Source organism: Somniosus microcephalus, chromosome 11, assembly GCF_052327205.1.
Source record: "Somniosus microcephalus isolate GS21.2 chromosome 11, FLI_Smic_1.0, whole genome shotgun sequence".
Taxonomy (NCBI): domain Eukaryota; kingdom Metazoa; phylum Chordata; class Chondrichthyes; order Squaliformes; family Somniosidae; genus Somniosus; species Somniosus microcephalus.
In genome coordinates, this window is record NC_140997.1 from 771305 (window position 1) to 843393 (window position 72089).

At 46.8% G+C, this 72089-nt stretch overlaps 2 protein-coding genes across 3 annotated transcripts in view; both read left to right on the plus strand.

The window, feature by feature from the left end:
• The first annotated feature begins 4746 nt into the window (after positions 1–4746).
• Positions 4747–49479, plus strand: drg2 (developmentally regulated GTP binding protein 2). Of its 2 annotated transcripts, none has more exons than XM_086000017.1 (13): positions 4747–4954; positions 8066–8226; positions 11445–11534; positions 16071–16131; positions 16748–16838; positions 17525–17597; positions 19627–19717; positions 23170–23267; positions 29076–29152; positions 31435–31523; positions 31614–31672; positions 46663–46716; positions 46829–49479. In XM_086000017.1, exons 2-13 carry the CDS (start codon positions 8173–8175, stop codon positions 46913–46915), a joined length of 924 nt encoding a protein of 307 aa, XP_085856143.1. In that variant the 5' UTR covers positions 4747–4954; positions 8066–8172; the 3' UTR covers positions 46916–49479. The 2 variants fall into 2 exon arrangements, with proteins under 2 accessions (XP_085856143.1, XP_085856142.1); XM_086000016.1 differs by lacking the exon at positions 4747–4954 and adding an exon at positions 5449–5748.
• Positions 49480–55260: 5781 nt separating this feature from the next.
• Positions 55261–72089, plus strand: part of myo15aa (myosin XVAa) — a 581049-nt gene continuing 564220 nt past the window's right edge. The window contains 1 exon segment of the mRNA XM_086002218.1: positions 55261–55281. Coding sequence (XP_085858344.1) covers positions 55261–55281 — 21 coding nt within the window.

Here is a 72089-nt window from a genome sequence, read left to right on the forward strand (position 1 = left end):
GTTCTTTGTATCTTCTACTGTGAAGACAGACACAAATTTGTTTAACATCACAGAAACCCCACAGTGCAGATAGAGGCCATTTCGGCCCATCGAGCCTGCACCGACACATATCCCACCCGATTCCCGTAACACCTACACCAGCATATGTCCCACCCTATCCCCGTAACCCCACGTATTTAATCCCCCTAACACTAAGGGTCAATTTATCATAGCCAATCAACCTAACCCGCACATCTTTGGACTGTGGGAGGAAACCGGAGCACCCGGAGGAAACCCACGCAAACATGGGGAGAATGTGCAAACTCCACACAGACAGTCACCCGAGGCCGGATTCGAACCCGGGTCCCTGGCGCTGTGAGGCAACAGTGCTAACCACTATGCCACCATGCTGCCATTTCCTTATTCCTCATTATAATTTCTCCTGTCTCTGCCTCTAAGGGACCCATGTTTACTTTTGCTAATCTCTTCGTTTTTACATACTTGTAAAAGCTCTTACAATCTGTTTTCATATCTTTTGCTAGTTTACTACCTTTCCTATTCTAACACATGGCTGGAGAGTTCTTTTGCAGGACTTCAGGCCTTTCATTTCCACATGCACCTCAATGACTGAGGAAGGAGAGGGAGGGAAGAGAAATAAAAAATCTGCTTTTATTTGTTCGGGCCCATATCTGCCCCTATGGAGACCAGTAATCCTCATATAAAAACAGAAAATGCTGGAAATACTCAGCAGGTCAGGCAGCATCTGTGGAGAGAGAAACAAGAGTTAACGTTTCAGGTCGATGACCCTTCATCAGAACTGGAAAAAGCTGGAGATGGAGCAGGTTTTTAAGCAAGTGTAAGGGCAGGGAGGGGGAGGGGGGAAAGAACAAAAGGGAAGGTCTGTGATAGGATGGAAGGCAGGAGAGATGAAGAGACAAAAGGGATGATGGTGCAAGCCCAAAGGAGATGGTAATGGGCCAAGTTAAGAAACAAAAGATGGCTCTAGATGAAGTGTAAATGGCAATGGCAGAATGATCGACAGCTGCCATGTGAGAGAGAGAGAAAAAAATGGTAAAAAAAGATAGGGGCAGAGGTTATGGTCTGAAATAGTTGATCTCGATGTTGAGTCCAGAAGGCTGTAAAGTGGTTAATCGAAAGATGAGGTGCTGTTTCTCGAGCTTACATTGATCTTCATTGGAACAGTGTAAGAGGCCGAGGACGGAGAGGTCAGAGTGGGAGTGGAGCGGAGAATTAGTGACAGGCGACCGAAAGCTCGGGGTCACCCTTACAGACTGAGGTAATCCTCATTTCACTTGCCATTTTTACCTCCAGTACTGCGCCAGGTAAGTAGGATATCCCACCACAAGGAGTCTCTGCCCCCAGCTCCAACCCCAGCCCTGGCCCCGCATGGGCCCCGCCCCGGCCCCGCATGGGCCCCGCCCCCTGTACTCGCCTATGCCCCCCTGCCCTGGCCCCGCCCCGCGCACTGGCCCTGAGCACTGACCACGCCCCCTGCACGCGCCCATGGCCCCACCCCGAGCACTGGCCCCGCCCCCTGCACGCGCCTATGCCCCTGTCCTGGCCCCGCCTCCAATCACGTTGCCCGGTGATTGAAACATAGACATAGAAACATAGAAGATAGGAGCAGGAGTAGGCCACTCGGCCCCTCGAGCCTGCGCCGCCATTTAATGAGATCATGGCTGATCATCCAAACTCAGTACCCTGTCCCTGCTTTCTCCCCATATCCCGTGATCCCTTTAGCCTTAAGAAATATATCCAACTCCTTCTTGAATATATTTAATGAATTGGCCTCAACTGCCTTCTGTGGTAGAGAATTCCACAGGTTCACCACTCTCTGAGTGAAGAAATTCCTCCTCCTCTGTCCTAAATGGCTTACCCCTTATCCTTAGACTGTGACCCCTGGTTCTGGACTCCCCCGCCATCGGGAACATCCTTCCTGCATCTAGTCTGTCTAGTCCTGTTAGAATTTTATAAGTTTCAATGAGATCCCCTCTCATTCTTCTAAACTCCAGCGAGTATAAGCCCAATCGACCCAATCTCTCCTCATACGTCATTCCTGCCATCCCAGGTATCAGTCTGGTGAATCTTCGCTGCACTCCCTCCATGGCAAGAACATCCTTCCTCAGATAAGGCGACCAAAACTGCACACAATACTCAAGGTGTGGTTTCACCAAGGCCCTGTACAACTGCAGCAAGACATCCTTGTTCTTGTACTCAAACCCTCTCGCTACGAAGGCCAACATACCATTTGCCTTCTTAACCGCCTGCTGCACCTGCATGCTTACCTTCAGCGACTGGTGTACAAGGACACCCAGGTCTTGTTGCACATCCCCTTCTCCCAATCTATTGCCGTTCAGATAATAATCTGCCTTCCTGTTATTGCCACCAAAGTGGATAACCTCGCATTTATCCACATTATACTGCATCTGCCCAATCACCCAACCTGTCCAAATCATACTGGAGTTTCTCGGCATCCTCCTCACAGCACACGCGCCCACCCACCTTTGTGTCGTCCTTAAACCTGGAGATATTACATCTAGTTCCCTCGTCTAGTTCATTAATGTACATTGTGAATAGCTGGGGTCCTAGGACCGATCCCTGCGGTACCCCACTAGTCACTGCCTGCCACTCGGAAAAAGACCCGTTTATTCCAACTCTTTGCTTCCTGTCTGCCAACCAGTTCTCTATCCAAGTCAGTACCTTGCCCCCAATCCCATGTGCCTTAACGTTACACGCTAATCTCTTATGCGGGACCTTATCGAAAGCCTTCTGAAAGTCCAAATACACCACATTCACTGGTTCTCCCTTATCTATTCTACCAGTTACATCCTCAAAAAATTCCAGTACATTAGTCAAGCATGATTTACCTTTTGTAAATCCATGTTGACTTTGTCTGATCTGTTTTCCAAGTGCTCTGCTATTACATCTTTTATAATGGACTCTAGCATTTTCCCCACTACCGATGTCAGGCTTACCGGTCTATAATTCCCCGTTTTCTATCACCTTTTTTGAATAGTGGGGTTACATTAGCTACCCTCCAATCCATGGGAACTGTTCCAGAGTCTATAGAATTTTGGAAGATGACCAGCAATGCATCTAATATTTCTAGGGCCACTTCCTTAAGTACCCTAGGATGTAGATTATCAGGCCCTGAGGATTTATCGGCCTTCAATCCCGTCAATTTCCCTAACACCATTTCCCTACAAATACTGATTTCATTCAGTTCCTCCCTCTCATTAGACCCTATGTTCCCCGACATCTCTGGGAGGTTATTTTTGTCCTCCTTTGTGAAGACAGAACCAAAGTATGTATTTAATTGGTCTGCCATTTCTTTGTTCCCCATTATAAATTCCCCTGATTCTGACTGCAAGGGACCTATGCTTGACTTCACCAATCTTTTTCTCTTCACATATCTATAGAAGCTTTTACAGTCAGTTTTTATGTTCCCTGAAAGCTTACTCTCATACTCTATTTTCCCCCTCTTAATTAATCCCTTTGTCCTCCTTTGCTGAATCCTAAACTGCTCCCAATCCTCAGGTTTGCTGCTTTTTCTGGCCAATTTACATGTCCTCTCCTTGGATCTTATGCTATCCCTAATTTCCCTTGTTAGCCACGGTTAAGTCACCTTTTTTGTTTTATTTTTATGCCAAACAGGGATGAACAAATTCTGTAGTTCATCCATGCAATCTTTAAATGTTTGCCATTGCCTATCCACCATCAACATTTTGAGTAACATTCCCCAATCAATCCTACCCAACTCACACCTCATACCATTGTAGTTTCCTTTATTTAAATTCAGGACCCTAGTCTCTGAGTCAACTACTTCACTCTCCATCTTAATGAAGAATTCTATCATATTATGATCGCTCCTCCCCAAGGGGCCTCGCACAACAAGATTGCTAATTATTCCTTTCTCATTACATAATACCCAGTCTAAGATGGCCTGATCTCCAGTTGGTTCCTCGACATATTGGTCCAGGAAACCATCCCGTATACACTCCAGGAATTCCTCCTCCACAGTATTGTAACTAATTTGGTTAGCCCAATCTATATGTAGATTAAAGTCACCCATGATAATTGCTGTGCCCTTATTGCACGCGTCTCTAATTTCCCATTTAATACCATCCCCAACCTCCGCATTAGTGTTTGGAGGTCTGTATACCACTTCCACTAACGTTTTCTGCCCCTTAGTATTTCTCAGTTCTACCCATACAGATTCCACATCATCACAGCTAATATCCTTCCTTACAATTGTGTTAATCTCTTTAACCAGCAGTGCTACCCCACTTCTTTTTCCTTTTTCCCTGTCTTTCCTGAATATTGAATACCCCTGGATGTTGAATTCCCAGCCTTGGTCACCCTGGAGCCATGTTTCCGTAATCCCAATTATATCATATCCGTTTACATCTATTTGCGCAGCTAATTCATCCACCTTATTACGAATGCTCCTCGCATTAAGACACAAAGCCTTCAGGCTTTTTTTTTAACACTCTTAGACATTTTAGAATTATTATTTACTGTGGCCATGTTTGATTTAAACCGTTGATTTCTCTGACTGCCACTTTTGCTTTTCTCCTTCCTATCTTTTGTTTTTATCCTTGTTTCCCTTTCCTCTGTCTCCCTGCTCAGGTTCCCAACCCCCTGCCATTGTAGATTAAACCCCCCCCCCCCCCGCCCCGCCCGGCCGGCCGGCCAGCCATCGGTCACGGCCCAGGTGCAAACCCTCCGGTCTGTACTGGTCCCACCGCCCCCAGAACTGGCTCCAATGGGTGGGCAGGTTTTCCCCTCTTTTTAAACAGGCTGGAAAATCCCAGATGTTGCGGACTCAATGCAGCTCGGTTTCCGCCAGAGTTACGGCGAGGTGCCGCCGGAACTTCTCTGTATTTTTTGCGCCAATTCGTCTCAACTGTCCCTATGGAAAAAAAAAGTGGGAAACTTTTGAATCCCTTGTGAGGTACCTGAAACAAATGTTCCAGCTTTTCTCCCAATTCATGAAAACTGCGGCCTCCCGGGGCCGGTTTGTGAGGCGGAGACTCGGGGCCGGGGCCGGTTTGTGAGGCGGAGACTCGGGGCCGGTTTGTGAGGCGGAGAGCCGGGGCCGGTTTGTGAGGCGGAGAGCCGGGGCCGGTTTGAGGCGGGGGGCCGGGGCCGGTTTGTGAGGCGGAGACTCGGGGCCGGGGCCGGTTTGTGAGGCGGAGACTTGGGGCCGGGGCCGGTTTGTGAGGCGGAGACCCGGGGCCGGTTTGTGAGGCGGAGACCCGGGGCCGGGGCCGGTTTGTGAGGCGGAGACTCGGGGCGGGTTTGTGAGACGGGGCCCGGGGCCGGTTTGTGAGGCGGAGACTCGGGACCGGGGCCGGTTTGTGAGGCGGAGACTCGGGACCGGTTTGTGAGGCGGAGACCCGGGGCCGGTTTGTGAGGCGGAGACTCGGGACCGGGGCCGGTTTGTGAGGCGGAGACTCGGGACCGGGGCCGGTTTGTGAGGCGGAGACTCGGGACCGGGGCGGGTTTGTGAGGCGGAGACTCGGGGCCGGAACCAAAGTCTGCCCTCGGCCCGGGGACCTTCCCAGGCTGCACCGCCGGGCTCCGCTTCCGTTTCCGGTGGAGCAGGCGGGAAGTTTCCAGAATCTCCGGGAACATTAGACGAGTTTCTCCTCAGAAAAGGATTTCCACAAAAACCCGCCGCCATGGGGATTCTGGAGAAAATCTCCGAAATCGAGAAAGAAATCTCGCGGACCCAGAAAAACAAAGGTGGGAATCCGAGAATAAGATGAACCGTAAACTCACCCTATAGACTGTGTACAATAACCCCACACCCTATAGACTGTGTACAATAACCCCACACCCTATAGACTGTGTACAATAACCCCACACCCTATAGACTGTGTACAATAACCCCACACCCTATAGACTGTGTACAATAACCCCACACCCTATAGACTGTGTACAATAACCCCACACCCTATGGACTGTGTACAATAACCCCACACCCTATAGACTGTGTGCAATAACCCCACACCCTATAGACTGTGTACAATAACCCCCTCACCCTATGGACTGTGTACAATAACCCCACACCCTATAGACTGTGTACAATAACCCCCTCATCCTATAGACTGTGTACAATAACCCTATAGGCTGTGTACAATAACCCCGCGCCCTATAGACTGTGTACAATAACCCCGCGCCCTATAGACTGTGTACAATAACCAGCGCTTTATAAAGGTTCAGCATAACTTCTCTACTTTTGTACTCAATACCTCTATTTATGAAGCCCAAGATCCCATATGCTTTGCTAACCACTCTCTCAATATGTCCTGTCACCTTCAGGGACCTATGCACAATAACTCCCAGGTCCCCCTGTCCCTGCACACTCTTTAAAACTGTGCCATTAAGTGTATATTGCCTCTCCCTGTTCCTTCTGCCAAAATGCATCACCTCACACTTCTCTGTATTAAATTCCATCTGCCATTTGTCTACCCATTCTGCTAGCCTTTCTATGTCCTGTTGCAGTCGATTGGTATCATCCTCACTGTTTGCCACACCCCCAAGTTTGGTGTCATCGGCAAATTTAGAAATTCTACTGTATTTCAATATCCAGGTCATTTATATATATACTAGCTGGAGTACCCGGCGGTGCCGAGGGTTTTTTGAGGGCATGTTGTTGTTGGAAGAGAGAGAGAGAGCGACTGGGGGGGGAGAGAGAGAGCGACTGGGGGGGGGGGAGAGAGAGAGCGACTGGGGGGGGGAGAGAGAGAGCGACTGGGGGGGGGAGAGAGAGAGCGACTGGGGGGAAGAGAGAGAGCGACTGGGGGGAAGAGAGAGATTCTAAATCTTTACCTACCACTAATGTTAAACTGACCGATCTGTAGTTACTAGGATTGTCCTTGCACCCTTTCTTGAACAATGGTGTCACATTTGCCACTTTCCAATCCTCAAGCACCTCCCCCGCATCTAGTGAAGATTGGAAAATTATGGCAAGCCCTTCCGCTATCTCCTCCCCTAATTCCCTTAGTAACCTGGGATGCAAGCCATCTGGACCAGGTGACTTATCCACTCTAAGCATACCCAGCCTTTCTAGTACATCCTATCTATCAAAGCCTTTCTAGTACATCCTGTCTATCAAATGTCTATAGATTTTGTACAATAACCCGCACCCTATAGACTACAATATCCCCGCACCCTATAGACTGTGTACAATAACCCTGCACCCTATAGACTGTGTACACTAACCCCGTACCCTATAGATTGTGTACAATAACCCCGCACCCTATAGATTGTGTACAGTAACCCCGTACCCTATAGACTGTGTACAATAACCCTGCACCCTATAGACTGTGTACAATAACCCGCACCCTATAGACTACAATATCCCCGCACCTTATAGACTGTGTACAATATCCCCACACCCTATAGACTGTGTACACTAACCCCGTACCCTATAGATTGTGTACAATAACCCCGCACCCTATAGATTGTGTACAATAACCCCGCACCCTGTAGACTGCAATAACCCGAACACCCTATAGACTGTGTACAATAGCCCCGCACTGTATACTCTGTATAGTGCACAGCACATACACGGTTTATAAGCAGTTTATAAAATACCCTACATATAATACATTGTACACATTATGTATAAACGGTATATAATACACTCCGTATACTATATCCACCCTTTATATAAGAACACGCTGTATACTGTGTCTGTTTATATTACACTATGTAGGTACCGTGTATCTCACAGAATTATACGTCCAAGCCATGGCAATGTGCGACCTTGAGGTGATGGTATAGTCTCTGGGCTTCTTCATTCTGAACTTGGGTTGCATCTGGAGGGAGCCCTTTGAGCAGTGGAATGTTAGGGTGAAGTACGGTAGTTACAGGTCTGTCGCTGGTACTGGCAGTTGGAGCCATTTGAGGAGAAGAGTTAAGAGTATTATGCACAACGCATATTATCTTGGCTTTAAGTATTTTTATTCTCTTGTGTATTGCTATCGAATCTGCTAAATAAGACGGATGACAACGCCACTGTGAGACTGACCATAATGTGATTGGTGTTTTACAGCCACTGAATACCATCTGGGCTTGTTGAAGGCCAAGCTTGCTAAGTACAGAGCACAGCTGTTGGAACCCCCAAAATCAGCAGGGTCCAAAGGGGAGGGCTTTGATGTGATGAAATCAGGAGATGCCAGGGTAGCATTGATTGGATTTCCTTCTGTGGGTAAGGTAAGAACAAGTTAAGCTGGCATGTTCTTATTCTCTTTACAGTAACAATACTCTCCTCCTGGATAAACATGAGCTGTACGGGGTTAGTGGGACAAACTAGAATAAATGGTGAAAATGCACGGTAGTTCAGCCAGCACCTGAAATACCGAGAGAGAGAAGTCATATTTCTTTTGGAATCCAGTTGATGAATTATCATACCCAAAACGTTAACCTGCCTACTCCGCTAGTTGCTGACTTAAGTTGCTGTACATTTCCTATTTTGGTAGCAGATTTTTTTCTAGTGTGAGTAAACTTTACCGTAGGAACAGGAGGAGGCCATTGAGCCCCTCGAGCCTGTTCTGCCATTCAGTGAGATCATGACTGATCTGTGACCTGACCTACATACACCCGCCTTTGGCCCACATCCCTTAATATCTTTAGTTAACAAAAAGTTATCAATCTCAGATTTAAAATTGACAATTGATCTAGCATCAATTGCCATTTGGGGAAGAGAGTTCCAAACTTCTACCACCCTTTGTGTGTAGAAGTGTTTCCTAATTTCACTCCTGAAAGGTCTGGCTCTAATCTTTAGACTATGCCCCCCAGTCCTAGAATCCCCAACCAGCGGAAATAGTTTCCCTCTCTACCCTATCTGTTTCCCTTACTATCTTGAAAACTTCGATCAGATCACCCCTTAGCCTTCTAAATTCTAGGGAAAACAACCCTAATTTGTGTAATCTCTCCTCGTTACTTAACCCTTGATGCGGGTATCATTCTGGTAAACCTGCGCTGCTCTCCCTCCAAGGCTAATATATCCTTCCTAAGGCGCGGTGCCCAGAACTGCTCACAGTGCTCCAGGTGTGGTCTAACCAGGGTTTTGTACAGCTGCAGCATAACTTCTACCCCCTTGTAGTCTAGTCCTCGAGATATAAAGGCCAGCATTCCATTAGCCTTTTTGATTATTTTCTGTACCTGTTCATGACATTTTAATGATCTATGTATTGGACCCCCAAGTCTCTTTGGACCTCCACTGTTTTTAGCCTTTCACCATTTAGAAAGTACCCTGTTCGATCCTTTTTAGGTCCAAAGTGGATGACCTCGCATTTGCCGACATTGAAAGCCATTTGCCAGTTTTGCCCATTCACTTAATCTGTCGATATCCCTCTGTAATTTTATGTTTCCTCTACACTGCCGGCAATGCCGCCTAGCTTTGTGTTATCGGCAAATTTGGATATGTGACTTTCTATGCCATCATCTAAGTCGTGAATAAATACTTAAACTTACCTCTCGCTCTTAATATGCTATCATGTTCCAAGGCCTTGGGTACGACATGCATTGTTTATGGCTACTGCTGCAATAGAAAAACCCATGCAACTTGCTCTGTATTATATGGAAGCTTTAGTCAGATATTCAAGGATTTTTTCCCCTCCTGCTACAAAGCTTTAACAGCTGCAGTTTCACTTTAATTGTCCTTTAAAGTGCTCTCTCAGCTCAGATCCAGGTCTCTCTTGTCTGATTCCAATTGCATGTGCTTCTGGAGTGTCAGAACACAAAAGTTGTGTTGTAAGTAAGATATAGGTAGGCAAACCTTCTGTCACTAACCCCCTGCACCCTGCAATTCTATTTGTAAATTGTTTTACCTGGCTCCCTCTCTTCGGCCATGGCTTCAGCCAACTTCGATACCTTCTCTCCTGTTCCCTGCTCAGTTTCCATCATTCCCACTGTACAGGAGCTTGGACATCATCATTGAGACCATTAGTTACCAAAACAGCATTGATTACAGCAATAAGATTGGAAATCTTGAATTTAAAAAATAAAGTCATTTCACTTTGAAAGAGGAGATGCATTATGTTAAAATGCTACATGAACCTAAATATTATGCGCACACAATCTGTTACTTTCTGGTTTCTCTTAGTCCCTTGTTCCTGTTTCTGTTTCTGTGCCTTATCAGTACTTGTGAGGGCCAGTGTGGGGAGTGATCATTTTGTGCAGAGTTCCCTCTACAGTGGTATCATTTTTTAAAATTCATTGATGGGATGTGGGTGTCGCTGGCTGGCTAGGCCTGCATTTAGTGCCCATCCCTAATTGCCCTTGAGAAGATGGTGGTGAGCCGCCTTCTTGAGCCGCTGCAGTCCATATGGTGTAGGTACACCCACAATGCTGTTAGGAAGGGAGTTCCAGGATTTTGGCCCAGCGACAGTGAAGGAACGGCGATACAGGTCCAAGTCAGGATGGTGTGTGGCTTGGACGGGAACTTGTAGGTGGTGATGTTCCTATGCGTCTGCTGCCCTTGTCCACATAATGCTTGCTGCCAGTGACTAAGAAATTGAAAAGCACTGCAAGAAAGGAAGGCTGAGAGTTGCCGGTAAATGTCCCGATACCACCAATTATAATATTTAGGGTTCTGTGAAAATTTGACGGCAGCATAGAAGATAGGAGCAGGAGTAGGCCATTCGGCCCTTCGAGCCTGCTCCGCCATTCAACGAGATCATGGCTGATCATCCAAACCCTAGCACCCGGTCCCTACACCGACAGCCATCCCACACAAGCCCTATCCCCGTAACCCCACGTATTTAATCCCCCCTAACACTAAGGGCCAATTTTTATCATAGCCAATCAACCTCACCCGCACATCTTTGGACAGCATGTGTTTTAGCCCTTGATGATGTAAACTTTGAACCCCATTGAACTTGCTTATTCTCAGTCACAATGAAATGCTGTGTATATACATGTGTACCTGTAAACTTGGCACGTTTGGTAGCAATGTTGCCTCTGAGTCAGATGTTTGTGATGTGATCCCCATGTAAGGTGTTTGAGCTCAATATTATCAGATCTTCTATCATTTGGATAAAACGCTAGATTGAAATCCTACCTTTTCCAGTGGTTTAGGTGGACATTAAAGATCCTGTGATATTATTTAAAGAATTTTCAAAATAATTTCTTATACGTGAAGTGAGCGATGAATAAGGTGCTATATAAACACGGATCGCCTGATATATGGAAGGATCCCAGGTCACTTCTGCTCACAGCAGCACCCAACTCTAGACCCAGGGGAAACTGGAGTGCAAGGAGAGAAATCAAACTTTTTATTTATGAAAAGAAACTTCCTAGTAACCTAGAAAAATAGCCTAAACTGTTGCTAATTAGCCAGTCTTAAATTGAAGCTTTGTACCTGTCTTATGATGAGCTCACACTTACTTTTAATTTTTCTTAAGTTGTGCCAAATATTTGTCTTTCAGTCTACGTTCTTGAGTTTGATGACTTCCACTGCAAGTGAAGCAGCTTCGTATGAATTCACAACCCTTACCTGTATCCCAGGTGTCATAGAGGTCAGCAATTCTCTTATCTGGTTATTTATCCTGATCTTAGTAAGATTAAACTATGCTGGATCTTTGTGTGTGCTATGAGACTAGGCTGCACGGTGGACTGTAGTTGCTGTTGTGTTTTGATCCTGACATCATCTCCGCAGGAGAATACACACTATTCATTGCAATTGAATTCTAACTAGATGAGGTTGTGTTTTTTACGCTTCAAACCTCAGTTATTTGTGGAGCTCATCGGCTTGTGATTAAATCCATATTCCTAAAACTGGCGTAATTGCCATTTACAGCATTGTGGAGCACTTAGGGAATGTTCTGAGGGAGCACACTTTCAGCTCCCGTGCAGTTATTTCCTATTTCTATTACTGTTTTTATTAGAACATAGAAACAGTAAAATAGGAGCAGGAGTAGGCGATTCGCCCCTTCGAGCCTGCTCCGCCATTCAATATGATCATGGCTGATCCTCTATCTCAATACCATATTCCCACGCTCTCCCCATACCCCTTGATGCCTTTTGCGTCTAGAAATCTATATCTCCTTAAATATATTCAGTGACTTGGCCTCCACAGCTTTCTGTGGTAGAGAATTCCACAGGTTCACCACCCTCTGAGTGAAGAAATTTCTCCTCATCTCAGTCCTAAATGTCCTACCCCGTATCCTGAGACTGTAACCCCTCGTTCTAGACCCCCCAGCCAGGGGAAACATCCTCCCTGCATCCAGTCTGTCTAGCCCTGTCAGAATTTTATACGTTTCAATGAGATATCCTCTCATTCTTCTAAACTCTAGTGAATACAGGCCTAGTCGACCCAATCTCTCCTCATACGACAGTCCTGCCATCCCAGGAATCAGTCTGGTGAACCTTCGCTGCACTCCCTCTATGGCAAGTATATCCTTTCTCTAGGTGTGGTCTCACCAAGGCCCTGTACAACTGTAGTAAGACATTCTTGCTCCTGTACTCAAATCCTCTTGCAATGAAGGCCAACATACCATTTGCCTTCCTACCTGCTTGCTGCACCTGCATGTTTGCTTTCAGTGACTGGTGTACAAGGACACCCAGGTCCCTTTGTACATCAGCATTTCCCAATCTAGCACCATTTAAATAATACTTTCTGCACTATAACTTTGTTTTTCTTACCGAAGTGGATTACTTCACATTTATCCACATTATACTGCATTTGCCATGTATTTGCCCACTCACTCAACTTGTCTAAATCGCCTTGAAGCCTCTTTGCATCCTCCTCACAACTCACAATCCCACCTAGTTTCGTGTCGTTAGCAAACTTGGAAATATTACATTTGGCTCCCTCCTCCAAATCATTGATATATATTGTGAACAGCTGGGGCCCAAGCACTGATCCTTGCGGTATCCCACTAGTCACCGCCTGCCACCCTGAAAAAGACCCCCTTTCTTTCCTCTGTTACAAAACACTAACATTGAAGTACTTTGCTCTAAGTTATGGGGTGGCAAGAGTTTTCTTTCATTTTTCACCAATCTTTTCCCCTCCACTTCTTCTGAATGATGTGGACTCTTGTTCACTGTGTCTGCAGCACCTTCAGCACATCACTGACTTCATTTGTGAGGCTAGAAATTCAGTGTCAGCAGGCTAAATGGCTGTGCGAGGGGAAGGGGTAGTACTGGGGGCATGCAACACTCTGTCCACACACATACATTTTCAAGCTGGAGTCACTGGTAATCATAAGGAGCCCTGCCTGATTTCCCCTTTAGCCCAGCCCTACTGCTGCCCTTGCAGAGATCAACTCACTCGGCACACGAGGGCTTGAATCTTGGACCTTTCTGATCAACAAAGAAAAAACTTGGATTTATGCAGCGCCAGTGAATTGCTCTTGAAGTGATGTCATTATTTTGTAAGGCAAATGTGGAAGCTAATTTGCACACAGCAAGGTCCCAGAAACAATGAGATAAATGACTGGTTGATTTGTATGGCTTATTTCCACACTGCTTGCCAACTGAGCCATCAGGAGAATATCGTGCACATAGGGTTGTTGGCTCTGGTTGGATGTATTCCTGGAGGTTCAGTCACGTGACGTTTGCCCGCATTTTGCAAATGTTTTCATACTTATTACCCTTATAAATGGGTCCCCTGTAGTTGAGTGCCTTTGCTTGCGCATAATACAAGAATTGTTAAAGTATCCCATTTTGTGTAAAAATAGACTGTTGTGTGTTCTGGATTTTTTGTCTGTTGCAAAGTCAACATTTTTAAGGCACACTCACATTTTTAGACTCGTACTTTGGAAAATTTAAGTTGCATCAGTTGAAGTAATTTTCCTAAAATTAGAAGATACGTGTTATGTACTAGATTTTATGGCAGTTTATTTAGCAAAAACAAATTTGTTTAAGCTAAGCAAATACTTGAAGACTCCTAGTTTTATTAAGTGCTTTAAATGGGAAATACAATCCAGCAGTGCAGTCCAGTGGTGTGTTGTTTTGTATTCTATTTGTACAACACAACTTTGTTCAGAAATATAGTTTGAAGTTAATCCTGTTTTAAAATATTTCTTAAACAAGGCCTTTATTTTGTGGCTTAACATATTTTGTGACTCCATCTCAACTCTTGTCCGGTTTTGGACTTGATCCAAACTTGCTGACCCCCACGGGCCCTACCCTTTGCCCGCGGGCTTTTCCCGGTGCTGACTGCATCCTTTTGTAAGTTTCCTTCGCTACGTTGGGGGCAAGAAGGGTTTGTTGTCAGAACTTGAAGCTGTCGCGTGCCGTGCAAACCGTCGATTCCGGGAGACTCTGGGCCTTCTAGGAGACTCCTGGGTGTTCTGGGAGGGTTGGAAACCCTACATGCATCCCATGTGTCTACAGTTCAAGTGTAATTGTGCATCAGTGAAAATCTGGGTAACTTTCGAATGCTCAGACCTACTTGAGAATTTCTGAAGCTTGCCCATGGTGGAAACTGGATGCACTGATTTGCTACAAACATTGTCCCTGCATACTGATCTCTTATTAATGCTGCTTGGAGCAATTCTGAGTGGGTGTGGTGACTCAGTTTCTTTTGTGAATGGGCCGGATTTTGCGGTCAGCGATGAACGAACGGTGTCAGCCTGTTACACTTGCATTTGCCCTTGCCCATAGAGTTTTTATGGGCTTTTGCACTGGAAGTTGCTGTCTACTATCCAAAAAGCGCACTGCCCTCTAGAGGGCATCTGGGACCTGTGTGAACAGGGCAAGCAACTGTGTGCGTCTCCTTAACCAATCAGATTGAAGAATCGTTAATGAGCAGCGCAGAGTCTGAACCAGGAAGTGTCAGTTAGAATATTTCATTCAATGTCAAATCAGGTATAGAAAGCAAAGAAAGGTGGGATTAAGAGAGTGATAAGGGACAAAATGAAGAGAATTTAAAAAAAAGTTATTTTATATCTCCAAAAATAATTAAAATCTGATGAAATGAGACTCCACACTTGTTAAAGATAATTTGCAGTGCCAGAGAGCTTGTTTGGCAGTAATTACGACTTACCACGCTATTAAAAGGGTACTTACACTAGAATAGACAAGCCCTAACTTTTTCTGGTGAGCTTAGTTTGTATATGTCAGCTAAGTACAGCAATTTCACACAATTCTATGGCGAGTCTCACGAGATACTGTTATAGCAAAGCTTCTGGAGGAACAGGGCATCTCAGGCAGCAACTTCCAGATTTTCCTATTTAACTGCGCATGTGCGGTTGCTAGAAGCTGCTGTCTGATTTCCACATAAATAACGGTGAGCGCTGTTACCTTCGCCATTATTTCTGCAGCAAAATCCAGCCCAGTGTGTTTTAATGGGCACTTTGCAAACCACTGCAGTTCTTCACATTCCCTGCTGGTGGTGCTGCTGAGGCATTAGTAACCATCACCCTCCACAGCACAGCCCCAATACACAGGATTCAAAACAATATCATTATAAAAGTATTGATTTTGTCTGTGTGCCCATAATTTCTGTATTAAGTTCTTAAAGAATAATATCTATTCAGCTGAAAATGGGTAAACGGATTAGAATAAGCCCCATGTGCAGTGTAAATGTTTTTTAAAATTTTGTTCAGTTATTTTTTTCTTTTCTCAATGCGATCTTCACACGACATAATCAGCCAAGAGGATTTAAGAAAATGTTGTCATAATGCTTGTTGGGTTGGAGGGAGTAGGGGATTCGTGAGGACGTATGTTTTGAGTTCGTGTGCTGTGCCACCAGTTCACAGTTAAGGTTTTCCTACACAACTTCCTGATCTCAGCCATATTGGTCAGAGAGGTGCAGCTGAAAGTTGGGAACTACCTTATTGGTGGGAGAGAAGATTGGGAAAGAGTGTCATCTTCTACACAAGCAGTCATAGAGCAGGGTGGGCAGGAAGTCTGGAGCCTCTTCTGTTGTATATTGACTGCCAGCTCTGCTAGTTCATTCAAGAAATCCCAATAGAGAAATTATATACCAAATAAAATTAAAAATCTTTGGATCCATAAACCATAACATGAAACTATTGTGAACAGATTTTTATTTGCTAAAAAATAGGGATAAAATGAATTATAATGGCATTTTCTTTATGATGCAGCATAAAGGAGCTAACATTCAACTTTTGGATCTGCCTGGTATCATTGAAGGAGCAGCACAAGGTTTGTTCATGTCTTTGTTCAGTTACAATGCGTTTTATAATAATTGCTTCGGAAAGGTTTGAGTGTTGGGCTGCCTATGAGAAAAACTGTTCCAAGTCCTAATCTCAATTTTGCACTCGGTCTTCCTAGGGATTGGAGGGGAGGCCATGGGAAAGGTGGAAGGACAGAGTTCCTTTCCACATGATGGGTATGGGCCTTGTAGCAAGCTGATTAAGGGCCAGTGTCAGCAGTATCCAGGGAAATGCCTGGCTGGACCACCGCCTTGTCCTGACCTCTGGAAGTATGGGTAATGTGGGTGTGGGAAACTATACATTCTCTACATTAGGACAGTGACTATACTTTAAAAGAACTTTGTTGTCTATGAATCACTTTGGGCATCCTGGGGTCAGGAAAGGCGCTATATGCAAGTTAGATTGTGTTCTCTTATGAAATCTCCCTCTTTTTTTTTCTTCTCTTCACTTCCTCTTGAAAATAAACTTGTAGAACAATGACTCATTCAACGTTCAGGAAATACAATAAGTAAATTATGAATCAACTTTTTCCCAGCACAAGTTTGTATTTGAACTTTATCTGGAGTGGCAGATTGCTAAAATATATATTTTTAAACCGATTACAGGTAAAGGTCGTGGACGCCAGGTGATTGCAGTTGCTCGGACAGCCGATGTTGTAATAATGATGCTGGATGCAACAAAGGGTGATGTGCAGAGGTATGTGTATGTGCAGGCAGTAACGATGTCCATGATCAGTGATTTAAAAAAAATAAAAAGACAAAAAAATTACTGGAAATAATAGCATGTTGGTGGAATATGAAAAGAAAAAAGAAAGATTAACGGTTCAGATATTGACTCCTGTTGAAGTGCCCTAAATGCCCCTTAATTCAGCACAGATTGGGGATTGAACTTTGGGACCTTTTGTCGGTATGGTTTAGTACAACATCAAATGGTCCCTTTACCCACTAGCTTGTGTATATATCTTGAAGTAGAACAGCTCTATTATTACTCTTGCTGCTTGAATAGCACATCCTGTAGTTGTATTTTAACATTAGCTGACTCCAACTCAGTTGCCAACAATTTTGTAATTTGCAAAATTTGAATTGAAGCTGATCTGCAGTTGAACAAAAGATTGCAGCAGCTGGAAGCTGTTTCCCTATCGTCTCCCTGCATTACAACTGACTATACTTCAAAAAGCACTTCCTTGGGGCATCCTCACATTGTGGAAGGTGCTACATAAATGCAATCTCTCCCCCCTCAGCTGGTAGGGGGAGGAAGGATCCCATGCTTACTACTGTTTGGAATAGGATTGGTTAATTTCTATATTGATGCAAAGTTATACTTGCTTTTAACTCTGTTCAGATATTAAAGAACCAACTTAAACTGGACTATTTTCATTCTAGGAATTTACTGGAAAGGGAATTGGAGTCTGTCGGAATCCGATTAAACAAGCCTAAACCCAATATTTATTTCAAGGTGAGGGCTGTAGTTTCTGGTTTTTTTTCTAGAGTTGAACTACCATTGATGAACTCGGGCTAACAGTTTGAGTGCTGAACTTTAAATGCTGTAAATGATTCCTGTCTTCTACTTGTGTTTACAGGGGTTACTAATGTCTTTCTCACTTGCATGTGATTTTAGAAACTGAATTTCGATCTCGCTGTCTGTATTCTGCTTTTTGTGAAGTGCTTTGGGTTGTTTTAGTATGTTAAATGTGCAATATAACTACAAGTTGTTTTATTTTTGGCATTCCAACAATGAAGGACAGGAAGACTTGTATTTAGCATTTTATCACATCTCTCAGGACTATCTCAAAATGGTACAGTTACAAGTGGAGCGAGTGACAGGCCTGAAGTGGAGGTGAGAGTGAGTGACAGGCCTGAAGTGGAGGTGAGAGTGAGTGTCGGGCCTGAAGTGGAGGTGAGAGTGAGTGTCGGGCCTGAAGTGGAGGTGAGAGTGAGTGTCGGGCCTGAAGTGGAGGTGAGAGTGCGTGTCGGGCCTGAAGTGGAGGTGAGAGTGAGTGTCGGGCCTGAAGTGGAGGTGAGAGTGAGTGTCGGGCCTGAAGTGGAGGTGAGAGTGAGTGTCGGGCCTGAAGTGGAGGTGAGAGTGAGTGTCGGGCCTGAAGTGGAGGTGAGAGTGAGTGTCGGGACCAGAGACAACAGATAAATCAATACATCGGAGTGTAATTGGGGATAAATGGAAACCAGATTATGTAACCGAGGGGTTGAGAAGCTTGATGTTATCTGTATGTTCTCTACAACAGCTTGCATTTATATAGTGTTGCTGTCCCTGATATTTAACACAGTTGGAAAAGGAACAGATGCTTCTTTACCCCCCACTACTGCTGAAACCCTTATCCATGTTGTCATTACTAGACATGATTTCTCCAACAGCCTTCTTGTTGCCCCCTTCACTCCCATAAATTCCAGAACTTCACTGCTAGCTTCAACAGGAACATTCCCCATTCGCCAATGCATTGAATTTAAGATTCTCCATGACCTCCCCCAACCTTCTCCAGCCTAATGTCGCCTTTCATGCCCTCTGCATCTCTGACTCTAGCCATGTGTGCATGCTGCCCTTTTTCCACTCTAATATTGGTGGCAGAGCCTTCAACCATTTCACACTTGCTTTCTGAAACTTTGACCCTAAATCACTCCACCTCTCTACCTCCTTCTCTGCCTTTACAAGCCTACTCAAACCACATCACTTCAAACAAGGTTTTGGTCATCTCTCCTAACCTTTCACTAATCTTTGGCATCAGTGCTGCAAGGCTGATTCCAGTTTGTTCTTGCATTCCAAGTAGCACATTTCAGGTGCGTGACCGTACTCTCAAGTGGATCAATGACCAGGAACATCAGAATGTCGAGGGTTTCTCAAGAAATCTGCAGTTGGTCACAGGAATTCTGATTCCAGTGTCTTCTGTTGTAGGGATTGCCAATGTTTTGAAGCTGGAGACCGGACACTTGTGTTAAAACCAGTGAGCCCCCAAACACACACAGGTCAGATTTCCCCCATAAGCACACAAAACAAGACACAAAATTCAAGTCTTCCCCCATTCCACTCCCTTTCCCCCCACCCCATCCTTCCCCCTCCCCCAAATCTTAAATACTATAAAGCTTCAGCATGAGCTCTTTAATCTTCCAGGCTGGAGGTCTGTGGTCAGAACAAAAGCTCCCTGATTGGTCTCTATCCACCAATCAGGGAGCAACCTTGTTGCATTGTCCAGGCCCAGGGAGTTTAAAGGCCTTCATCTGGCCCCAGCGTCTGCTCCCATTAGTTCACAAAGCCAGTATCAACTGTGGTTAGTTTCATTAGATGAAAAGAGCCTGCTAGCTGAATTGGCCCATGGATGTTGTGTTGGACACTCGTTCGATCATACACGTTCTTAACCACATTGGCTAAATGCATTTTGTACCAGAACAAACACAGAGTGGTATTAATACAGTTTTTATGCATTTTCAGGTTATGTTTCTAAACTCTTACATTTTGCTTTTTTATTTCTTTTCAGCCAAAGAAAGGTGGTGGGATATCTTTCAACTCGACAGTTACACTGACTCAATGTTCTGAAAAACTAGTACAGCTCATCTTGCATGAATACAGTATCCTTTGCCATGCTGGGAAAAATGCAGAGTGTTGGGCCTTCCTGTGTAAGCAACAACACCATGCGCTTGTATAGCACCTTTAATGTGAAAAATGTCTGAAGGCACTTTACAGGTGCAACGGGGAAAAATAGATGCCAAGTCAACGAAGAAAATATTAGAAGCGTGGCTGAAAGCTTGGTCAAAGAAATGGGTTTTTAGGAGGGTTTTAAAGAAGGCGAGGGAGGCGGAGAACTTTAGGGGGGAATTTCACAGTGAGGGGACTTGTCGGCTGAAGGCACCGTTGCTGGTGGTGGAGTGGAGAGAGGAGGGGATGCTCGAGAGACTGGAGGCAGGTTTGTCGCACTGGGGAAAATTACAGAGATAATTGGGGTGAGGCCATGGATGGATTTAAAGACAATGATGAAAATTTTAAATGGTTGCCGCCAGCATTCTTGCTCAGAAAGAAAGACTTGCATTTATATAGCGCCTTTTAGAACCACTGGGCATTCCAAAGCCCTTTACAGCCAATGAACTACTGTTTGAAGTATAGTCACTGGTGTAAAGTAGGAAACGTGGCCACTAATTTCTGCACAATAAAATCTCACAAACAGCATTTAAATAAATGACCAGCTAATTTGTTGTAGTGATATTGGTTGAGGAATAAATAAAAACTCCCGTGCTCTGCTTGGAATAGTGCCGTGCGATCTACATCCACCTGAGAGGGCAGGCGGGGTCTCTGTTTAACGTCTCATCCAAAAGATGGCCCCTCCGACAGTTCAGCACTCACTCAGTACCACACTGGCGTGCCAGCCGAGATTATATGCTCAAATCTCTGGAGTGGGGCTTGGAGCCCGTGACCTTCTGACTCTGACAAGAGTGCTACCAATGAGCCATGGTTGAGACCAAGGCTGACATTTGTAGGAGAACTCTAGCGTTAAAAAAAAAGGCCCTTCCATTAAATCACTGTAACACTTTCAGATCTTTTTTGTGACTCTTTCATCTCCTCCCTGAGAATGAAGAACAAATGAGTTAGGTTGGCCCAATTATTGATTCACTAGCTCATACCACACCATCGCAGTTAGAATACCACTCTCAGACCAAGTGCCTTGGTTGGTTGTTGACCAGATTTGAGAGTGGTTGAGGTGGGGTGAGGAGGTTTTAAACTCTTCAAATTTTTTTTGCTCCTAAGATTCTTGGTTCAATGTGGAGAGGCACAGAAAATTTTTAGTGCTGTGGGATGGATCTCTTCCCATTTCAGACACCCATTATCAAGCACTCCTAGGTTAGATATAGCACAGTCAGATTCAACTTAAAACTCCCTTTGCTCACCCCCAAAATGTGTCAACTACCAACTCCGAAGAACTCACCTACTGTACCAGTGTGCCATTTCTTTTTTATTCTCCATCCCAGCCTTCCTATGGCCTCTCTGAATGAGATTGCTAATTCTAGTCTATTTCTGCTTGAAAACAAATTATCTAGTAAAACAGCACAGGAAGTGTTTTTGCATGATTTCAATTCAAATTAAGAGTAGTAAACTTTAGTGCCCATTAAAGTGGTGCCTGAACTATTTCCACTGGAACAAAGAAGGCTAAAAATGATGTAATTTGATCTCAATTCATTGCTGCTGGCGTTCCTCGGGGGAGTGTCCTAGGCCCAATGCAACTCTCCAGATAATAAAGCAGCCTATGCCTGGATGCAGTAAGGCCTGGACAACATTCAGGCTTGGGCTTCTCAGCGGCAAGCAACATTCGTGCCAGGCAATGAACATCTCCAACAAGAGAGAGTCTAACCACCTCTTGACATTCAGTGGCATTGCCATCGTTGAATCCCCCACCACCAACATCCTGGGGGGGGGGGTCACCATTGACCAGAAACTTAACTGGACCAGCCACATAAATACTGTGGCTACAAGAGCAGGTCAGAGGCTTGGTATTCTGCGGCGAGTGACTCGTCTCCTGAGCAATGCTCCTTCTAATTTTGTTTTCGTGTATGTTCCCGTGGCAACAGCTTGTGAGCGGCCTGCGTGAGACCTCTTGATCGATGCGTGGCCACGTGCCTGCGCACCTTAGGGGGAACATTGCTCCTGATTCCCCGAAGTCTTCTCCCCACCTACAAGGCACAATTCAGGAGTGTGTTGGAATACTCTCCACTTGCCTGGATGAGCGCAGCTCCAACAACACTCAAGAAGCTCGACACTATCCAGGATAAAGCTGCCCGCTTGATTGGCACCCCATCCACCACCTTAAACATTCACTCCCTCCACCACCGGCGCACTGAGGCTGCAGTGTGTACCATCTACAAGATGCAGTGCAGCAACTCGCCAAGGCTTCTTCAACAGCATCTCCCAAACCTGTGACCTCTAACACCCAGAAGGACAAGGGCCGCAGGCGCATGGGAACACCATCCCCTCCAAGTTACACACCATTATGACTTGGACATATATCGCCGTTCCTTCATCGTCGCTGGGCCAAAATCCTGGAACTCCCTAACAACACTTAACCGCACGGACTGCAGCGGTTCAAGAAGGTGGCTCATCACCACCTTTTCAAGAGAAATTGGGGATGGGCAGTAAATGCTGGCCTTGCCAGCGACGCCCACATCCCCTGAATTAATAAAAAAAATTATGGAACAAATTTAAAAAAAAACTTGCAATCAACTCTCCTGAATAACATTTTCTTTACATTAATCCTTAATTTTGAAAATCATCCCAATTATGGATGTGTAAAATTTAGGCTTCGCACCAATTTTGGAAGTTGGATCCTGATTCCATCTTCCTCCCTGAATAATGTATTTGTTTATGAAGTGGCTGTGTGCACAGAATCTGCTTTTGTTAACAATGTTGACTCCCAGGGTGATTTTCAACATTCACCCTTATCAGGCGGACGGAGCGATCGATTTCTTGACCAATACCTGTCGTATGACACCTGCATTATCTGAGTTGGGGCCTCGTTTGCATTGGGTTAACAAGCTGCCGTGTGCACAGAGCACTGACTGGCAGCTCCCCAATCTGAGAGGCAGAAAATCTGGTGGCTCCATAACGGAGCCAAGCCAGAAGAGATGGGGAGGAACTCCAGAGGAGATCCACAGAACGGCTGGCAGCATGTCACACCATTCCTGTTCATACCGGCCCCACAAACGTGGAAAAACTTTCGTGGCTGTTTTGTGAACAGCCTCCATTGATCCCAAATGGTGTCGGATCCCAATTTGCATATTTAAGTAGGCACCTGCCTGTTTTGTGCAGGATCAGTGGCTGCCCATTTGCAGGCTCGCCTGAAGATTGCATCGGGAGTGCCTTGGGTGGCCAAGGAGCGGGCTACTTTATAAAAAAAAATGTAAAATAATTATTTTCAACTGTTGCCCACACTGTTTTCCAGCATTAACGGGGTGGGCAGCAATTGAAAATTGCCTCCGATGAAGCATTAATTAGAAGAATTAAGGTTATTTTTGATCCTTAATATTTTCCATCCCAGAAATCTTCAATGCAGAAGTTCTCTTCAGGGCAGATGCAACTGCTGATGAATTTATAGATGTGCTAGTTGGAAACCGTGTGCACATGCCTTGTCTTTATGTAAGTTGGACTCCAACTATCTCTAGATGGACAACTTTTGATGTAGCTATGTTCAGCAACTAATGTGTACAACAACAACTTGTATTTATATAGCGCCTTTAATGCAGTAAAATGTCCCAAGGTGCTGCACAGGAGCATTTTAAGACCAAAAAAATGTTGACACCGATCCACATAAGGATAACTTAGGGCAGGTGACGAGGTAGGTTTTAAGGAGCATCTTAAAGGAGGAAAGAGCGGGGGGGGGGGGGGCCATGGAGGGATTTGAAAACAAGGATGAGAATTTTGAAATCGAGGCGCTGCTTAACCGGGAGCCAATGTTGTTGTTCTTAGGCAGTCTCTTGGAACCGAGGATGACTTGCTTTCACATTAAAAATGAGTTCTCAGGTGACTGATGAGTCCAATGCGGGACCTATAGTCTCTGTCACAGGTGGGGCAGACGGTGGTTGAAGGGGTGGGTGGGTGGGGTGCTTGGGTTGACGTGCGCTCCTTGTGCTGCCTGCGCTTGGCTTCCGCTTGCTCCCGGTGAAGAGACTCGAGGTGTTCGGGGCCTTCCCGGATGCTTCTCCTCCACTTTGTGCGGTCTTGGGCCAGGGATACTTAACCGGGAGCCAATGTAGGTCAGCGCGCACAGGGGTGATGGGCGAACGGGACCTGGTGCGAGTTAGAACACGGGCAGCCGACTTTTGGATAACCTCAAGTTTTCGTAGGGTGGAATGTGGGAGGCCAGCCAGGAATGCGTTGGAATAGTCAAGTCTAGAGGTAAGAGTCAAGGCATGAATGAGGGTTTCGGCAGCGAATGAGCTGAGGCAAGGGTGGAGACGGGCGATGTTACGGAGGTGGAAGTAGGCGGTCTTTGTTATGCTGCAGCTATGTGATCGGAAGCAATTTCAGGGTCAAATATGACACCAAGGTTGTGAACAGTGTGGTTCAGTCTCAGACAGATGTTAGGGAGAGGGATGGAGTCAGTGGCTAGGGAACGGAGTTTGTGGCGGGGACCGAAAACAATGGCTTTGGTTTTCCCAATATTTAATTGGAGAACATTGCTGCTCATCCAGAACTGTATGTCGGACAAGCAGTCTGACAATTTAGAGACCGTGGAGGGGTCGAGAGAAGAAGTAGTGAGGTAGAGCTGTGTGTCGTCAGCGTACGTGTGGAAACTGAAGCTGTGTTTTCGGATGATGTCGCCAAGGGGCAACATGTAGATGAGAAACAGGAGGGGGCCAAGGATAGATCCTTGGGGGACACCAGAGTTAATGATGCGGGAGCGGGAAGAGAAGCCGTTGTAGGTGATTCTCTGGTTACGATTAGATGGATAAGAATGGAACCGGGTGAGTGCAGTCCCACCCAGCTGGACGACGGTGGAGAGGTGTTGGAGAAGGATGGAGTGGTCAACCGTGTCAAAGGCTGCAGACAAGTCAAAAAGGACGAGGAGGGATAGTTTACCTTTGTCACAGTCACAATGGGTGTCATTTGTGACTTTGATGAGAGCCGTTTCGGTACTATGGCAAGGGCGGGAACTTGATTGGAGGGATTCAAACATGGAATTGTGGAAAGATGGGCACGGATTTGGCAGGACTTTGGAGAGGAAAGGGAGGTTGGAGATGGGGCGGTAGTTTGCAAGGACGGAGGGATCAAGATTTGGCTTTTTGAGGAGAGGGGTGATGACGGCAGATTTGAGGGAGAGGGCGACAGTACCTGAGGAGAGAGAACCGTTAACAATTATCAGCTAACATGGGAGCCAGAAAAGGAAGTTGGGTGGTCAGCAGTTTGGTGGGAATAGGGTCGAGGGAGCAGGAGGTGGGTCTCGTAGACAAGATGAATGCAGAGAGGTGATGAGGGGAGATCGGAGAGAAACGAGAAAGAATTGAGTTCAGGGCTAGTTTGGCCCAGTGGGCTAGGGGAAGGAAGGGAAGTGGCAGAGGCAGCTGAACGGATGGTCTCAATCTTAGAGACAAAGAAGACCATGAGCTCCTCACATTTGTTTCATAACTCTCAGCAAAGATATATTCCAGTGAGAAAGAAAGACTCTAAAAGAAGGATGAACCATCCGTAGCTAACTAAAGAGGAAAAGGATGGTATCAAATTGAAAACAAAAGCATACAAATGTTGCGAAGAATAGTGGAAGGCCAGAGGATTGGGAAATTTTAAAAACCAGCAAAGGATGACTAAAAAAATGATGGAGAGAGAAGATAGCTTATGAGAGTAAGCTAGCAAGAAATATAAAAACAGACAGTAAGAGCTTCTACAGGTATATAAAAAGGAAGAGAGTAGCTAAAGTAAACGGTCCCCTAGAGGATGAGTCTGGGGAATTAATAATGGGAAACGGAAATGGCGGAGACTTTGAACAAATATTTTGTATCGGTTTTCATGGTAGAAGACACTAAAAGCATCCCAATATTGGGGTGGGGGGGGGGGGAAACTTAAAACAATCACTATCACTGGATCGAAAGTACTAGGCAAACTAATGGGACTAAAGGTGGACAAGTCCCCTGGACCCGATGGCCTGCATCCTGCATCCGAGAGTCTTAAAAGAGGTGGCTGCAGAGATAGTGGATGCATCTACCAAAATTCCCTAGATTCTGGAGAGGTCCCAGCGGACTGGAAAACCGCAAATGTAACGCCCCTATTTAAGAAAGGAGGGAGACAGAAAGCAGGAAACTATAGACCAGTTAGTCTAACATCTGTCATTGGGGAAATGCTGGAGTCCATCATTAAGGAAGTGCTAGCAGGACATTTAGAAAATCATAATATAGTCAAGCAGAGTCAGCATGGTTTTATGAAAGGGAAAACATGTTTGACAAATTTGCTGGAGTTCTTTGAGTATATAACAAGCAGGATGGATAAAGGGGAACCAGTAGATGTTGTGTATTTGGATTTCCAGAAGGCATTCGATAAGGTGCCACATAAAAGGTTACTACACAAGATAAGAGCTCACGGGGTTGGGGGTAATATATTAGCATGGCTAGAGGATTGGCTAACTAACAGAAAACAGAGTCAGGATAAATGGGTAATTTTCAGGTTGGCAAGCTAACTCGTGTGGTGCCGCAGGGATCAGTGCTGGGGCCTCAACTATTTACAATCTATATTAATGACTTGGATGAAGGGACTGAATGTAATGTAGCCAAATTTGCTGATGATACAAAGATAGGTGGAAAGCAAATTGTGTGGAGGATGCAAAGAATCTCCAGAGGGATAAGGGGTTGGCCATTTAAGACTGAGATGAGGAGGAATTTCTTCACTCAGAGGGTTGTGAATCTTGGGAATTCTCTACCCCAGAGGGCTGTGGATACTCAGTCGTTGAGCATATTCAATAGTAAGAGGCACGAGTTGGCTAGGATGGATTGGGGAACGTTACTTAAAGGGTTGGCGGTGGATAGGCAATGGCAAACATTTAAAGATCGCATGGATGAACTACAGAATTTGTTCATCCCTGTTTGGCATAAAAATAAAACAAAAAAGGTGACTCAACCATGGCTAACAAGGGAAATTAGGGATAGCATAAGATCCAAGGAGAGGACATATAATTTGGCCAGAAAAAGCAGCAAACCTGAGGATTGGGAGCAGTTTAGGATTCAGCAAAGGAGGACAAAGGGATTAATTAAGAGGGGGGAAATAGATTTGAGAGTAAGCTTGCAGGGAACATAAAAACTGACTGTAAAAGCTCCTATAGATATGTGAAGAAAAAAAGATTGGTGAAGTCAAGCATAGGTCCCTTGCAGTCAGAATCAGGGGAATTTATAATGGGGAACAAAGAAATGGCAGACCAATTAAATACATACTTTGGTTCTGTCTTCACAAAGGAGGACACAAATAGCCTCCCAGAGATGTCGGGGAACATAGGGTCTAATGAGAGGGAGGAATTGAATGAAATCAGTATTTGTAGGGAAATGGTATTCGGGAAATTGATGGGATTGAAGGCCGATAAATCCCCAGGGCCTGATAATCTACATCCTAGGGTACTTAAGGAAGTGGCCCTAGAAATAGTAGTTGCATTGCTGGTCATCTTCCAAAATTCTATAGACTCTGGAACAGTTCCCATGGATTGGAGGATAGCTAATGTTACCCCACTATTTAAAAAGGGTGGTAGAGAAAAAATGGGGAATTATACACTGGTAAGCCTGACATCGGAAGTGGGGAAAATGCTAGAGTCCATTATAAAAGATGTAATAGAGCCCTTGGAAAACTGACAGGATCGGACAAAGTCAACATGGATTTACAAAAGGTAAATCATGCTTGACTAATCTACTGGAATTTTTTGAGGATGTAACTGGTAGAATAGATAAGGGAGAACCAGTAGATGTGGTGTATTTGGACATTCAGAAGGCTTTCGATAAGGTCCCGCATAAGAGATTAGCGTGTAAAGTTAAAGCACATGGGATTGGGGGTAAGGTATTGTCTTGGATAGAGAACTGGTTGGCAGACAGGAAGCAGAGAGTTAGAATAAACGGGTCTTTTTCCGAGTGGCAGGCAGTGACTAGTGGGGTACCGCAGGGATCGGTGCTAGGACCCCAGTTATTCACAATATATATAAATGATCTTGACGCGGGAACTAGATGTAATATCTCCAAGTTTGCAGACGACACAAAGTTGGGTGGGCGTGTGTGCTGTGAGGAGGATGCAGAGAAACTTCAGTACGCTTTGGACAGGTTGGGTGATTGGGAAGATGCATGGCAAATGCAGTGTAATGTGGATAAATGCGAGGTTATCCACTTTGGTGGCAGAAACAGGAAGACAGATTATTATCTGAACGGCAATAGATTGGGAAAAGGGTAAGTGCAACGCGACCTGGCTGTCCTTGTGCACCAGTCGCTGAAGGTAAGCATGCAGGTGCAGCAGGCGGTTAAGAAGGCAAATGGTATGTTGGCCTTCATAGCGAGAGGATTTGAGTACAGGAGCAAGGATGTCTTGCTGCAGTTGTACAGGGCCTTGGTGAGACCACACCTTGAGTATTGTGTGCAGTTTTGGTCGCCTTATCTGAGGAAGGATGTTCTTGCCGTGGAGAGAGTGCAGCGAAGATTCACCAGACTGATACCTGGGATGGCAGAAATGACTTGAGGAGAGATTGGGTCGATTAGTCTTATATTCGCTGGAGTTTAGAAGAATGAGAGGGGATCCCATTGAAACTTAAAATTTTAACAGGACTAGACAGACTAGATGCAGGAAGGATGTTCCCGATGGCGGGGGAGTCCAGAACCAGGGGTCACAGTCTAAGGATAAGGGGTAAGCCATTTAGGACTGAGATCTGAGGAGGAATTTCTTCACCCAGAGAGTGGTGAACCTGTGAAATTCTCTGCCACACAGGGCAGTTGAGGCCAATTCATTAAATATATTCAAGAAGGAGTTGGATATATTTCTTAAGGCTAAAGGGATCAAGGGATATGGGGAGAAAGCAGGGACAGGGTACTGAATTTGGATGATCAGCCATGATCTCACTAAATGGCGGAGCAGGCTCGAGGGGCCGAATGGCCTACTCCTGCTCCTATCTTCTATGTTTTCTATGTTTCAAGGCTGAGATAGATAGATTTTTGGACTCTAGGGGAATCAAGGGATAAGGAGATCCGACGGGAAAGTGGAGTTGAGGTCGAAGATCAGCTATGATCTTATTGAATGGTAGAGCAGGCTCGAGGGGCCGAATGGTCTGCTCCTGCTCCAAATTCTTATGTTCTTATAATCCTTACTCTGCTGAATAAACACGAACTTCACACTTTTAAGATAACCAGTGCAGTGACTTGTCTGTGAATGCTTAATGTGTTTCCATGTTTTCAATCATAGTGTTTGGTATTTTATTGTTTTTTGCTCATAAAAAAGGTTTACAATAAAATTGATCAGATCTCCTTGGAGGAGGTGGACCGTTTGGCCAGAGAATCGCACAGTGTAGTGATGAGGTAAGCCTTTTATGCAAATTTATATGAGTGCTGTAAAATGTTGGCATTCTTCATTTCAAATGTGTGCTGTAAAGAAAAAAACATGTTTACTAGTCTGCTGAATTGAATGAAAGCAGTGAGTATGGGTAGGTCTCACTGGACTGCTGTAAGAAATGGTGAAATGTTTCTCGCTCCTTGTTCTGCAAGTCTCTTCCCACCCACCTTCCTCCTGAAATCATTAACTCCGTGTAGTTCTACAGACGCTGGTCATCCATTGGTGCTTTAATCAGCTGGCCATTCTGGTGTGAGCTTGGACAGTGAGGTTAGCAGGCTGTTTGATTGTGAAGGGTCATCATAGCCAACTCTGATCCTGTCCTCACCAGGCATTTATAGATGTGCTTCAGCAGAAATCACAGGATAGCAATCAGCAGCAGGAGGGCGGGCCGATATTTCACTGCCTTTAAACAAAGTGCAAAATACTGCGGATGTTGGAAATCTGAAATAAAAACAGAAATGCTGGAAACACTCAACATGTCAGGGAGCATCTGTGCGAGAGGAAGGGAGGGTTAATGTTTCAGGTCAGTGACCTCTGATCCGAACCTTGGGAGTGGGACGGAGAATTAAAGTGGCAAGTGACCGGAAACTTGGTCACGCGTGTGGATGGAACGGGAGTGTTCAGCAAAATGAGCACCCAATCTGCGATTGGTGTCTCTGATATACAAGAAACTGCGTTGCAAGCAACGAGTACAGTATATGAGGTTGGAAGAACAAGAAGTAAATCGCTGTCTCACCTGGAAGGAGCGTTTCAGGCCCTGGGAAGAGGTGAAAGAGCAGGTGATGGGGTGCACCCGGGTGTCACACAGGGAACTGTCCCTTCGGAATGCTGAAAGAGGAGAGGAAAATGTGTTTGGTGATTGGGTTGCATTGGAAATGGCAGAGGATGATCCGTTGAATACGAGGGCTGAAGTTGAGGACGAGTGGGACCCTCATAATTAAAATGCCTAATGGAATGTTGGCCTTTATCTCAAGGGGCTCGAACACAAAGGGATGGAAGTCATGCTTCAGTTGTATAGAGCTCTGATTAGGCCTCATCTGGAGAACTGCATTTAGTTCTGGGCACCGCACCTCAGGAAGGATACATTGGCCTTGAAGGGAGTACAGTGCATTCACCAGAATGATGCCGGTGCTAAAAGGGTTACATTATGAGGGCAGGTTGCATAGACTAGGCCTGTATTCCCTCGAGTATAGAAGATTGAGGGGTGATCTGATTGAGGTGTTTAAGATGATTAAAAGAGTTGATAGTGTAGAGCGAGAGAAACTATTTCCTCTGGTGAGGGAGTCCGGAATAAGGGACACAACTTATAAAATTGAAACTTATAAAATTCTAACAGGACTAGATGCAGGAAGGATGTTCCTGATGGCCGGGGAGTCCAGAACCAGGGTTCACAGTCTTAAGGATAAGGGGTAAGCCATTTAGGACAGAGATGAGGAGGAATTTCTTCACCCAGAGAGTGGTGAACCTGTGGAATTCTCTACCACAGAAGGCAGTAGAGGCCAATTCATTAAATATATTCAAGAAGGAGTTGGATATATTTCTTAAGGCTAAACGGATCAAGGGATATGGGGAGAAAACAGGGACAGGGTAGTGAGTTTGGATGATCAGCCATGATCGCATTGAATGGCGGAGCAGGCTTGAGGGGCCGAATGGCCTACTCCTGCTCCTATCTTCTATGTTTCTATAACCTTAAAATTAGAGCTAGGCCGTTCAGGGGTAATGTGAGGAAGCACTTCTTCACACACGGGCTAGTGGAAATCTGGAACTCTCTTCCCCCAAAAAGCTGTTGAGGCTGGGGTCAATTGAAAATTTTAAAACTGAGATGGATAGATTTCTGTTAGGCAAGGGTTAGGGAATCAAGGTGGGTAAATGGAGTTAAGATGCAGATCAGCCAGAATGGTGGAACAAGCACAAGAGGCTGAATGACCTATCCTGTTCCTATATTCCTTAATCATTTTTGGCCTTTGTGAAATATTTATTTATCAGTGTGAAATTTCATTTGCCGTGTGGCTTCCCAAGTGTATAATAATTTAAATGCCTTTTGCTGTATTCTCTTGCTCCACCACTCCCAATTCCATGTGATGTTAACAAATATTGCCAGTTTACCGTTGGTTTCAGTATCTTGGTCACTTGTGTGGATGAGAAGCAGGAGGTCCAAGCGGCGACCCCTGTGAGATCCTATCTAATTTTCAATTCTTGTGATTGCCAGGATGTTTGTCATTTATATCTAATGTGTCCATCTCTCTAGCTGTGAGATGAAGCTGAACTTGGACTATCTGCTTGAAATACTGTGGGAATACCTCGCGCTAATCTGCATCTACACAAAAAAAAGAGGAGGTAGGAGAAGATGCAACACTGAATTACCTCGTGTTTTAAATTTGTGTGCACACATTTCTAACAATGTAATGCAAATTTTGTTTTGAACAGAGAGACCAGATTTTTCGGGTGCTATAATTATGAGAAGATCCGCCTCGGTTGAACATGTGGTAAGAAAAGCATCTTTCTGCCCCCGCTCCAATCTTCTAAAATTGCTAATGATTTAGTGTGTGTAATTGCAGCTCAGTTACTGTGTGAAGCTGTGACTTTAAGGTCAAGCTGACTCGTATTTTCCTTACTGCAGTTTTCCCAAGTGGTCATTTTTCATATGTGGTCCTCGGCAGTGAGTGTCCACAAACTATTCAACCTTGCGGAGCGTCATAGCTGCTTTCCATCGTGTCTGCACCTGAATTCCACACATACTGTTCCAGCAGAACGGTCAGGAGCAGGAACCCGGGCAGATTGTTGTGATCTACTGTCAGTCTGCTTAAGATCAGCTAACTCGGCACCGACCAGGGATTGAGCTTGAGAACTTCATGGTCTGAATGAATGAGCTTCTCACTGTCTTTACCCACTAAGCACCTTGACTCTTTATTTTAGTTTTCAAATATAGCTCTCCATTGGGCTCTGTGTGTATATAGGAATGTGCAAGATCGGAAAAGACTATTTTGGTCCATCTGACTGGCCCCAGAGTTCAAAAAGAATACTTAGTTCACGCTTATAATCCTGAATTGACTTTCTTCTCAAATGCCTGTCCAACTCCATCTTAAAATGACTGATTTCATCAACCTTGATCTCCTTTTTGAGTGCAACATTCTGATCATTCACCATCTTTGTGAAATGGTTATAGCTGATCTATTCATGCACGTTCCCCCATCTGAATTTCACCTTACTTCTTGGGACCATGGTGAACCTTTTCTCAGGGTTAAAAGTGTCGATACCTTTACGGATCTTGAATATCTCAATAAAGTCAGCTCTGTCTTCTCGTGTAAAAGAACTCGGCTTCTGTAGTCTCTCGTTATAGCTCAGGTGTCTGATGCCACACCTTTTGCACTGCCATGATGTCTGCCCTGTAACCTAGTGACCAGAACTGCACACTGTGCTCTAGGTGGGGACAAACTTATGCCCTGTATCGGCTTAGTATTTTGCAATTTTTATTTTGCATGCACTATACAACCGAAGATCCTAGTTGTCTTATTTACGACTGCCACACACTGTGCTGATGGTTTTAACAATCTGTCCACTAATCCCAAATCCTTTTCCTGAGTTGTATCCTGTAGACTAACACCATTTAGTTGATAGTTCCAATGTATATTGTTCTTCCCTTGTCTCACCTTGCACTCATCTACATTGAATTTAATTTGCCATTTCTTATCTTAACTTCCTAATTTCTCTATGTCACTCTGCACCTAATCTGCCTTCTCTTGATTGTTTGCATTCGCCACCCCACTCCCAAGTTCATATCATCAGCAATTTGACCGTTTTGTCGCTATCTCCATTTCTAAAATATTGGTATACGTGATTAGCAAAGGCCCAGAAATGATCCTTGGGACACCTCGCCAGTCACTTCCTGCCATTCTGTCAGAGCTCCGTGCGCGACCACCGTCTATCTCCTATGATCCACTTCAATAACTGTCCACTTATTCTGTGCTTTTCTGCCTTATGGACTAGCCTCTTATGTGGCACTGTTACCTCCTCAAAAGTTTGTCGAGCATGATCTTTCTCTCTTTTCCCTCTCTCGCACCCCCCCCCCCCCCCGCCAAAATCATGCAAACAGACGTCACGGTATAATTTCCAGGCCAGTCCTGTTGCCCTTTTTGAAAGATGGGTATTATGCTCCCATCTCTTCATTCATTTGGTACAACTCTCGATTCTAATGGTTCATTAAAAATGCCTACCAGAACTTTAAGCCAGTTTTATCTTTAATTACCTTTATATGCAAGCCATCTGGCCCTGGATTCTTATCCTCTTTTAGTGGCTTCAACATTTACATCAATTCCTTATCAATCATTGCTATTGCCCTCACAATTTCCGAAAAATCAACCCTCACTTCCATGGACGTTAAACCACGAACAATGTTAGGATATCTGTAGTTTTCCAGTTGCTAAATATGATGTTCCCGTTGGGGCCTTTCAAAAACCCTGCTACTTCTTTGACTGTTTATTATATATTTATAGGGTACAGCAATGTAGTTGTTATGGTCCTGGACTTGCAACCCAGAGATTGAGAGTTCAGATTCCCCCATGGCAAATTGTGAAATTGAACTTAAGAATTGCTAGGTTAAAAATGACCATGGTTTATCTAGTTCACCTCCTCGTAGCCACATGATACAACAATAATGGAGTTGTTGGCAATTCCTGGCAATCAATCTCTATCAATGAGTCTACAACAGATCCAGACATGAGGCGAGGATACCCCCAGTGTTGAAGAGCTTTGGGAACCAGAGGTCCAAAGTCACCTGTTCCTCCCAAGCATGCTGCACTCGCCTCTCAAATTACTCACGTTTTGTATCCCAAAATACTATTTTCTGAAAGAAATCTTATCTAATTAGTATTTGAATGAATCAACACTTTCTGCTTCCACCATCTCCTTAGGGAGCCTGTTCCACAGATTGACCACTTGCTCACTGATGATGTTTCCACAGATTACTTTTGAACTTCTGGACAAAATGAAACCGCTTGTTATGGCCTACATGATCTAGTCTCTTTAGAATTTTAAAAACAACAGTCATATCACCTCTCAACCTTCCCTGTTCCAGTGAGAACATGTAATTTAAATAATCCCTCCATCCCCTCCTGTATCCTCTCAATAATTGTAATATCCTTTTTGTACTGTGGCGATCAGAATTGTACACAAGATTCTAAGTGCAGTCGCACCAATGATTTATAAAGTGCCAGGATTGGCTCAATATTGACCTTTTTAATACATCCCAACATCTTATTTGCTTTACTCACTGTCACTGAACATTGTTGCAAAAGCTTCAATTTATTGTCAATCGGGACCCTCAGATCTCTCTCATTTTCCATACACACTGTTTTTGTTTCCATTTAAGTAATAGTCCCTTCATGGGCTTTTTGTCCCCATGTGAAGCACTTCTATTACTCTGCATTGAATTTCATCTGCCAATTGTCTACCCAATTACCAAGTATATTCAAATCCTCCTGTAGCTTAATCTGTTCAGCTTTTGAGATTACCACCTTCATTAACTTTGTATCATCTTCAAATTCAGCCATTGTGCCTTTGACCCCTACCTCCAGATCATTTATGAAGGTAGTAAACAAATGAGGTCCCAATACAGACTCTTGTGGACCCTCACTGCTAACATTCTAGGCTGACGACTCCCTGTACCATCACCCTCTGGTTAACAGATAGAACCCAATTAGGTATACATTATAAAATATTTCCACTTGATTCCCGCTTTCTTTATTTTCAGTACCAACCTTTCCAGAGGAACTGTATCAAAGGTCTTACTGAAATCCAAGTACACCACATCCACTACCATACCCCTATGAAGCTTTGTCATGTCTTCAAAGGAAACTTAGTAAATTAGATTGGCAAGACCGTTCCTTCATGAACCTATCCATATTGGTGATCTTTTATGATTTTATTTCTATCCAGATGCTCTATGACCTTATCTTTAATAGGCTTTCCATAACTTTACCCACAATCAACATCAAACTCACTTGGCAGTGGTATCCTGGGTCACCTTGGCTGCTTTTTATTTTTTTTAAATAGGCGTTTCATCTGCCTTTCTCCAGCCCCCAAGCACTTCTCCAGTACTCTGTATTTAATAAATAAATAAAATGACGGAAGGAGTCATGCATAGTGCTATCAAGTGGCACGTGGCACCTACTCACCAATAACTTACTCATTACTCATCGATGTTCAACTTGGGTTCTGACTGAAATACTTGGCTACAGACCTAATCACAGTCTTGATCCAGGCATAGGCACAAGAGATGAATATCAGAGGAGAGATGAAAGTCACTGATTCCGACATCAAGACAGCACTTGGCTGAGTATGGCATCTAAGGAGCCCTAGCAAAACTGAGGTCAGGAGGGATCATGGGGAAACTCCAGTGGCTGGAGACATACCTGACACACAGGAAGATGGTTGTTGTTGTTGGGTCAATCATTGCAGCCACAGGACATCACTGCAGGAGTTCCTCGGGGCTGTTTGAACAATGACATCCCCTCTATCATAATGTCAGGAGTGGAGTTGTTTGCTGATGATTCTACAGTAATTAGCTCTATTCAGAACTTCAGTGGTAATGAAGCAGCCCATGCCAGCTTACAACAGGACCTGGACAACTGGGCTGACATGTGGCAGGTAACATTTGTGCCTCTCACTACCAGGTAAATGACCACGTTGAACAAGAAAAAACCTGACCATCTCCATTAAGAATAAGCACAACTATCTTCCCCTGACCGTACTTAGCACCAACATCGTCAAGACCACCTCCATCAACATCCTGGGGGTAACTTGACCAGAAGCTGGATTGAACCAGCCATAACAACATGGCTACGAGCAGGGCAGAGGCTGGGTGTTCTGCAACGTGTGGCTCAAAGCCTTTCTACTATCTACAAGGTTTAAGTCAGGAATGTGATGGAATAGTCACCACTCACCTGCTTGGATGCAGCTGCAACAACACCGAATAAACGTGGCACCAATCAGGACAGAGTGGTACATTTGATCAACACTCCTGCCATTAGATTGAATATCCGCTCCTCCACCACCGATGCACTGTGGCTGCAGTATGTACAATCTACAGGTTACACTGCAGCAACTCATAAGGACAAGAGAAGCAGTGTCATGGGAGCACCATCACCTCTAAGCTTTTCTCCACATCACACACCATCCTGACTTGGACATTTACTGCTGTTGCTCCATCAACACTGGGTCAAAATCCTGGAATCCCTACCTAACACCATTGTGGGGGCACCATATGAATACATGAAGATGACAGACAGGAAAAGACCATCTGGTCCATCAAACCTGCCCCACACAATCTGAATGCGTGAAGCATCATGATTAGACACGCCCTACCCACCAGCAGCCATGTAATCTGGGAGGGACAAAAATACAGATAATTTCCCAAGGCCAATTAGGGAGTTGAAAACTTGTCCAGGAGACCACATTAACCATGCTTATATTAGCTGATATTTCACCTACCTTTTATAAAATGTGATCTCTGCCCCAAGCAGGAACTGGTCCAGCTCTCTCGAAGGTTTGTAGAGAATCAGCACTCACCGCACAAGCAAGCAACTGATTCCAAAGGTCTACTATCCTCTGGGAAAAGAAGAACCGCCTAATATCTATCCTCTCCAAACTTGTACGCATGACCACTGGTCTTCCCCAGTTCATCAAATTGAAATAATCCATTGATAGGAACACAATCTAATACTTTAACTATATACCTCAGTCAAATCACCCCTAATTCTATGCATCTATAAAGTGAATAGACCCAGCTTTTTAAGCCTCTCTGAGAAACAAAGAGTTTTTTAAGCTGGGAACCATTTTTGTGGCCCTCCTCTGAAACTTTTTCATAGCCTCTATCGCCCACCATATGAAGGGACCAAAACTGGATGCAGTATTCTAAATGTGGTCTAACCACAGTTTTGCTTTGTTTTGAATAGTCGCAACCTAATACCCTATTTGCTTGGGCTACAGCTTCTCCGCATTGGTCATGAACCTTTAGAGAATCATACACTAACACGAAAATTGTTCTCTCTCAATCGATTTCAGTGGTGTTGCATGTAAAGTGTAAGTGTACTTGGTGTTGCTCTTTCCCAAATGCAAAGCACTGACACCGTAGCACAAGCACTGCAGTGGTTCAAGGAGAAGGATCACCACCACCTTCTCAACAAATCCAGAAAACAAATTCATTTTTTTTAATGTTTCTTTCAATCCTTATCTCATTTCTTTATTTTTGCCTGTCTAACCAGTTATTTAACAGTCTTCATCCTATCCTTATACTTCTCAGCAGAATTCCTAGTTGCCCTGTGGGCATTGAGCCAGCCAGGTAGAGATGTCAGGCTTCCTTCCCTCCAACTTTAGTGAACCGGTTGCCTTTTTATGACAGTCCAGCAGCTTTCACGGTCATTTTCTGGTGCTATCCCAATTTCACAACTTGCCATGGTGGATTTTGAACTCATGACCTCTAGGTTGCTACCAATGCTCGCTTTAATTTTTTTGGGTGTGTGCAGCCCCTTTTAGGTCCATTCAGAATATTGCGCGTGTGCGGTTTTTCCCATTTTAAAGCCAGTGAGCCGGCTACGTGGGAGGCCCAGAGCGCTTAACATTGGTTGCTACCATAGCCACTAGGTTACTGTACCCAAATTGAAGATCTATATTTAAAGAACATCCTCCTTTTTTTCCCCCTTAATCCTTGCATTACTATCTTTGTTGACAACAAAGGTTTCCTCATATGCTTGTTATTTTTCTTACCCGGTGGCGATACTTGACTTTTTAATCTCTGGACTGTGCATTTACTAGGTAACCACTTCTCTTCTTAAGATTTGTCCTTCTAACAATCTATTCGACTCCAGCTCCATTAGCTGCTTTCTCATTACCTCAAAATCTGTCTTCCTCAGATTAAGAGTCTTTGATGTACTGTCCTTATCCATGCTGAGCCTGATGCCAAACTCAATTATGTTGTGGTCACTGTGACTAAGATGTTCCTTAACCTTTTATAGAATCATACAACACAGAAGGAGGCCATTCTGCCCATCGTGCCTGTGCCGGCTCTTTGAAACCTTAACTTATTTAGTCATCTCTGGTTTATTAGACTAAACCACATCCAGAATCACTGCATCACTGGGTTGGTTGTGAGGCGCAGGCTGAATAGGGCTTTCTTAGCGGGGTCTTTGAGTGCTCCAGTGTTGATTTTCCTGCGGCATTTTTCTGTTGCCACCACTGTTTTGGGGCTACATTGATGGAGATGACAGAGCGGATTAGGCGGTGGTCTGTCCAGCAGTCGTCAGCTCCTGTCATGGCGCGGGTGATGCAGACGTCCTTGCGGTTCCTCGCTTGGACAATGACGTAGTCCAGCAGATGCCAGTGTTTGGAGCGAGGGTGCTGCCATGAAGCCTTGTACTTGTCTCTCTGATGGAACAAGGTGTTGGTTATGACAAGGCCATGTTCTAAACATTTCGTCAGGCGGAGGGTACCATTGGAGTTGGCTTTCCCTACCCCCTCTCTGCCAATCACGCCTCCCCAGAGGTCTGTGTCCTTTCCAACTCTGGCATTAAAGTTGCCAAGGAGGATCAACTTGTCGCCCGTTGAGGCTCGGGACAGGGATTGTTCGAGGCTGGAGTAGAATTCCTCTTTGGTCTCGTCTGTGGCTTCTAATGTTGGAGCGTACGCACTGATGACCGTAGCGCACTGGTTCCGGGCTAAGGTGAGCTGAAGAGTCATGAGGCGCTCGTTTATACCGCAAGGGGAGTCTCTGAGTCGTCCAACTAGCTCAATTTTTATGGCGAAGCCTACCCCATGGAGACGGCGTTCTTCTTCAGGTTTGCCTTTCCAGAAGAAGTAGCCCCCGCCTTGTTCCTTGAGCTAGCCTTCCCCTGCCCGCCGGGTCTCACTTAAGGTGCCGATGTCAATGTCGAAACGTCTGAGCTCCCAGGCAACGATAGCAGTATGGCGTTCCGGTCTGTCACTGTTGGGGTTGTCCATGAGGGTCCTGACGTTCCAGGTCCCGAACTTCATTTTAAAGGGTGGAAGATGCCTGTGTGTGAATTCTTTTAACCTGGGGTGGCCGTTGCACACCAGCTACCACACGAGCTTGACAGAGCAAGGTCTTGGTCCAATGGCAAGGGGATCTAAGACGATTGGAGACCAGGCTGTACTACAACAGCCTAGCACACACACACAAACATACTCCTACTGTCCTCCCTCCTTCCTGCAGGTCCTCTCTGCCTAGGTTTCGTAGGATGGCATTGTGGTGCTCCATGTTGGCTCAAAAAGCTCTCCTGGATGCACTTTAAGAATTCTGCACCCTCTAAGCCTTTCACACTCTGACTATCCCAATTAATATTGGGGAAGTTGAAATCCCCCACTATTATTACCCTATTATTTTCGCACTTTTCTGAGATTTGCCTACATATCTGTTCCTCAGATCTGCCTACATTGCGAAAATAATAGGGTAATAATAGTGGGGGATTTCAACTTCCCCAATATAAATTGGGATAGTCAGAGTGTGAAAGGCTTAGAGGGTGCAGAATTCTTAAAGTGCATCCAGGAGAGCTTTTTGAGCCAACATGTAGAAAGTCCTACAAGAGAGGGGGCGGTACTGGACCTAATTCTGGGGAATGTAGCCGGGCAAGTGGTGGAAGTGTCAGTAGGAGAGCATTTTGGCGACAGTGACCATAATTCGGTGAGATTTAAGGTGGTCATGGAAAAAGACAAAGACGGCCCGGAAATAAGGGTTCTAAATTGGGGGAAGGCCGATTTTAATATGATAAGGCAGGATCTGGCCAAAGTGGACTGGGAGCAGCTACTTATAGGAAAATCCGCATCAAAACAGTGGGAGACTTTCAGAAGGGAAATGGAGAGAGTACAACGCCAACATGTTCCTGTAAAGGTCAAGGGTGGGACCAACAAGCAAAGGGAACCTTGGATGACAAGGGATATACAAAAATGCATTAGAAATAAAAGGGGGGCTTTTGGCAGTTACAAAAGACGGAAGAAGCCCTAGAGGAGTATAAAAAATGCAGGGGCATACTTAAAAAAGAAATTAGGAGGGCGAGGAGGGGCCATGAAATAACACTGGCGAGCAAAATAAAGGAAAATCCTAAGATGTTTTATAAGTATATTAAGGGCAAGAGGATAACCAGGGAAAGGGTAGGACCCATTAGGGACCAAAGTGGCAATCTGTGTGTAGAGCCAGATGATGTAGGCGGGGTTTTAAATGAATTTTTTGCATCTGTGTTCACTATGGAGAAAGACGATGCAGACATAGAAATCGGGCAAGGGGACTGTGACATACGTGAACATATTAGCATCGAGAGGGAGGAGGTGCTAGCGGTTTTAGCAGGCCAAAAAGTGGATAAATCCCCAGGCCCGGACGAGATGTATCCCAGGCTGCTGTGGGAGGCAAAGGAGGAGATTGCAGGGGCTGACACAAATTTTCAGAACCTCTCTGGCCACAGGGGATGTACCAGAGGACTGGACAACAGCTAATGTAGTACCATTATTCAAGAAGGGTAGCAGGGATAAACCAGGGAATTACAGGCCAGTGAGCCTAACATCTGTGGTAGGGAAATTATTGGAAAAAATTCTGAGGGACAAAATTAGTCTCCACTTGGAGAGGCAAGGATTAATCGGGGATAGTCAGCATGGCTTTGTCAAGGGTAAATCATGTCTGACAAATCTGAATTTTTCGAGGGGGTGACTAGGGGGGTGGACGAGGGAAATGCTGTGGATGTGGTTTACATGGACTTCAGTAAAGCTTTTGACAAAGTCCCGCATAGGAGACTGGTCAAGAAGGTAAGAGCCCATGGGAACCAGGGTGCCTTGGCGCGTTGGATCCTAAACTGGCTGAGTGGCAGGAGGCAGAGGGTGATGGTCGAAGGATGCTTTTGTGACTGGAAGCCTGTGTCCAGTGGGGTACCTCAGGGATCGGTGCTGGGTCCCTTGTTGTTTGTGATCTACATAAATGATTTGGATGAGAATGTAAAAGGTATGATCAGTAAGTTCGCAGATGACACGAAAATTGGTGGGGTGGTAAATTGCGAGGAGGAAAGCCTCAGGCTACAGGACGATATAAACGGGTTGGTCAAATGGGTGGAAAAGTGGCAAATGGAATTTAACCCTGAAAAGTGCGAGGTGATGCATTTTGGACGGACAAATAAGGCAAGGGAATACACAATGAGTGGTAGGACCCTAGGAAGTACAGAGGGTCAGAGGGACCTTGGTGTACATGTACATAGATCCCTGAAGGCAGCGGAACAGGTAGATAAGGTGGTTAAAAAGGCACATGGGATACTTGCCTTCATTAGCCAAATTAACACTGATATTCTGGTGAAGTTTAGCCGGGGGGAGGTTAGTGGAGCCCCATCAGTTTTTTGTATTTGTGCCTGTATTCGTATTTGTATTCCTGGCCCCGGGCTCCCCTCGCGATCCCTGGCCCCGGGCTCCCCTCGCGATCCCTGGCCCCGGGCTCCCCTCGCGATCCCTGGCCCCGGGCTCCCCTCGCGATCCCTGGCCCCGGGCTCCCCTCGCGATCCCTGGCCCCGGGCTCCCCTCGCGATCCCTGGCCCCGGGCTCCCCTCGCGATCCCTGGCCCCGGGCTCCCCTCGCGATCCCTGGCCCCGGGCTCCCCTCGCGATCCCTGGCCCCGGGCTCCCCTCGCGATCCCTGGCCCCGGGCTCCCCTCGCGATCCCTGGCCCCGGGCTCGCCTCGCGATCCCTGGCCCCGGGCTCGCCTCGCGATCCCTGGCCCCGGGCTCCCCTCGCGATCCCTGGCCCCGGGCTCCCCTCGCGATCCCTGGCCCCGGGCTCCCCTCGCGATCCCTGGCCCCGGGCTCCCCTCGCGATCCCTGGCCCCGGGCTCCCCTCGCGATCCCTGGCCCCGGGCTCCCCTCGCGATCCCTGGCCCCGGGCTCCCCTCGCGATCCCTGGCCCCGGGCTCCCCTCGCCATCCCTGGCCCCGGGCTCCCCTCGCCATCCCTGGCCCCGGGCTCCCCTCGCCATCCCTGGCCCCGGGCTCCCCTCGCCATCCCTGGCCCCGGGCTCCCCTCGCCATCCCTGGCCCCGGGCTCCCCTCGCGATCCCTGGCCCCGGGCTCCCCTCGCGATCCCTGGCCCCGGGCTCGCCTCGCGATCCCTGGCCCCGGGCTCGCCTCGCGATCCCTGGCCCCGGGCTCCCCTCGCGATCCCTGGCCCCGGGCTCCCCTCGCGATCCCTGGCCCCGGGCTCCCCTCGCGATCCCTGGCCCCGGGCTCCCCTCGCGATCCCTGGCCCCGGGCTCCCCTCGCGATCCCTGGCCCCGGGCTCCCCTCGCGATCCCTGGCCCCGGGCTCCCCTCGCGATCCCTGGCCCCGGGCTCCCCTCGCCATCCCTGGCCCCGGGCTCCCCTCGCCATCCCTGGCCCCGGGCTCCCCTCGCCATCCCTGGCCCCGGGCTCCCCTCGCCATCCCTGGCCCCGGGCTCCCCTCGCCATCCCTGGCCCCGGGCTCCCCTCGCCATCCCTGGCCCCGGGCTCCCCTCGCCATCCCTGGCCCCGGGCTCCCCTCGCCATCCCTGGCCCCGGGCTCCCCTCGCCATCCCTGGCCCCGGGCTCCCCTCGCCATCCCTGGCCCCGGGCTCGCCTCGCCATCCCTGGCCCCGGGCTCGCCTCGCGATTCTAGGCAAGATGGCTCCTGGGCTGGCAACTCCCTAATGAGCACCTTGGCCATCCGTTGCCATCCTTTGCTCTTTCTCCCCCAGTCTCCTCTTTTCTGCTGTTTAAGTTCACCTGGCTACCCGCCACCATCTCAGCACAGCCCCAGCCTGGCATGAGGTTGAAAAGGCCATCCGACAACTGAAGAACAACAAGGCCTCAGTAGCAGATGGAATCCCCGCCGAGGCACTAAAGCATGGCGGAGAAGCGCTACTGGCGCGAATTCATGAGCTAATTTCTCTTATCTGGAAGGAGGAGAGCATGCCAGGGGATCTCGGAGATGCCGTAATTGTGACCATCTTCAAGAAAGGTGACAAATCCAATTGCTGTAATTACAGAGGTGTTTCCCTGCTGTCTGCCACAGGGAAAGCCATCGCAAGAACCCTCCTCAATCGCCTTCTCCCAGTGGCTGGCGAGCTCCTCCCAGAGTCGCAATGCGGTTTCCGCCCATTAAGGGGCACAATGGACATGATCTTCACCGTGCGTCAATTACAAGAGAAATGCAGGGAACAGCACCATCCGCTGTACATGGCCTTCTTTGACCCCACAAAGGCCTTCGACACTGTCAACCATGAGGGATTATGGAGTGTCCTCCTCAAATTCTGCTGCCCTCAAAAGTTTGTCACCATCCTCCACCTGCTTCACGACAACATGCAAACCGTGACCCTGACCAACGGTTCCACCACAGACCCAATTCCCGTATGGACCGGGGTCAAGCAAGGCTGTGTCATCGCACCAATGCTCTTCTCAATCTTCCTTGCTGCAATGCTCCATCTCACCTTCAGTAAGCTTCCCACTGGAGTGGAGCTAATTTACAGAACAAACAGGAAACTGTTCAACCTCCGTCACCTCCAGTCCAGATCCAAGGTCTTCCCATCCTCTCGTCGAATTACAGTATGCAGACATAGAAACATAGACAACGCTTGCGTCTGTGCACGCTCGGAGGCCGAACTCCAAACCATCGTCAACACCTTCACCGAAGCATACGAGAGCATGGGCCTTACACCAAACATCCGTAAGACAAAGGTCCTCTACCAACCTGCCCCTGCCACACAGTACTGCCCCCCCGATTATCAAAATCCATGACAAGACCTTGGACAACGTGGACCACTTTCCATACCTCGGGAGCCTACTGTCAACAAGGGCAGACGTTGATTATGAAGTCCAACACCGCCTTCAGTGTGGCAGTGCAGCCTTCGGTCGCCTGAGGAAGAGAGTGTTTGAAGACCAGGACCTCAAACCCGGCACCAAGCTCATGGTCTACAGAGCAGTAGTGATACCCGCCCTCCTATATGCCTCAGAAACATGGACCATGTGCAGCAGGCACCTCAAAGCACTGGAGAGGTACCACCAACGCTGCCTCCACAAGATCCTGCAAATCCATTGGCAGGATAGGCGCACCAACGTCGGTGTTCTCGCTCAGACCAACGTCGGTGTTCTCGCTCAGGTCAACATCCCCAGCATCGAAGCTTTGACCATGCTCGATCAGCTCCGATGGATGGGTCACATTGTTCGCATGCCCGATACGAGACTCCCAAAACAAGCGCTCTACTCGGAGCTCCGACGCAGAAAGAGAGCCCCAGGTGGGCAGAGGAAACGCTTCAAGGACCCCCTCAAAGCCTCCTTGAAAAAGTGCAACATCCCCACCGACACCTGGGAATCTCGCCCAAGACTGCACAAAGTGGAGGAGAAGTATCCGGGAAGGCGCTGAACACTTCGAGTCTCTTTGCCGGGAGCAAGCGGAAGCCAAGCGCAAGGAGCGCACGTCAACCCAAGCACCCCACCCATCCACCCCTTCAACCACTGTCTGCCCCACCTGTGACAGAAACTGTAGGTGCCGCATTGGACTCATCAATCACCTGAGAAATCATTTTTAATGTGGAAGCAAGTCATCCTCGGTTCCGCCTAAGAAGGAAGATTAGACTGAACCACATCAAGAATCGCCTGCCTCCTGTGTGCTCCTGATCCACCTGAGTTTAAAAAAAAAAACAGTCCATGACCATGACCAGGAAGTAAATCTCTTGCTCCTGGTCCCACTGTAGTCCTTCCACTTAATGACACCTCTGTTAAAGCTGCTATATAAATGCAAGTTGTTGGTCTGTATGGAGTTAGCTGATCACCATTAGGGCAGTGATCAGGCACTACAATGGCCACAAGTGTCCTTAGTCTAGGATCAGAGGGAAATTCGCCAGGATTCTTGATTCTGGTCACTAACCAATGCATGTATGTGGATGTTGGGGCAGGATGGGATCAGAATTGACTGTGATGCATCCCATGTTTGAATAGTCTGCCAACATTCAATTTTCAGGCTCACTAATGAAAAATGACCACTCAAACGAGGCAACAGAAAAGTACTAGAGTTTTGAGTTGAAATGTGGGTACCTCTTCATAACCTAGGGGTTTAGGTGCTGAAATTATCCTTGTCACTCTTCTCTAAATCCTCTTCAATGCATCAGCATACTTTTGACGGTAGGTTACTGAGAAATATTCCAATTGTGACTTCTACAATTTAAATCCAATGTATGTCTCACATTACAAACATTACACTTTGTTACAGATACAAAACAATCTTTTCAAAAAGAAGAAAGCCAATCATTAATGTGGGTTCTAACGTGGGCCCTGTAATTTACAAACCGCTGACAGTTGCCCTCCAAATGACATCAGCATTTTAAAACTAGCTACAAATAGCTGGAAGTGTCAACTTAAAGGCACATGTTCCTACAGACAGTACTTGAAGATAGGTCTTAAAGGGACAGGCCAGGTTAGCAGCTACCCATGCGCAATGTCACAGACTACCTGTGCACAATGTTAGTGATCTATATAAAGTTAGAATAACGTAGTTGAATGCCCCTGAGATGCATCTAGTACATGATTGTTTACAGCTTCACGTTAACTGAATAATTTCAGTGAATTATCAATAATTGCTCCTGAATCCTCTCCCCCATCTTTGCCAGTGGACATTTCTTTGTTGTTTACTTGCTGTATATTTCCTGTTCCAGTCTAGATAGGCTTATATTTATTTATCTGCATTAATGGAGTATTACAAGTACCAGCCTCCTTCAAATATTTATGGATAGTGTGAACCTTGGACACAGGACAAACCGCTATGAAATTCCAGTCACCCCCCCCTCCACCACCTCCAAGAACTTTTACATTTATTATCCATACCTTTAATACTGTAACAATTATCTGGCTTTAAGCCAGTGTCTGAGCATAGCAAGAAGATGGGTTAACGAGGACTAGTGATATCAATCGCCGTGATCTCCTGCAGCTTGATAGATACTTTGATTTTTTAAATGAGTTTTGATGGTGGAAAGACCTCTTTATATTTAAAAAATGGAATAACTTGAAAATGTTATAGCAACTCATGTCCTCAGGATGCCCAAAGTGCTTCATAGCAATGAATTACTTTTGAAGTGTAGTCACGCCTGTTAATGCACGATTATGTCACACAATTGCTGCAGTATTCTTGTGACTTAATGACATTTTTGGTGAGAGTTACGCCATCCTATTGCATATTTACGAAGCAAGAAAGGAGGCTTTGGCAGTTAAGCTTTATTGGTAACAGTCCTATTTTAGCTTTTCATTTTAGGCGAAGTGATTATTATGGATGATAAAGCAGAGTCTGGCTTGCCATGTTGACCATTATATTTTTGACGTTCCTGCTTGATTTTAGAATTAGCGAGATTAGAGAGGAATCAGCAACGAATATAACCTGTGTTGCGTACATAGCAGCATGCAGGATTTTAAATGTATTGTCCTTGCCTTCCTGCTACAGTGCCATCGAATTCATAGAACCTTAGCGAGCCAGTTCAAGTATGCCCTTGTCTGGGTAAGTATGTTGGCATTCTACATTGAATTGAAAATTTGGAATATTTAATACTTGCTTACATCGGAAATAACTTGTCTGCTAACGAGGAATGTCATTTTGTCTTTCATTCTAGGGAACGAGTACAAAGTATAGTCCTCAACGAGTGGGGCTGAATCACATAATGGAGCATGAGGACGTCATCCAAATCGTCAAGAAATAAATAATCGCCCATGTTGCACACGTATCTGCAGTGTATCACGAGCCCTCCCCTTCCCTTGCACGACAGGCAATGTGAAAATGGACTATTTGGAAATTGTAATGAAAGGATTGTGTTAAACTGCTGGATGGAAAATGGTTTGCTGTGGCAGCTCTTTAATAACAAATTTACCGTGACTCTGGTATCCTGTAGTAAGGTGCATGTTAAAATGGTAGCATATGCCCTGCTATATAGGCTAATACTGTACTTTGTAGCAGTGGCTACAGCCATTCAAATTTCTATTTGTTCGAACGGAGATGAGATCTAGTTGAAGGGGCAAGGCATTAGTCGAATGCTTTAATTAGCTTAACGTTCTCCTTCTCCCAAATATTGCAGAGCCTACATGTTCCTATACTAATGCACATAAAAGAAAAGCATTTGTCCACTGGGTCCCTTTTTGTTTCTTTCTGATGTTTCCCCCCCCACCTCCAGTAGTTTACAAAAAGAAAGAAATCCCAATTTTCTTCTTTCCTCCAAGTTGTTGACACTGGTACCAGCAGCACCTTGCTATTTCACTCATTCTTTACCTGTGAGACAAGGCAGTGACTGTCAGCAGAATATTCAACCCTGGAGGATTTCATCGCCAAGTCCAAACTTATCCTCGCACAAGACTTGCACTGCACTTTCCAGGAAGAGTCACAGGATAACAATCAGGAACAGGAAACCTGGTCAATATATTCCCCCCCCCCCCCAAATGCTGCTTTCTAATCTATATGGCTTGTACCCACTAAACCATCAAAGGAGTTTTTCGGGTACCTTGTACAGAGATTCCAGGAGTCAGCAGCTGATTGTTGTGGTGAAGCATTGGTGCTATAGCGTGGTCCTGAGTAATTAACACCCAGGGCCCTCGTTATATTTCCCCTTTTTTTGGGGACTTGGGCCAACTTACTCCCACAGGCATTTTAGAACAAGGTTCTGCTGCCCAAAGGTAAAATCTGGTTTGACCCCAGCAAGCAAATCGTGTTTATTTGAAATTTTGTAAACCTTTGATTTTGGATATCAATATAATATATACAATTGGGGCCATGAATTCCTCACTATTCACTGAAGTAATGTGACAATTTGTTTTAATGGAGAGATATAACTTCAATTCTGAAGGGCTTAATTTGTGTAGCACTGTCCCACTTTATACTGAGAATGATTTTGACTTGATGTGGTGGTACCTGGCATTACTTAGAAGGTGCTTATTTTATTGATGATATGCCATTGATTTTCACAAAACTGGCATCTGATGGTGTACAACAGGTGATTTCCATGCCGTCAACGGATTTTAACCGTGGCTTTTGAGGCAGTGGAAAGCATGCGCCTTCGTCCTGTTGGTCCTCCACTGGATCCTGCGGCACATGGGTAAAGAAAAATCAACAAAACAACATTTTGAGATTGCAGGTTCCTGCTTGAGTGCCATTCATTTGGTGCTCTAACATCAATTTAAAAGCTGCATTAGCCTGACAACTAGTAAAAGAAAAGAATAGAGAGCAGCGCTCAGTGGTTGTGGGCCTCCTTATTGCTTGCCTGCTGCATGGCATCAGTATAAATGGCCAGCAATATCAGGCACTTACTGGGTCAGCTGATACAAGCGGGTATTGTCTTACCTCTGGAAGGTCAGGTTTTGCAGTGAAAACTGACTTGCAGCATCATCTTTAGAAAGAAAAGTTACATATTTATAGTACCTTTTTAAGATGCATCCCAAAGCGTTTCACAGTCAATGAAATATCTTTGATATTTGGTCACTGTTCATAGAATCATGGAAATTTACAGCACAGCAGGAGGCCATGAGGCTCATCTTGTCCATGCTGGCCAACAAAGAGCTATCCACCCTAATCCCACTTTCCAGCACTTGGTCCATAGCCTTATAGGTTATGGCACTTCAAGTGCATATCCAAGTACTTTTTAAATGTGACGAGGGTCTCTGCCTTTACCACCCTTTCAGGCAGTGAGCTTCAGACCCCCACCACCCTTTGGGTAAAAAGATTTCTCCAGTCCCCTCTAAACCTCTGACCAATTACTTTAAATCTATGCCCCCTGGTTATTGACCCTTCTGCTAAGGGAAATAGGTCCTTCCTATCCACTCTAGGCCCCTCCTAATTTTATACACCTCAATTAGGTCTCCCCTCGTCCTCCTCTGTTCCAAAGAAAACAACCCCAGCCTATCCAATCTTTCCTCATAGCTAAAATTCCCCAGCCCAGGGAACATCCTTGTAAATCTCCTCTGCACCCCCTTTAGTGCGATCACGTCCTTCCTGTAATGTGACCAGAAATGCAGGCAGTACTCTAGCTGCGGTCTAACTAGTGTTCTATACCATTCAAGCATAACCTCCCTGCTCTTATATTCTATGCCTCGGCTAATAAAGGCAAGTATCCCGTATGCCTTCTTAACCACCTTCCTGTCCTGCTCCCTTCAGGGATTTGCGGACATGCACTCCAAGGTCCCTCTGATCTTCTGCACTTCTCAGTGTCCTAACATTTATAGTGTATTCCCTTGCCTTGTGATATACCTATCAATTCCTCCAATAAAAGGCGAAGAGTTACGAAGGTGACTAAAGGTTTTTATTGACTAAATAACAGAGCCCACTCTCGTGGGTGATCCGATCCAAGCAGGAGGAATACCAGCCAGTCGCTCACCTTTATACCTGGCCTGGTGGATGGAGCCAAGGCGGAGTCGGCAGTGGTCATCCCAGGTATAGCAGTGTGGCAAGAGGCGACCTCGTACCGTGATACAATAGTGGTCAGTGATACAGTTATAACGAACAGTGGTGAACAGTGCTAACTACTAACAGTGATACGATAGTGAACGTGGTTTACCACATTCACCCCTTGTTTAGAATTAAGTCCGGCGGGGTGAAGTGTACTACCAATTCTGGTAGGTCAGTCTGTCCGGAGGCTTCGTAAGCCTCTTCGATCGCCGCAGCGGTGGTGTTGCCTTGTCCGGTGCTGGTGCCTTATCCGGTGTTGGTGCTGGTGCCTTATCCGGTGTTGATGCTGGTGTTTGCGTGGTCGGCGAGGGCTCGTGGGGTTCCGGCATGCCGTCTACCTGGACTGAGGTTGGGGGGGGTGGTGGCGGTGTTTCCGGATCGGCTGAGGGTGCGAGGTCTCGTAGGGAGACAGTGTCCTCCCGCCCGTCTGGGTACGCCACGTAGGCGTACTGGGGGTTGGCGTGCAGGAGGTTCACCCTCTCGACCAGGGGGTCCGTTTTATGGGTCCTCACGTGTTTCCGCAGCCAGACCGGCCCCGGGGCGGTCAGCCAGGTTGGTAGAGTGGTTCCCGTAGTCGACTTCCTGGGGAAAACGAACATTCGTTCATGGGGGGTGGTGTTAGTGGCCGTGCAAAGTAATGACCGGATGGAGTGCAGCGCTGTCGGGAGGACTTCTTGCCAGCGGGAGGTTGGGAGGCCCTTAGACTTTAAGGCTAAGAGGACGGCCTTCCATACCGTCGCGTTCTCTCTTTCCACCTGACCGTTACCTCTGGGGTTGTAGCTGGTGGTCCTGCTTGCTGCAATACCTCTCTCTAGGAGGAATTGCCGGAGTTCCTCGCTCATGAAGGAGGAGCCCCGGTCGCTGTGTATATAGTTCGGGAACCCGAACAAGGCGAAGAGGGCATTCAGGCACTTAATGACCGTGCTACTGGTCATGTCGGGGCAGGGGAAGGCAAAGGGGAAACGGGAGTACTCATCAACGATGTTGAGGAAGTACACATTACGGTCAGAGGACGGGAGGGGCCCCTTAAAGTCGATGCTCAGGCGCTCGAAGGGGCGGGTGGCCTTGATCAGGCTTGCTCGGTCCGGCCTATAGAAGTGCGGTTTGCACTCCGCACAGGTCTGGCAGTTCCTGGTCATGGTCCTGACCTCCTCGATGGAGTAGGTCAGGTTGCGGGCCTTAATGAAATGGTAGAGTCTGGTGACTCCGGGGTGGCAGAGCTGGTCGTGGAGGGTCTGAAGCCTATCGATATGCGCGCTGGCGCATGTCATTCGTGAAAGGGCATCAGGGGATTCGTTCAGCTTGCCTGGCCGGTACAAGATCTCATAATCGTAGGTGGAGAGCTCGATTCTCCATCTCAAAATCTTGTCATTCTTGATTTTGCCCTTCAGCTTGTTATTAAACATGAAAGCCACCGAACGCTGGTCGGTGAGGAGGGTAAATCGTTTGCCTGCTAGGTAGTGCCTCCAGCGCCGTACTGCCTCCACGATCGCCTGGGCCTCTTTCTCGACCGACGAATGTCGGATCTCGGGGCCCTGTAGGGTCCTTGAGAAGAAGGCCACTGGCCTCCCCTCCTGGTTTAGGGTGGCGGCTAAGGCGAAGTCGGATGCGTCGCTCTCCACCTGAAAGGGGATGGACTCGTCCACTGCGTGCATCGTGGCCTTGGCTATGTCTCCCTTAATGAGGGAGAAGGCCGCGCACGCCTCCTCCGTGAGGGGGAAGGAAGTGGCTTTCAGGAGGGGTCTGGCTTTGTCCGCGTAATTGGGTACCCATTGGGCATAGTAGGCGAAAAGCCCCAGGGTTCTCCTAAGTGCTTTAGGGCAGTGGGGGAGGGGTAGCTCCATGAGGGGGCGCATTCTTTCTGGGTCGGGGCCGATGATTCCGTTCTCCACTACGCAGCCGAGGATGGCAAGGCGCGTGGTGTTAAACACGCATTTCTCCTTATTGTAGGTGAGGTTCAGCCGTTGGGCCGTACGGAGGAATTTCTCCAGATTCGCGTCATGTTCCTGCCGGTCGCGGCCGCAGATAGTGACGTTATCTAGGTAGGGGAATGTAGCCTGCAGTTCGTTCTGGTCAACCATCTGGTCCATCTCCCTTTGGAAGACTGAGACCCCATTAGTGACACCGAAGGGGACCCTAAGGAAGTGGTATAGGCGCCCATTCGCCTCGAAGGCGGTATACTGGCGGTCCTCAGGGTGGATAGGGAGTTGGTGGTAGGCCGACTTCAGGTCGATGGTCGAGAATACTTTATACTGTGCAATCTGATTGACCATGTCAGATATGCGGGGGAGGGGGTATGCGTCCAGCTGGGTATATCTGTTTATGGTCTGGCTGTAGTCGATGACCAGGCGGTTTTTATCGCCGGTCTTTACGACTACGACCTGGGCACGCCAGGGGCTGCTGCTCCCCTCGATAATGCCCTCTTTCAGGAGGCGCCGCACCTCAGAGCTAATGAAGGCTCTGTCCCCGGCGCTATACCGCCTGCTTTTGGTAGCGACGGGTTTGCAGTCAGGGGTAAGGTTAGCAAACAGAGAGGGTGGCGGGACCTTGAGGGTGGAGAGGCTGCAGGTGTTACGCGGTGGGCGGTTTAACGTTTGCTGGTTGTTGACTGTGAGTGGGGGGAGGGGTCCACCGTATGCTAGGGTTACGCTTTGGAGGTGGGATTGGAAGTCCAGCCCTAGTAGGACGGCAGCGCAGAGATGGGGGAGGACGAGGAGTTTAAAGTTTTTATACTCCGTGCCCTTAACCGACAGGGTCACGACACAGTAGCCGCTGATGTCCGTGGCGTGGGACCTCGATGCCATCGAGATTCGGCTGCGCGTTGGTAGGACAGAGAGGGAGTAGTGGCTCACCGTGTCTGGGTGGATGAAGCTCTCCGTGCTTCCACTGTCGAACAGGCAGGTCGTGGCGTGGCCGTTCACTTTGATGTCCATCATTGACTTGGACAGATGGTGCGGGCGGGCTTGGTCCAGGGTGACGGAAGCTAGTGTGTAGCTGAGCGAGTCGTCGTCATCTGCGGGCGAGGCGGTCGGGCGTGGTGAGTAAAATGGCGTCTCCCACGAGGTAGGGCCCCATGAGGCACTATTGGGGTCGGTTGCCTTAATCAAAGATGGCCGCCCCCATGACTCATGTGTGGGGATGCTGGCCTCAGTTGCCCTAAACAAAGATGGCCGCCCCCATGACTCATGTGTGGGGATGCTGGCCTCAGTTGCCCTAAACGAAGATGGCCGCCCCCATAGTTCGCATGCGGCACTGCTGGCCTTGGAGAAGTGGCCTTTCTTCAGGCAGGTTTTACATATGGAGTTCTTGGCTGGGCAGCGCGACCTCGGGTGCTTCTCCTGGCCACAAAAAAAACAGCCGGCGGCCCGATCGCGGATGCCCGATGTCGGGGCCGGTGCCGGGGGTGGCGGGGCCGGTCGGGTCCGGGACGCCGACGCAGAGGTAGGTCCCGGGGGCGGCGCTGGGAAGGGTGCTGTGGTAGGGGTCGGGCCCGAGTCCCAGGGTCGCGAGCAGTACCTGGTGAATGCTTCCTGATCTTGGTGGGCCACTTCCAGGGAGATAGCGAGGGCTTCAGCTTTTTCCATGCTGAGGTCTTTAGCTTCCAGCAGTCTTTGCCGTGAGTACTCGGACCGTAGGCCTTTCAGGAATGCGTCGCGGATATTATCTTCAGTATTTTCGGCTGCCGACACCGATTTAAAGTCACAGTTCCTGGCGAGTGCATATAGCGCCTGTGAGAATTCGGCTACTGATTCTCCTGGCTGTTGCGGCCGTGATCTTAGGAGGTGCCTAGCGTACATGTAGTTTACCGGGGTCCGGTACTTCTGTTTCAGCAGGTTGATGGCGGTCTCGTAGGTAGTCATGTCCTCGATGAGAGTGTATACTCTCGGGCTCAGTTGTGCCTGCAGGACACTTAGTTTGGATGCCTGAGGGACGCTGGATTCTCTCAGGTATGATTCGAAGCAGACCAGCCAGTGTTTAAAGTCTGCGGCTGAGTTTGCTGCTCGTGGGTTCAGGTCCAGGTACGGCGGTCTGAGGGCTCGCAGCCAAGCTGGCTGGTGTGGCTGTGCTCCTGGGAGCTGCGCTGGTGGCTCCTCCGCCGGTTGTGACTCGTTGTCGGACATCATTAAATTTAGTCAATAAAATTGATATACCTATCAATTCCTCCAATAAAAGGCGAAGAGTTACGAAGGTGACTAAAGGTTTTTATTGACTAAATAACAGAGCCCACTCTCGTGGGTGATCCGATCCAAGCAGGAGGAATACCAGCCAGTCGCTCACCTTTATACCTGGCCTGGTGGGTGGAGCCAAGGCGGAGTCGGCAGTGGTCATCCCAGGTATAGCAGTGTGGCAAGAGGCGACCTCGTACCGTGATACAATAGTGGTCAGTGATACAGTTATAACGAACAGTGGTGAACAGTGCTAACTACTAACAGTGATACGATAGTGAACGTGGTTTACCACACCTTGTTAGCCCTCCCCAAATGCATTACCTCAAATTGGAAGGTGGGGGGTGGGGGGAGAGGTCAGGTGAGGGGAAATGTAGAAATCTAAAGAGAAATGTCAAGGCAATAGAGCAGTGTAGCGATTTGGGTAAAAATAAGCAGTGTGACAGGAAGGGACAGAGAGTTTAATGGTAGCAGTGCAGCAGGGAATAATGGTTAAAAAAATTAAATGAAAGGCTCTTTATCTGAAAGCACGAAGCATTTGTAACAAGATAGACGAACTAGTGGCACAAATAGAGATAAATGGTTTTGATCTAATAGCCATTACAGAGACATGGTTGCAAGGTGGCTAAGGTTGGGAACTAAATGTTCCCGGGTACTTGACGTTTTGAAAAGACAGGCAAAATGGAAAAGGAGGGGGAGTAGCCCTGATAAAGGATGACTTAAGGACAGTAGCGAGAAAGGATCTCGGCTCGGAAAACCAGGAAGTAGAATCAGTATGGGTGGAGATAAGGAATAACAAGGTGCAGAAAATATTGGTAGGAGTAGTATATAGGCCCCCTAACAGTAACTATACCGTTGGACAGAATATTAATCAAGAAATAGGAGCTTGCAATAAAGGTAATGCAATAATCTTGGGGGACTTTAATCTTTATATAGACTGGCAAATTGGCAAAGGTAGTCTGGAGGATGAGTTCATGGAATGCATTCGGGACAGTTTCCTAGAACAATATGTCATGGACTCAACCAGGGAACAGGTTATTTTAGATCTTGTATTGTGTAATGAGACAGGGTCAATTAGAAATCTCATAGTAAAGGATCCTCTGGGGCAGAGTGATCATAATATGATAGAATTTTACATTAATTTTGAGTGACTTGCCTAAGTCCTAAACTAGTGTCTTAAACTTAAATAAAGCCAATTACATAGGTATGAGGGGCGAGTTGGCCAATGTAGATTAGAAAAATAGATTAATAGGTATGGTGGTAGATAAGCAGTGGCTAGCATTTAAAGAAATATTTAATAATTCTCAACAAAAATACATTCCATTGAGAAACAAAAACTCCACGGGAAAAGTGATCCAACCATAGCTAACTAACGAAGTTAAGGATAGCATTAAATTGAAAGAAGAAGCTTATAATGTTGAAAAGAATAATAGTAAGCCTGAGCATTCGGATGTTTCAGAAACCAGCAAAGGTAAGTACCTTACAGAAGGTAAGTACTGCAGGAAATACAGGGACAGAGTGAAATACTGGACGAGTTTCGATCGCCTAGATGGGTCGGAGAGGAATTTCCCAGATTTTTTCTCCCAAATTGGCCATTGGGTTTTTTATCTGGTTTTTCGCCTCTCCCGGGAGATCACATGGGTTCGGGTGGGATGGAGAGTGAAAGTAGATTTGAGGTTAGGATCAGATCAGCCATGATCTTATTGAATGGCAGAGCAGGCTCGAGGGGCCGATTGGCCTACTCCTGCTCCTATTTCTTATGTTCTTATGTTGACCAAAAAATTGATAAAAAGGGAAAAATTGAATGAGAGAAAACTAGCAAGAAATATAAAAGCAGATTGTAAGAGTTTCTACAAGTATGTAAAAAGGAAAAGAGTAGCAAAAGTAAACGTTGGTCCCTTAGAAGCTGAGACAGGAGAAATTATTATGGGGAATAAAGAAATGGCAGAAACGTTAAACAAATATTTTGTATATCTGTCTTCACAGTAGAAGACACAAAAAGCATACCAAAAAGGGTGGGGAACTTAACGTAATTAATATAAGTAGAGAAAAAGCACTAGAGAAACTAATGGGACTAAAAGCCAACAAATCCCCTGGACCTGACGGCCTACATCCTAGGGTTCTAAAAGAGGTGGCTGAAGAGATAGTGTATGCATTGGTTTTGATCTTCCAAAATTCTCTAGATTCTGGAATGGTCCCAGCGGATTGGAAGGTCACAAATGTAACACCGCTATTCAAGAAAGGAGGGAGAGAGAAGATGGAACTGCAGGCCAGTTAGCCTGACATCAATCGTCGGGAAAATGCTGGAATCCATTGTTAAGGAAGTGGTATCAAGTCACTTAGAAAATCATAACATGATTAGTCAAGAGTCAAAAATAACAACAGAAAATGCTGGAAAAACTCAGGTCAGGCAGCATCCGTGGAGAGAAATTTGAGTTGACGTTTCGGGTCGAACCCTTCTTCAAAACTGGAAAGAAAAGAAAATAGATCGAAGGCAGGGCTGCGATCGGACAAAAGAAGTGAAAGAAACAAAAGAGCTAGACGAGATGGTAATAGGCTGAGATTAGGTGTAAAGTGTACTGGCAGGGCAAGAGATAGCTGCCAGGTGTGTGAGAGAAACAAAAGGAAAGGGGGGGGAAAGGAGTGTAAAAATTACAAGAAAAAATGTGTAATAGGGGCCGAGGTTATGATCTGAAATTGTTGAACTCGATATTGAGTCCGGAAGGCTGCAGAGTGCCTAATCGGAAGATGAGGTGCTGTTCCTCGAGTTTACGTTGAGCTTCCGTGGAACAATACAAGAAGCCAAGGACGGTGAGGTCCGAGTGGGAATGGAGCGGTCAACATGGTTTTATGAAAGGAAAATCGTGTGACAAATTTATTAGAGTTTTTTGAGGATGTAACTAGCAGGGTAGATAAAGGGGAACCAGTGGATGTAATATATTTGGATTTCCAAAAGGCATTTGATAAGGTGCCACGTAAAAGATTATTACACAAGATTAGGGCTCATGGGGTTGAGGGTAATATAGTAGCATGGATAAAGGATTGGTTAAGGGACAGAAAACAGAGAGTAGGGATAAACGGATCATATTCAGGTTGGCAGGCTGTAACTAGTGGGGTGCCGCAAGGATCAGTGTTGGGGCCTCGGCTATTTACAATCTATATTAATGACCTAGATGAAAGGACCGAGTGTCATGTATCCAAGTTTGCTGATGATACAAAGCTAGGTGGGACAGTAAGTTGTGAGGAGAACACAAAAGGCTCAATTTTGCCAGGCCCAAGGAGGCGGGTTTGGAGGCGTGAGTTAAAATTGCAAAAAATGGCCGGCGGATCCGATCCCGCCTCTGAGCAATTTTCCCACAATCGTGGTTTCAGACCCCGTTTCCATCCCACCTCCAAGAGGCGGGATAGTCCCTTAAGGTGCATGGCAAATGCAGTATAATGTGGATAAATGCGAGGTTATCCACTTCGGTGGCAAAAACAGGAAGACAGATTATTATCTGAGCGGCAATAGATTGGGAAAAGGGGAAGTGCAATGACACCTGGGTGTCCTTGTGCACCAGTCGCTGAAGGTAAGCATGCAGGTTCAGCAGGCGGTTAAGAAGGCAAATGGTATGTTGGCCTTCGTAGCGAGAGGATTCGAGTACAGGAGCAAGGATGTCTTGCAGTTGTACAGGGCCTTGGTGAGACCACACCTTGAGTATTGTGTGCAGTTTTGGTCGCCTTATCTGAGGAAGGATGTTCTTGCCATGGAGCGAGTGCAGCGAAGATTCACCAGACTGATACCTGGGATGGTAGGAATGACGTATGAGGAGAGATTGGGTCGATTAGGCTTATATTTGCTAGAGTTCAGAAGAATGAGAGGGGATCTCATTGAAACTTATAAAATTCTAACAGAACTAGACAGTGTTATGTCCGTGTAAATGTTGTGTCCTTCAATAATCAGACAACAGACTGCAGGGAACGATTCAACAGGTGTTTACTGAATGAGGGTTACTCTAGAACTAACTGTACAGATCACTACTCAGGGTTTATATACAGGTGTGGTCACTGCCGGTACTACAGTATACAGCAGCTGTAAAAAGTAGTTCTCTCCCTTAAGGTATATATACATTACATACATTACAATTCCTCCCCTTTTAGATTAACAGTACCATAATACTCATTTAACAATTAACATTTTTAATATACAATGTTATATGAAAATAGTCCATTCATATATTCAGTCTCTGGGGAGGCTTCCTGATTCTTTCTGGATAACGCCTTTCCCGAGTGTCTCGCTCTTGGTGCGGAGGCGATTCTAGCACCCTGTCGTCAGTTGATTCATCAGCTTCCAATGCTATTGTTTCTGAGGTAGATGCGACCTGTATGTCGGGTTCCTCACCAGGTACGTATGGCCGAGACATGGGGTTGACTCGTTCCTGTGACTCTAGGATCTGGTCAGCATGGCGTCTCACAATGTTCTCCCCAACATCCACTGTGTACATTAGTGGCCCCTGCCGTGTGCATATCGTTCCTGGTTGCCATTTCTCTGTTCGGTAGTCGCGGGCCAAGACTGGTTGCCCTACATTGAAGCTCCTTGTCGGCTTCTCATTGATGTGCTGGAATTGCTTATTCTCAACATCTCTTCGTACATTTGGTCTGAGCAAATCCAGACGAGATCTCAACCTTCGGTTAAAGAACATCATGGCCGGGGTCTGGTTGGTGACTGCATGTGTCGCATTTCTGTAGGCTAACAGGAAATTGTCCACCTTATGCTGCAGTGGAATGTCGTCATCGCACATGGCCTTTACTGCTTTTTTAAAGGTTTGTACGAACGTCTCAGCCAATCCGTTTGTGGCTGGATGATACGGGGCGGATGTGTAATGCCTTACCCCATTCCTTTTCATAAATCTTCGAAACTCTTCGGACACAAACTGTGGTCCGTTATCAGAGCAAATCTGCTCTGGCAAGCCGTTCCTGGCAAAAATGGTCCGTAGGACTGCAATAGTTTTCTCCGTGGTGGTGGAGGACATTTTGATCACCTCAGACCATTTCGAGTGCGCATCCACGGCTATTAAAAACATTGAGTCCATGAATGGACCAGCAAAATCAATATGCACCCGTTGCCATGGAGATGAGGGCCACTCCCATGGGTGTAGAGGGGCATGTGGTGGTGCATTTTGGACCTTCTGGCATCCTGAGCAGCTCTTTGTCAGGTCCTCGATTTGCTGATCGATCCCCGGCCACCACACATAAGCCCTAGCAAGGCTTTTCATTTTCACCCCTCCCAGATGACCTTCGTGAAGCTCATTGAGCACTCTCTCCCTTAACTTGGGTGGAATTACCACTCGGGATCCACACATCAAGGTCCTCTGGCATACTGACAGCTGTTCTCTTCTGGATGAGAATGCTGGCAACAGTGAGTCGCCATGTGCTGGCCATCCCTTCACCGTCAAATCATATACCCGAGACAGTGTCGGGTCATTTCGGGTCTCCTTCTCTATACCAGCGTTAGTTACTGGCAAGCATTCAATTATAGTCGAAGGAAATATTTCGACAGGATCCACTGCTGGTGCTTCCTCCGCAGTAGGCAGTGGCAGGCGTGATAGCCCATCAGCGTTTCCATGCTGTTTCGTGCCCTTATACTCGATTTCACATTGGTGCGCCCCTAGAAAAAGGGACCATCTTTGTAGCCGTTGCGCAGTCATCACCGGAACGCCCTTCTTTGGATTAAAGATGGAGACAAGTGGTTGGTGGTCAGTCAGCAAGGTGAACTTCTGCCCGTGCAGATAGTGATTGAACTTTTTCACTCCCCACACTAGGCTGAGGGCCTCCCTGTCAATCTGGGCATAGTTACGCTCGGCTGAGGTTAGTGACTGAGACGCAAAGGCTACTGGCCTCTCCGAGCCGTCCGGGAATTTGTGCGACAGCACCGCTCCAATGCCATAGGGTGATGCATCACACGCCAACCGAATTGGTAGTGCTGGGTTGAAATGAGCCAACACCTCTTTTGATGTGATCAATGCTTTGCTCTTCTGGAAAGCTCGTTTACATTCGTCACTCCACTTCCATGGTACCCCCGTTTGCAGTAGGGTGTTCAGTGGGTGTAGTACGGTAGACAAATTCGGCAAGAACTTATGGTAGTAGTTCACCAGCCCGAGGAACGACCTCAGTTGTGAAACATTTTCCGGTGCTGGAGCCTTGACTACTGCCTCAATCTTTTCAGGGGACTTATGCAACCCCTCTTTATCAATACCGTGGCCACAATACGAGATCTGCTTCTGGAAAAACTCGCATTTGTGGCGATTAGCTCGGAGCCCATATTCCTTCAATCTAGTGAGCACCTGCTCCAGGTTGGCGAGGTGATCACTGTCATTTTCGCCCGTGACCAGGATGTCGTCCAAATAACACTGGGTCCCTGGAATCACTTGCAGGACTTGTTCCATTGCCCTTTGCCAAATAGCCGGAGCTGATGCTACCCCGAACACCAGCTGGTTGTATTGGTAGAGACCTTTATGAGTGTTGATCATGAGGTACTGTTTCGAGGCTTCTTCTACCTCCATTTGCAGGTACGCCTGGGCCAGATCAATCTTAGTGAAGCGTTTCCCTCCAGATAGCGAGGCGAAAATATCTTCAATCCGCGGAAGCGGATATTGTACAGTGTGAAGGACTGGGTTCACTGTTGTAAAGTCTGTGGGTTGTTTAGTTAATTAATACACAGATTACCAGAGTAACTTAAAACAGGACTTTACTATTCGAAGGTCAGGGCGAATCTGCCCAATAAATCCTGACACAGCACTTATATACCGGTGTGGTCACCGTCGGTATTACAGTATACAGAAGCCAACAAAGTAGTGCAACACCTAAAGTAGTTCTCTTAAAGGTAGATGGGTACATACACTACAATCCTCCCTTTTTAGCTTACAACATACTGATTCCCCATTAAACATACATTATAACATATATACAACTTTATGCAAGACAGTTCACAGATTCAGTCTCTCTGGAGGTTTCCGGACTCTGTCCGGATAACGCCTCGGTGGTGTCGTAACTCCCGGCGGGGTAGTAGGTGCTTCTGGCAAGGTCGATTCGGCTTGAAGGACAGTGTCAGGTTCATCTGATTCCAGTATTACCAGATCGGAGGTAGGTGTTCTGGGTATCTCTGTCTCAACATTAACCGTGTAAGGTGGTGGAGTAGGTTGGCCATTTGTGGCTGACCCTATGATCTGGTCAACATGGCGCCTTATTATACTGTCCCCAATGTCCACCGTATACATCAACGGCCCTAGCCTTTTTCCAATAGTTCCAGGCTGCCATTTCTCGGTACGGTAGTCCCGGGCCAAAACTTGTTGACCTATCTGAAAAGATCTAGTTGGCCTTTCATTCATGCCCTGGAATTGCCGGTTCTCTACGTCCCTTCTGATGTTTGGCTTAAGCAAATCCAGCCGGCATCTTAGTCGTCTATTAAAAAACATCATGGCGGGAGTTTGATTTGTGACCGCATGTGTTGCATTCCTGTACGCCAACAAGAAGCTATCCACCTTATGTTGTAAGTTAATGGCTTCATTACCCATGGCCTTTATGGCCTTCTTGAAGGTCTGGACAAACCTTTCAGCCAATCCATTGGAGGCGGGATGGTATGGGGCTGACGTGTAGTGCTTAACCCCATTGCTCTTTAAGAATTTCTTGAATTCTTCGGACACAAATTGCGGTCCATTATCAGAACAGATCTGTTCCAGCAGCCCATTCCTTGCAAACATGGTCCTGAACACTGTGATGGTTTTTTCCGTGGTGGTGGTGGACATCTTTATTACCTCCGGCCACTTGGAGTGTGCATCCACCGCTATTAGAAACATTGAGTCCATAAATGGACCAGCAAAGTCGATGTGTACCCTTTGCCAAGGAGATGAGGGCCACTCCCATGGATACAGAGGAGCCTGTGGTGGCGCGTTTTGGACCTTCTGGCATCCTAGACAGCTCTTAGTGATTTCTTCGATGTCCCCATCAATGCCTGGCCACCACACGAACGCTCTTGCTAGGTTCTTCATTTTCACTCCACCCAGATGTCCCTCGTGCAGCTCCTTTAACACCTTCTGTTGAAGTTTGGGTGGAATCACCACTCTAGATCCACACATCAGGGTTCCTCGACACACTGACAGCTGTTCTTTTCTCTGCGAAAATGCTGGCAGCGTTGGTTCGCCCTGTGCTGGCCATCCCTCCACCGTTAAATCATAGACGCGTGAGAGAGTCGGGTCATTTCTTGTTTCGTTTTCGATCATCGAATTTGTTACTGGTAGACATTCCACTATGGATGAGTGGAACATCTCTACCGGGTCCACTGTAGTCGCTTCTTCTACTATCGGCAATGGCAAGCGCGATAACCCATCAGCATTTCCATGCTGTTTGGACCTTTTGTATTCGATGTCATATTGGTGTGCCCCAAGTAACATGGACCACCTCTGTAACCTTTGCGCTGTCATGGTGGAAACGGCCTTGTTAGGGTTGAATATGGACACCAACGGCTGGTGGTCTGTCAGTAATGTGAACTTCTTGCCCTGCAGGTAATGATTGAATTTCTTTATGCCCCACACAAGGCTGAGGGCCTCCCTATCTATTTGAGCATAATTTCGCTCCGCGGAGGTCAATGATTGGGACGCGAATGCCACTGGCCTTTCCGAGCCATTTGGTAACTTGTGTGAAAGTACTGCTCCAATTCCATAGGGGGAAGCATCACAAGCTAGACGAAGAGGTAACGTTGGGTTGAAATGAGCCAACACTTCTTCAGAGGTAATCAACGCCTTGCTTCTGCGAAAGGCCTTTTTACATTCCTCACTCCACTTCCATGGTACTTCTTTCCGCAACAGAGCATTCAGCGGATGCAGCACCGTGGATAGATTCGGCAGAAACTTGTGATAATTAATCAACCCCAAGAATGATCTTAACTGTGATACGTTTTCCGGAGCGGGGGCCTTCACGACAGCTTCTATCTTGTCAGGTGACTTGTGCAGCCCCTCTCGGTCAATGACATGACCGCAGTACGAGATCCGTTTTTGGAAGAACTCACATTTCTTGCGATTAACTCGAAGGCCATATTCCTTCAACCTAGTGAGCACCAGTTTCAAATTTGTGAGGTGTTCTTCCTCGTCTTCTCCCGTAATCAGGATATCGTCTAAGTAACACTGCGTGCTTGGAATTCCTTGTAATACCTGCTCCATGGCCCTCTGCCAAATTGCTGGAGCCGAAGCTACCCCAAAAACCAGTCTATTATAACGATACAAGCCTCTGTGTGTGTTGATGGTGAGGTACTGACGCGACTCTTTCTCGACTTCCATTTGTAAGTATGCCTGTGCCAGGTCTATCTTGGTGAAGTGTTTCCCTCCAGCCAATGAAGCAAAGATATCTTCAATCCGCGGAAGCGGGTATTGTACCGTGTGAAGCACCGGATTCACTGTGATCTTGAAGTCTCCGCAGATGCGGACCTTCCCCGGTCCCCCTGGCTTGTTACTTGGTGAAGACTTCATGACGGGAACAATGGGCGTGGCCCACTCACTCCAGTCCACTTTTGACAGTACCCCTGATCGTTCAAGTTCTTCGAGTTCTGCCTCCACAGCAGGTCGTATCGCGTAAGGTACCGATCTGGCTTTGAAAAATTTTGGGCTTGCATGTTCTGCAATCTTAACCTTTGCTTTAATTCCTCGCAGTGTTCCCAGTCCTTGCTGGAATACCTCTTTAGCTTCGTCCAATATTCTGGACAACCGTTCAGGTTTGACATCTTCCTTTCCGGAATCTACCGTCATGGTGTTTAGTGAATGCCAGTCTATCTTTATTTTCCTGATCCACTCCCGTCCCAGAAGTGGTGGACCTCCCTCAGGCAACACATACAGGTCCATCCTTTGGTGATCTTTGTCCTTGTATCTCACCTTGACTTCTATCTTTCCGATGGGGTATACTTTGTGCCCCGTGTATGTCTGCAATACTAGTTCCGTATCCCGTAGGGGAATATGCTTGAATAACTTTTTATAATCATGCTTATTCATGACCGTCAACGCCGATCCGGTGTCCACTTCCATTTTCACTTGGACTTTTGCAATCTGTAGTGTGATCCAGATAGCTTGTCGGTCAGCTTCATTACTCACATTGTGAATTCTCAAACTATCCAGTTCCTTGCAGTTGGAGTGTGAGTCCGAATTCTGTTCTTCCGGACTCTTCCTAGTCACCTCATGTACCTTTCTGTACCTCTTTTGTGGTGACTCATTATTGTTGGTCTTCTTTCCTGACCGGCATACCTTAGCTATGTGACCGAGCTTGCCACATTTCCTACATTCCTGGTTTTTAAACCAGCATTGGTTCTGGTCGTGTGTTGTCTTCCCACAACGATAGCATTTCATTGTACCCGAAGTAATTTGCTGCACACTGAGTGCCGCTGCATTTCCGCCGTTCCTTTCGCTGCGGCTTCGTTCGATGCAGCAATAAGGACAGCCTTATCAAGTGTAAGATCGTTCTCTTCGAGCAGTCGTTTTTGTGTTTCTTCCTTCGACATTCCGCACACGAATTTGTCTCTGAGTGCCTCTGCCAGATTTTCCCTAAACTGACAGTGTTTCGCTAGCCTACGCAGTTCAATCAGGTACTCCGCGTTGCTTTCCTCTTTCCGTTGCGTTCTCGCGTAAAATTTGGATCGTTCCACTAACATCAGTGGTGCGGGGTTAAAATGACCCTTCAGGACAGCAACAATATCATCGAAAGTCTGATCCGCCGGTTTAGCTGGTGCTAGTAGATGCTTCAAGAGCCCGTATGTCTTCGCGCCCATCGAGTTTAGCAAGGTTATAGCTTTGTCATCTTCTATTTTATTGGCCTCACCATAGATCTCAATGCGTTCCACATACGTGGCCCAGTCTTCTACCTCGGAATTAAAATCGTTGATGTTACCACGCTTAGGCATCTTCCTCTCTTCTTGATAACACCACGGATTATTTCTTTAAATTTTCTTTTTTTTTTCTTCAAGATGGCGGTTCCCGTGAAAATGGCGGTTTCCCGCGCTTATCTTCTCTCCCCGCCCATTTCAATGGCGGTTCCCCGCTTCTGTCTTCTTCTCCGCCTAATGGCGGCTTCCCGCGTTTCTTCCCCTGGCGGGAGGGGTACACTTTCCCCACGGGCGACGGCCGCTGGCTTTCAGGTTCACAGCCTGCGCGTCGGCTTCAGTGCTTTCCCTTTTCTCGGCAGGGCAACCGGCGCTGGGTACACCCCATTGACGGCGAACAGTTTCAGCCGCTGGGCTGGCTCTCGCTCAGTTCCCCTTGCTCGGGCTCTGTCTCTCTCCCGCTCGCTCGGCTCTACCGGCGCTGGGTACACCCCGTTGACGGCGAACAGTTTCAGCCGCTGGACTGGCTCTCGCTTAGTCTCCCTTGGTCGGCTCTGCCTCTCCCGCTCGCTCGGCTCCCAATCGCGCCTCCCAGCCCTCTCGCAGTCCGGTGCTTCCCTCCCCGGCTGCGGCTGAGTTTTTATATCTTCCCGCGCCTACGTTCCCGGTCGCAGCGCTTCGTGGCTTCGGTCGCTGCCCGGCCTTTTTCGCCGGTCGCGGTCTAGCTGTCTCACGACGCCGTTGCGTCCCCAGCCTGTCTGTACCGTGGCTTCCTTGCTCCACGCTGCCCCAGTCTCAGCGCCTCTGGGCCCGACTTCTGTCCGACTCCTTTCCCCCTCGACCGTGGTCGAGTGCACCGCCCTTATCCTCCGGTTATTCTTTTTACTTTTCCATTACTCACAGTCACCGTGGCCGGCTTGCTTCTCGTGCTGATCGGCTCACTCCTCACCGTGGCAGAAGGGACAGTCAGTGCCTGTTGCTGATGGAAGTCTTTGTCTCTGAATTCTTCCTCCTTTCCAGCTCTGCAGACTCGAGTTTTCTCCCAGCAGAATGACGAGGGCGGTTGCCTCTTCTCGACGCTCGTTAACTGCTTCGGAAGTATTGTTGCCGCAGGGTACGATCGGACTCGTCGCCACTGTAAAGTCTGTGGGTTGTTTAGTTAATTAATACACAGACTACCAGAGTAACTTAAAACAGGACTTTACTATTCGAAGGTCAGGGCGAATCTGCCCAATAAATCCTGACACAGCACTTATATACTGGTGTGGTCACCGTCGGTATTACAGTATACAGAAGCCAACAAAGTAGTGCAACGCCTAAAGTAGTTCTCTTAAAGGTAGACGGGTACATACACTACAACTGTCACCTTAAAGTCCCCACAGATGCGAACCTTCTTTGGTTCCCCAGGCGTATTACTCAACGACCTCTTCATTACAGGAACGATGGGTGTAGCCCACTCGCTCCAGTCCACTTTGGACAGTACTCCTGAACGTTCCAAACCTTCCAGCTCTGCTTCGACGGCTGGGCGGATCGCATAAGGTACCGGTCTGGCCTTAAAAAACTTTGGGCTTGCATTTTCCTCTATTTTGATCGTCGCTGTTATGCCTTTTAGTGTTCCGAGTCCCTCCTGGAACACTTCTTGTGCGTCAGTTAGCATTTTTGACAGTCGTCCAGGTGTGACGTCGTCATCCTTTTTGGCATCTACAGTCAGTGCTTGTATGGAATGCCAATCTAGCTGTATCTTCCGGATCCATTCACGTCCTAGGAGTGAGTGGTGGTCCTCCACCTGGCAATACATATAGGTCCATTTTTGGTGTTTCCTTGCCGTTATATATAACGTTCACCCTTATTTTTCCTTTGGGGTAGACTTTTAGCCCCGTGTACGTCTTCAAGACAATCTTTGTATCTCTCAAGGGTATATGTGAGAATAGCCGCTTGTAGTCCCTTCGGTTTATGACTGTTAGGGCTGATCCTGTGTCCAATTCCATTTTCACTTGGACTCCTGCTAACTTGAGCATGACCCAGATAGTTTGGTGATCCTCCATTTTGATCACCTTATGTAGTTTCAGACAACCCAGCTCCTTGCTTCCGGAGTCTGTATCACTCTTCTGTTCGTCTGAACTACTCTCCGTCACCTTATGTACCTTCTTGTACTTCTCCTGTGGAGATTTCTTGCTGGTTTTCTTTCCCTGACCTGCAGACTCTTGCTATGTGTCCTACTTTTCCACACTGTCTGCACACTTTGTCCTTGAACCAGCAATCATTATGGTCGTGTGTTGTTCTGCCGCAGCGATAGCACTTCACTGTTCCATATGACATTTCATTTCATTTGTGCCATATTCTTGCGGTCTCCGTTGTATATCTGCAGCGCCCCGTGCTGCTGCTGCTTCGTGTGATACTGCAATGCTGAAAGCCTTGTCCAGCGTAAGATCCTTTTCTGATAGAAGCCGTTTCTGGCTTCCTTCACTTTGAAGCCCACACACAAACTTGTCCCTTAAAGTATCTGCTAGTCCCGTTCCAAACTGGCAGTGTTTCGATAGCTTGCGCAGTTCCATTAAATACTCAGCATTACTTTCATCTTTATTCTGGTTCCTTTTGTGAAACTTAAATCTTTCTGCTATCAGCAGCGGTGTGGGGTTTAAGTGGTCCTGGAGGATTGACACTATGTTTTCAAAATCCTTTTCTACTGGCTTCTCTGGGGTTACTAGGTTTCGTAGTAAGCCATACGTTTTTGCACCCATTGAATTCAACAATACCAGCGCTTTCTTGTCATCTGGCACTTCATTCGCCTTGCAGTATACTTCTATGCGTTCGACATATGTCGTCCAATCTTCGACTTCATTGTCGAACGCTGTGATACTGCCACTCTTCGGCATTTTTGGGTGTGGTTAGACTGGCTTAAAATGGCGTCTCCCGCGCTTTCCTTTCTTCCCCGCTGCGGCTTAAAATGGTGTCTCCCGCGCTGCTGCCAACGCCGCTCTCGGCGGTCCTCATGGCAAATGGCGACGCCCTGTGGGTTTCGCGCGCTGCTGCTGCCAACGCCGCTCTCTGCGGTCATCGTGGCAATGGCAGCGCCTCGCGTTTTCCTGCGCGCTTCTCTTCCCCCGTTGACGCTGCTCGGCCCTTGAACACCGGCTGCGCTCTGCTCTCTCTCGTCTCTCTCCCCCGTTGACGCCGCTCGGTCCTGAACACCGGATGCGCCCTGTGCGCTCTGCCCTCTCTCCCCCGTCGACGCTGCTCGGCCTTTTTCTGTGCCGCTTGGTCGGGCTCTAGCCCGCCGCTGTCCGGGAAGGGTCTGCGCAGTACCTGTTGCCAGCCCGTTTCGCTGGACCACCGTGACTGGAAAGCCAAGCCTGGCTCCCGACAGCCTCCCCTGTGATGCTCAAATCTCCGCTGGATGACTGGGCGGTTGCCCGTGGTCGACGCCCGTGCTTCTGGACTCGACCTTCTTCCACTGTTCTCCAGGAGCGAATCCCTGGGAGGTGATGCAGAGTTGCAGGTAGGTTCGAATCTGCCTCGTCGCCACTGTTATGTCTGTGTATCTTAATGTTGTGTCCTTCAATCATCAGACAACAGACTGCAGGGAACGATTCAACAGGTGTTTACTGAATGAGGGTTACTGTAGAACTAACTGTACAGATCACTACTCAGGGTTTATATGCAGGTGTGGTCACTGCCGGTACTACAGTATACAGGAGCTGTAAAAAGTAGTTCTCTCCCTTAAGGTATATATACATTACAGACAGACTAGACGCCGAAAGGATGTTCCCGATGGCGGGGGAGTCCAGAACCGGGGGTCACAGTCTAAGGATAAGGGGTAAGCCATTTAGGACTGAGATGAGGAATTTCTTCACCCAGAGAGTGGTGAACCTGTGGAATTCTCTACCACACAAGGCAGTTGAGGCCAATTCATTAAATATATTCAAGAAGGAGTTAGATATATTTCTTAAGGCTAAAGGGATATGGGGAGAAAGCAGGGCGAGGGTACTAAATTTGGATGATCAGCCATGATCTCATTAAATGGCAGAGCAGGTTCGAGGGGCCGAATGGCCTACTCCTTCTATGTGGCAGGCAGTGACTAGTGGGGTACTGTCGGGATTGGTCCTAGGACCTCAGCTATTCACAATATTTATAAATGATCTAGACGAGGGAACTAGATGTAGTATCTCCAAGTTTGCAGACGACACAAAGCTGGGTGGGCGTGTGTGCTGTGAGGAGGATGCCGAGAAACTCCAGTATGATTTGGACAGGTTGGGTGATTGGGCAGAAGCATGGCAGATGTAGTATAAATGCAAGGTTATCCACTTTGGTGGCAAAATCAGGAAGGCAGATTATTATCTGAACGGCAATAGATTGGGAGAAGGGGAAGTGCAACGAGACCTGGGTGCCCTTGTGCACCAGTCGCTGAAGGTAAGCATGCAGGTGCAGCAGGTGGTTAAGAAGGCAAATGGTATGTTGGCCTTCATAGCGAGAGGATTCGAGTACAAGAACAAGGATGTCTTGCTGCAGTTGTACAGGGCCTTGGTGAGACCACACCTTGAGTATTGTGTGCAGTTTTGGTCGCCTTATCTGAGGAAGGATGTTCTTGCCATGGAGAGAGTGCAGTGAAGATTCACCAGACTGATACCTGGGATAGCAGGAATGATGTATGAGGAGAGATTGGGTCGATTGGGCTTATACTCGCTGGAGTTTAGAAGAATGAGAGGATCTCATTGAAACTTATAAAATTCTAACAGGACTAGACAGACTGGATGCAGGAAGGATGTTCCTGATGGCCGGGGAATCCAGAACCAGGGGTCACAGTCTAAGGATAAGGGGTAAGCCATTTAGGACAGAGATGAGAAGGAATTTCTTCACCCAGAGAGTGTTGAACCTGTGGAATTCTCTACCACAGAAGGCAGTGGAGGCCAATTCATTAAATATATTCAAGAAGGAGTTGGGTATATTTCTTAAGGCTAAAGGGATCAAGGGATATGGGGAGAAAGCAGGGACCGGGTACTGAAATTGGATGATCAGCCATGATCGCATTACATGGCGGAGCAGGCTCGAATGGCCTACTCCTGCTCCAATCTTCTATGTTTCTATAACATCCAGGCTTGTGCTGTCAGTTGACTGGTTACATTTGTACCATATAAGTGCCAAGCAATGATTAACACCTCCATTCTTCATGTGTTAACCTAGAGAATGAGTCTTGGCAGGCTGAAGAGGGCCTTTCAGTGGAGTTCGATGAAATCCTCTTCTGATATCCAGGCATGCGCACTCTTCTGATTGCCGTGGACTGATGCCTGCTGGAGTAGGAATGCCAGCTGATTTTTGTTTCCCCCCCACTACCTCGTCAAAGTGCACTGAGGACAACTGCAGCACCCATACTGCCACCTAACTGAGTGGAGCAGGGATTTAACCTAGGAACTTTGTTATGTTTCTGTACTACTACATGCAATACTTTTACCTACCTAGCCATCATGGGGTGAGAACACATAGAACTGGTGGCAGTGTCTGGGAACAGGATCTGATGCATTTCAGCTTGATATCATGCCAAGTCTTTAGCTCATTACATGTGAAAGCACTGACATCACTGATAGCCAGGCTTGCTTTTCCTTTGCCTCTAATAGTTCAAACAGCTATCATTGCATTGTTTAGGTTAATATTTAAATATCCTCCTCCCCTCACTTTTATGGAATTTACCTACACGAACACCCAGACACATCTCTGCTTTGTGCAGTCATTAAGCGCCTGGAGTGTGTTCCCAGTACAGGTAGGACATGAAGTGTTTTTTTAATAATTAAAATATCTGTTTTATTATTGCAGGACAATATCAAACTTTTAAATATTTTCCTCCAGTTTTTCTTCTCTCCTGAAGGCGCTGATACTTGCTGGGGTACAGTTCCGCAGGCGCTGACACTTGCTGGGGTACAGTTCCGCAGGTGCTGACACTTGCTGGGGTACAGTTCCGCAGGTACTGACACTTGCTGGGGTACAGTTCCGCAGGTGCTGACACTTGCTGGGGTACAGTTCCGCAGGTGCTGACACTTGCTGGGGTACAGTTCCGCAGGTGCTGACACTTGCTGGGGTACAGTTCCGCAGGTGCTGACACTTGCTGGGGTACAGTTCCGCAGGCGCTGACACTTGCTGGGGTACAGTTCCGCAGGCACTGACACTTGCTGGGGTACAGTTCCGCAGGTACTGACACTTGCTGGGGTACAGTTCCGCAGGTACTGACACTTGCTGGGGTACAGTTCCGCAGGTGCTGACACTTGCTGGGGTACAGTTCCGCAGGTGCTGACACTTGCTGGGGTACAGTTCCGCAGGTACTGACACTTGCTGGGGTACAGTTCCACAGGTGCTGGTTGAACTCTGGTACTTCACCCAAATATCCACTACCCATTTAAACACCTAAACAGTGGATGTTACTGGACTACTCAATCAGAGAGCCATCGCAGTTGATCCAGTCTTGCATAGTGTTCATTTGCACACTGGATCAGGGTTGCTGCATAGTGATCAAGTGTGGAAACTGTGGATAATCTTTCCTATTGCAGCCTGACTGCTGGTTCAACTGCGATCCGCTCAATAAAAAATATTAAACTTTTATTTTACAAAGCTTCAGACTCTGGTTAAATAAATAGAAATTTTAGGCATAACACTGAACTCGCAGGAGGCTTAAGTCCTTCAATACTGTTCAGAGCGACATCTGTTTGAGCCTGGTTACTCTGATTGATTGTTGATTCATAATCCTTAGGAAAGTAGGGTACAAACAAAATCAGCAAGAAATGTTGAATCTATTAAAATGAAAGGAACTGTGTGTAATCTACTGGCACTTCAACTCTGCATAATGTGAGTTCTCTATCATTCAGTCGTTGGGAATATCTATTCCCAGGTTGATGGTGGAGATTATTTGAACACTTAATCAAGTATCAGTTAAAATGATCAGATTCAGACAGGATTGAATATTTGACGTGTATTGAACGCTATTTTCATTCTGTTTCATATCACTCCACTAGCTGGTTAATTGAGAATAACCAGTGAGTTTGGAGCTGGTTAATTGAGAATAACCAGTCAATTCGGAGCTAGTTAATTGAGAATAACCAGTAAGTTCGGAGCTGGTTAATTGAGAATAGCCAGTGAGTTTAGAGCTAGTTAATTGAGACTAACCAGTGAGTTCAGAGGTATGGATTCAGATATGTCGCAAGTTTCAGTTACTGTTTGGGTTGAATGCGTGTGATTAGGGAGGCATGGATTTGAATAGCTGGCCAACTAGATCAGTGTTTGGATAAACTGTAGAATTTTCCTAAACCGTAAAGCAATTGATACAGCAGCTTGTCATTTTAATTTGCTGTAATTGGCAGAATGCGGAAACACCATGTTGGGGATCTGGATTTTTCAGGCAAAACTTCCTCAGCTGCCGTTTACTTTCAGCATTAGCAATGCGATGGGTCACAGAATCA

Excerpts from the sequence above, each read along its gene's own strand:
- drg2 (XM_086000016.1), top strand. The coding sequence starts at position 5,685 with ATGGGGATTCTGGAGAAAATCTCCGAAATCGAGAAAGAAATCTCGCGG. Across the intron at positions 8,227-11,444 it reads GATTTCCTTCTGTGGGTAAG|TCTACGTTCTTGAGTTTGAT; the intron begins GTAAGAACAAGT and ends TTTGTCTTTCAG. Across the intron at positions 17,598-19,626 it reads AACCCAATATTTATTTCAAG|CCAAAGAAAGGTGGTGGGAT; the intron begins GTGAGGGCTGTA and ends ATTTCTTTTCAG.